General features: G+C 39.9%; 2 protein-coding genes across 2 annotated transcripts; one reads left to right on the forward strand and one right to left on the reverse strand.

Moving 5' to 3' along the window:
- Positions 1-17,977: 17,977 nt before the first annotated feature.
- On the forward strand, positions 17,978-23,043 carry LOC115973028 (probable disease resistance protein At5g66900). The gene is made up of 5 exons (XM_031093269.1): positions 17,978-19,228; positions 19,973-20,370; positions 20,810-21,171; positions 21,660-21,865; positions 21,960-23,043. Exons 1-5 carry the CDS (start codon positions 18,265-18,267, stop codon positions 22,799-22,801), a joined length of 2,772 nt encoding a protein of 923 aa, XP_030949129.1. The 5' UTR covers positions 17,978-18,264; the 3' UTR covers positions 22,802-23,043.
- A 575-nt stretch (positions 23,044-23,618) lies between these two features.
- Positions 23,619-38,808, reverse strand: LOC115973029 (senescence-associated carboxylesterase 101-like). Its single transcript, XM_031093271.1, has 5 exons — positions 38,568-38,808; positions 38,044-38,407; positions 35,240-35,776; positions 34,931-34,964; positions 23,619-24,573 (listed from the first exon to the last, which is right to left on the reverse strand). The coding sequence occupies exons 1-5, from the start codon at positions 38,582-38,584 to the stop codon at positions 23,783-23,785; spliced, it is 1,743 nt and encodes a 580-aa protein (XP_030949131.1). The 5' UTR covers positions 38,585-38,808; the 3' UTR covers positions 23,619-23,782.
- Between the last annotated feature and the right edge of the window lie 32,740 nt (positions 38,809-71,548).

Here is a 71,548-nt window from a genome sequence, read left to right on the forward strand (position 1 = left end):
TACTTCAGGGGGTTCTGCTGGAGATCCCTTTATGCCCTCCAAACCACATGTTCCCAAATTTTCCCCTTTAGGATTCATGGGCTTGGTACATGAATCATGTCTTGATCGTTTTTAACATTTATAGCATCAATTTGTTGAAGTTTGGATAATTTGGTTACAGCTCCCCTTCCGCTGGAGGTGTAGTTTTGAGGAAGATCATGGAGTCTCTTCATCCTTTTGACTTCAGCTGATATGACAGCCCTTGGGCACTGTTCACGTCAGGTAGAGGGTGGCAGAAAATTGATGGGACAGCCCTTAGTCCATTCTCAAAGGCTTGGTTCCCTTGTATGAGTCTCTAGTTGCCTTTTGGTTAGTTGCTTGTGTTTTTTGCTTGGGCTTGCTCACATGGGTTGGGTTGTGTGCACATGTTGCCATGGGCTTTCATTCCTCATGGATTTTATTAGTAAATATTTTTGGATTTTTCATAAATACTTGCAATGGGCCTTTGAGCAATTAGTTGTAATGTTTGAAATAATAGGACAAGTTTCAAAATACTTTTGTAAATACTATTTACTTTGATGAATTCCATGTTGCAATAATGTTCATGGTTTCTAATAATCGCATCATAACTTAAATGATGAGCTTGTAGGTTTGAATGTTTACCATGAGTGTCGAAGGCGTATATTACGGATGTCGCGATGCAAATGATGTCCATGTATTTCATGGGTTTATAACAAAAAATATATGTCATGAGTCTAACAATCATAACTTTCCATGGGCTTTTACAAGATGATTGCCATGAGTTTTGAGAATAGATAATTCATAAATTCCATAAGCTTGTAATATTGTAATAATATGTTTAAGAATAATTATGATATAGTATTTTGCCGAGTATTTAATAACCTTGGGCTTTTGATAGAATAGTGCCAAGTAGTTAGCTTGGGCTTTTAATAGTGTCAACGCAAGTTGGGCTTTTGATATTGCCAATGAGAATTGGGTTTTGATATTGCCAATTAGAATTGGGCTTTAAATAGTGCCTACATAAGTTGGGCTTTTGATGTTGCCAATGAGAATTGGGTTTTGATGTTGCCAATGATAATTGGGCTTTGATATTGCCAATGAGAATTGGGTTTTAAATAGTGCCAACGTAAGTTGAGCTTTTGATATTGCCAATGAAAATTGGGCTTTGATGTTGCCAATGAGAATTGGGTTTTGGATAAATAAATTGCCATGTGTTTAAATCATGGGCTTTGATCTTGGATTTGAATTCCATTGATAAAATTGTTTTGCCATGGACTTGAATCATGAGCTTCTTAAATATTGCCAAGCATAAGTATTCTTGGGTTTTAAATAGAATATGATAATAAAATTGGATAAAATATGAGTTTTGGGACTTTTTGTGATAGTTTATATCATAACCCAATTTAGATAATGAGATATGAAACATTTGTGATTAACATAATAATAGAGCAAAAAATATTTGGGAAAACCCAATAACTTATTAGTGGTGTTTGAAAATAAATAGGTGGTACCCAAATAAAATTAGGTGTAAAAAAAAAGTACCCTAACAATCAGTTTGCAATTTAATGATTCTTTCTCCATATCACTTTCTCCTTTGCGTGAGATGCGAGCTACTGAAATGCGAGCCTCCTCAACATGTGCCCAAAAGAGAGAATATTCTATTAGACTTGACACCAACTTTTGTTTCTTCAAATCATTTGGACCACTAGAAGGTTTCTCTGTTTCCTTCAGCCATTGTTCTAATTTTTCGTAATGTTTAGACCTTGACTTTGTGTAGTCTTGTGTTCTTAACTTGTAGTGTTCAGCTATGTCCAGTGGTTCAATCATTCGTCGATAATTTGTTCCTGCAAAGACCCATCGGGTACGAAAGGAGGCACCTTCTTTCTGGGGCTTTTTCTTTGCTTCATCCACCATTTCTTCCTAATAACCAGTGAGGATTTTCTTAAACCTTATCACATCAATATCACTTGTAGAGCTTCCATTCTTGTAGCTGTCATAGTATCCAATTCCCTTTTGCTTAAAAAACTTCTTGTACCATTCAAAGAAAGCCATATTTATTTTTATTTCATTCAACTTCTTGGAGGGATCAAAACCCTGCCCCTTGGACTTGAACAATTTCATTTCTTGCTCTTCTATCTTTGTAATCAGATTGTTCAGGCCATTGTTCTATGGTTGTTGCTACAACGACAAGAATTTTACAAGTTAGTAATTTTAGCTATTTTTGAAATATTAGAGATTTTGGTTACTTGTTGATCAATGAGCATTTTGTTCTTTACATGGTTTAGGTGTATCATATATCATATGTGTACCATAGCATGGCATATATCACAAATAAGCATTGTAATTATATTTGATCTAAAAAAATCAAGTTGTGATTGAGCTACTTGTGGTTGCTTCAGTCTATTAATTGCTACTAGTTGAATAATAATGCTTGCCCGTAGTGGAGGTGTAGTCCATTGAAGCAACCCTGTGGTATCCCCACAAATTACCTTACGATTGAGATATTCCACAATCTTTCTGTAGAGCTCCAAAACTTGATTAGGATTTTGATTTCCTGAATCCTCTGTGTAGGTAGCCATCGACAACTCCAAAATGGTTTGAGAGTCCTCAAAACAACCACATCCGGATTCCGAACACAAGAGAAAAGTCCCAAAAGGCTTGTAAACATTTGTTTGGGAAGCTGATTTAGTGGCAGGAGGATTGTGGGGGTGAAATTAGGACTCTTGGGACTGGATCTTGGTGAGAAACTACATGCAAAAAACAAGAGCTCCATGTTGGGTAGTTCAATATGGCATTTTGCAGGCCATTATCACCAATAAGGGGTGAACCAAAAGTGATACAAAGTGGGCATTTGGTGATTGAAAAATTGATTGTTTCTAGCAGCCATAAGGTAAATGGCTTGGAATTGTCAATCTACATTAACATTAGACTCTTACTATGTTATTGATATGGCAAATCACATATAAAAGGGGATAAAAAGACAAGTCACATTCTCAAAAATCTTTTAATCAAGTTTTAAAAAAATCCAATAGTATTTGCAGAGTAAGTAATACATGCGTATTGTATTATATTTTTATACTATTTATTTTTTTGAAAAGTCCAATTTTTCTATAAAATTATTTTAGAAATACATTTTTTTTATTAAGCGTATAAAGAATATATTAAATTAAAAAATATTATACTTATACAAAAATACTTTATAATTACAATTATTTTAACACTTTGTATTTGACTAATCTTTATACGACAACAAAAATTTCAAATTTGTTATTTTTAAGCATCACGTTTTACTATCATATGAAACATCAATATATTAATATCTTTTCTAATCTTGAATTTTTTTTAGCTATTAACAAATGAGTAGCTACCATTTCTATTCTGGTCAAACAAACAAAAAAAACACGCTAATCATTATGACTAAGGGTGGCAAAATAAGCCCAAACCCATTTGCCCACCCAAACCCACCCACTCTAATTTAACCCAAACCCACCCAATTATTATTTGGGTTAAATGGGTATCAACCCAATTAGACCCAATAATTATTGGGTTTTAACTAAAAACCCATTGGGCTCCATTTAACCCAAAAACAATTAACCCAAATTCAATCTAGCCATCCCCATCTTAAATAAATAATAAAAAAAAATTTAGCCCTACCCCTCTTTCAGCCTCCCTTCTATTCTTCCATTTTCTAGGGTTTCCAAGTTTGAAAACAAAATCCCATTTTCCCAAGAAACAACCAGAGAACAAAGGGGCAAAGTAGAGCAAAAAAACCGGTCCAACCACCACTATGCGGCGGCTCCAGCTTCGCCAAGCCCACCTCACCACCGCCACAGAAGCGGGTCGGGTCGAGCCGCGAAGCCCCAGCCGGACCAGTCGCTGACCGTGGTGAAGTCGTTCCGGATTCTGTGCCACGACATGAAGGTCAGAGGCGTGATCGGGAAGTTCAGGAGCATCATCAAGTCGATTCGGCAGCACACCGGTGCGTGGATCAACGTGCACGAGTTGATCCCTAGGGACGAGGAGTGGATCAAAATTTTCTGTTGGTTGGTTGCAAAATTTTCTTCTATTCGCATTGAAAATTTTCTCCTATTCACATTGAAAATCCTAATCCCTGACTATCAATTTTGTTCTGTTTATTTGGGTTCTTGATAGAATTGTCTGTCAATTTTTTCTATTGGTTGGGTGCAAAATTAGAGTTTGGGATTATTGTGATTTTTTTTTTTTTTTTTTGTTGAGATTTGATGTTATTTTCCAACCTCACTTTTTGAACTAGAGAAGGATAAGGCTGGGTAGAGCAGTGGAATTTGAGTTTTTCACTTTAGGGGCATTTTGGTAATTTTGATAATTGGGTAATTGGGTAGGTTGAGGTTTACCCATAATAATTGGGTTGGGTTGGGTTAGAAGCAAATTAGTTAAATGAGTTTTAATGGGTAAATGAGTTTTATATACCTGATGAAGCGCGAGTTCGTCAGTCAAAGTGGGCAGATGGAACTCCTCGTCGATGCGACTGTATCCTCTATAAGGGTCACCGGTGTGGTGCCTGCCACAACGCCTTCGATGCCAAAGTTAGAATAAAAAAAATCACCTTATGAAATGAAAATGGAAGAACAAGATAAAAACCAGAGTGCTCTCTCAAAGTGTAAATGTATATGTATCTTCTGTTGACAATGTGAGGGCTTTATATATGTGGCTTTGGGTGCTAGCCGTTGTGGTTGTTAAAGCTTTCCCTAGTAACGCCTCTTGTCCAATAATGGGGCTTTTAATAGGTTCCCAACGGTCTGCCTGGCTAATTTGGTAACTGCCTAGGTCATTGATTGACTACATTGAATGACTCCCCTGCCTTCATCAGTGATGACTGGTTTCTTCGTCACTCAGGACGCCTTCGTCATGAGTGTTAGCTTCGTCTATGGGATGTAACCTCGTCATTCCCATCAGTTGCCCCCCAGGTTCTGTGGTCGTCTATGACGTGTCATGAGGATCACAGAAGATGAAAAGTTTTCCTGAGCTGTCTGTGACTCTTTGGGTTTTGTTCCGAATTTAATGCTTAGTGGCAGCACTACACGCAACGTGGCCACGTGGTGCACGCTGATCCATGGAGTTTATGGCATGACCCTTGGGTTTCCCGCTGGTTTTTCAATCGTTTTTTAGCCTTAATTTGAAACTTCTCCTCTTCTAGTTTCTTTTACTTTTCAGAAAACAAAACAAAAACATCCAAACGCTACTCCGAGTGATTTTCTCGAGACTTCTTCTCCAAACCAGTGTGCTGCGCCTTAGTGCTTCGCCATTTGTGGAGGTATGTTTTTCCTTACATGTTTTTCCTTACCTTTTCCTTCTATCCTACTATAGTATAGTTTCTGATTCTCTTTTTCTTTTCTTCCTTTGCTTTTGTCGGTCTTTTGATTTTCTTGGGGATTTAGCTTGTGTTGTCCTTCTTTGCCCTTTGTTTTCTATATTTCCATTGTTGATAGTTCGGAGGTTAGGATAGCTTGCCCATCGATCTCCTTTCTTTTTGCGCGCCTAGGGGGTCTTTGGGTGTTTTCCCGCATTTAGAAAATTTTGTGTTTGAGGGTAATTGTCTAAGTGTTGTTTTAGGCGACTTGCTGCCTTTGCTTCTCCAATCGCTTAATTGATTCGAGGGTTTAGTAAGAAGGAGAGAAGTGATGTCTGAGGTTAGGTCTAGCGACCTCGAGACTGGATTGTCGTTTAATGGTGATCCAGTGGAAGGGGACACAGCCTTCTCTGCTCCTCGGGAGGTTAGGGCTTTTTATGCCCTCAGGGAGGTGTGTGGTTTGGATGCCGAAACTGTGAGTAGATTCAAGGATCGGTTCCAATTTTCGGCGCGAGTTCGTGTTCGTCTACCCAAGGACGAGGATAAGGCCTGTCACTTTTTTCCGGGTGAGGTATGTTTTTATGAGTCAACCTTCTCCTGCGGGCTTAGGCTCCCTGTCCACCCGTTCCTGATGGAACTCTTGGCCCATTTTGGTATTGCTCCAGGGTAGCTCATGCCCAACTCGTGGAGGATTGTGATCAACTATATGCAAATATGGTTGGCCTCCAACGGAGATATGATCAGGGTAGGTAAACTCACCTATCTATACTGTTTGAAAGAGTCAAAGGAGTGTGGGTACTATAAGTTAGTCACTTGGTAGAGAAGAACGAGGATTGTCAAGGGTTTACCTTCGTCCTTCAGATATTGGAAGTCGTGCTTTTTCTTTGTGTCCGGGGATGATTTCGAGACTCAATCTAGTAGTGATTGGGGCGATATCCCAAGGTTGCTTCGTCGGTGGGGAACCCCGACCTTAGGTGCGTCAGTATTTCTCCCCGTCGTTTTAGTTTTGCCACTTTTGATGCTTTAGTATTGCTAACTCTTTACAGTTAAGGAACGGCCTAAGCTTAAGAGCAGGCACAAGGAGCGCATCGAAACCGCAATCGGGTACGCAGAGACGATTGAGAGCTGGGACGATCTGGTTGATCCTCGGACTCTTGCCTTCTACAACCTTAGACTTGACCCGTCTCCGTACGTTCTTCGTAACATTGGCATTAAGGGCAAAAAAAGTAAGTATTGTCATCCTCAGTGTTGATTCTTCTCATGTACACTTAGGATTTCTTGTTAAGTGTTTTCTACTTGCAGAGATGACGACCAAGTTTAACAAGGACATGTATGTGAAGATGAGGTCCAAAAAGGATGAACCGCTGTCCAACTTAGGGAAGAAAGCCATGCGCGTAACCGGGAAGGGCCCTACCGACAATCCCCTCGGCTTTGTCACTCCCATGGTTTCTGCTACTGAGACGACGAGGACGACCTCTCCGATCGCGTCGATAGAGGAGATCCCTACTCCAGGCTCCAAAAGGCCACGCATGACTGCTAAGGAGAAGGAGAAGGTTGATTCCCGATCGTCCACAATATGGGATAACGAGAGGCTGGCTGTGGACAGGGCTCACGAGGTTGTTACTTCAACAAATTTGAGGGCCCTCTCTGACATGTTACTAAACGAGGTCGCGTTTCGTCATGTCCACTGGCTCGTCCAGGTACGGTGTTCTCCTTTCCCACCTTTTTTTTTTTTTTTTTTACTGACGACTTGATAATTTCTTTCCAGGTGTTGGGGGAGAGCCTTCATATCACCTCTAAATACCTCACTCAAGAGGCCAAGCTGGCATCCCTAACACCTCGAATGAAGGCTTTGGAGAAGGAGAATTCCGAGCTGAAGAAGAATTTGATCGTTTCTATGGACGAGACAACTTCTTTGAAGGAAAAGGTCAAGACACTGGATGACGACCTCAGGGTCGAGCTCAAATTGACTCAGGAGAAGGATGAGCAGCTTCTTTCTGCCAAGGAGAAACTTAAAACCATTGCTGCCAGATCAGTTGAGGCCTTCCAGACCATCGACGAGTACAACACAGTACTTTTCAGTTGGTACTTCAAAGGCTTCGAGTTTCTCAGGAGGTATCTGGTCAAGCATCCTGCTGGGGTCGACATGGAGAGTCTAGACCTGGAGGAGGTTGATAAGGAGATGGCGATGGACGAAGTTGCTCAATCCTCCGCCCCAGAAGGCGATGCCCCCGGGACTGCTATTGACGCCCCGGCTGGTGAAGATGCCACTGCTGATGCCTGATTTAGTTACTTAGAATTTTTTTTTATTTTTTTTATTTTTTATTTTTGGTGGATGTCCGTCATGTTTTGGGCCCTTTTTTTTTGTAAATCTAATTTCAGAAAAATTAATTGTTATCTTATTTTGAAAACAATGCTTGTGGCCCAGTGTTTATGGGTTTTTAATCGAGCATACTTACTTGTTTATCAGATGTTTTGGCGATTTTACATTCGTCCATATTTTGCACTTGAACATGGATTTTTAGCTGCGATCTCTCTATTCGTCAATGATCTGTTACTTACTCACGATCATTTAGATGAGCTTGGATACAGCCTGAGTGTTGTTTTGATTTGTTGCAAGGTTCTTGTCCCTTTTCTTTTTCTCCTTTCCTTTTTTGTGGATTCGTCAGTAGCCTGAATCCGTCAAGCAAGATCTTGTCACTTGCACCTGCTAAAGGATTGCGCCTGCAGTGGCTTGTTCCCGTCGAGGCGGGGCCTTCTCGTTTGACTTATACCCATTCAAGGGACATTTGTTGCGTTTATGGCTTCGTTGGTGACTTACATCTGTCAAAGCGGAATCTTATCACTTAGCCATTTTTTGGTGACCTACATCCATTTAAGGAATCTTGTCACTCAGGCTACGTCAGTGATTTACATCCGTCTTAGCGGAATTTTATCACTTAGTTTTTATAGCCTTGTACCTGTTGGAGGGATTGTCAGTAACTTACATCTGTCAAGGCGGAATCTTGTTACTTTAGTTTTTATGTCTTATACCCGTTGGAGTTATCGTCAGTAACTTACATCCGTCAGGGCGGAATCTTGTTACTTAGTCTTTGTACGCTCTACACCCGTTGGAGGGATCGTCAGTAACTTACATCCATCAAAGTGGAATCTTGTTACTTAGTTTTTGTATGCGTTATGATTGACTAGACCTGCTTACACAAAGACATCAGAGAAATAATTCTTTTATTAACTTCAAGAATGAACGTATTCATCTATTACATCTATTGGTGGTACTTTTTTAAATGCTCAATGTTCCATGGTCGAGGGAGTCTTTGTTTATCCATGGTTTCCAAGTGGTAACTACCTTGTCTTGAGTAGTGAATGACTCGGTAAGGTCCTTCCCATGTAGGACCCAGCTTTTCTTGGGTAGGGTCTTTAGTTGCTGTGGTGGTCTTGCGCAGGACGAGGTCTCCTATGTCCAGTCGCCTGAGTTTAACCCTCTTATTGTAGTACTCGGCCATCTTCTTCTGGTACTTCGTCATCTTGCTGGATGCGTTGTCTCTTACTTCGTCCAGACAGTCCAAGTTGAGTCGTAGTTCATTGGCATTGCACCCTTCGTTGAACATTCCTCGTTTGACGCTCGTTATCCCCACTTCGACTGGGATTACTGCTTCTATGCCATAAGTAAGCCTGAAGGGGGTCTCTCCTGTCGGGGTTCTTACTGTGGTTCTATAAGCCCACAGGACATTAGGTAATTCTTCTGGCCAGGCACCCTTCGCATCGTCCAGCTTGGTTTTGATAATCTTGAGCAGCGTTCGATTCGTCACTTCCATTTGCCCGTTTGCCTGGGGATGCCCCAAGGACGAGAACTGATTCTTGATCCCAAGGTTTGAACAGAATTCTTTGAAGCCTTAGCTGTCAAACTGCCTCCCATTATCTGATATGATCGTCAAGGAATCTCGAACCTGCAGATTATATTTTTCCACACAAAGCTCCGAATTCGAGCCTTAGTGATCGTTGCTAGAGCCTTTGCCTCAACCCACTTTGTGAAGTAATCAATAGCAAGAAGTAGGAACTTTACATGACCTTTACCTTGGGGTAGTGGGCCGACGATGTCGATTCCCCATTGTGCAAATGGCCACGGAGAGGCTATAGTAATCAGTCTCTCTGCTGGAAGCCGTTGTACATTCCCGTATCGCTGGCACTTGTCGTACCTCTTGACGATCTTAACAGCGTCTACCTGCATAGTTGGCCAAAAATATCCTGTTCATACTACCTTGTTCACCAGGGATTTGGGGCCAGCGTGGTCGCCGCAAATTCCTCTATGGATTTCTTCCAGGATGTATCTAGCTTCTTCTTTGTCGACACACTTCAAGTAAGGCATGGAGAAACCTCTCTTGTATAAGGCGTCATTAAGGATCGTGAACCTGGCCACCCTCTTCTTAACCTTTTTAGCTTCTTCTGTGTTCTGAGGGAGGTGCCCGTCTCGGAGGAAGGATATTATGGGTGTCATCCAGCTGTTTGCGCTTTGGATGGTGAATGTTGTGATCTCTTCAATGCTGGGGTGTTTCTGGACCTCCATCGCCAAATCCATGCTAATCTCCCCTTTTTCTGATGACGCTAGCTTCAAGACTTCGTCAGCCCCCATATTCAGACTTCTTGGGATCTGCACGAACTCCACTATATCGAACTCGCGAGTTAGATGTTTCGTCATCCTGAGGTATTTCTGCATCCTTTCTTCCTTCGCTTCGTATTCCCCCCTAATCTGCCCAATCACTAGTTTTGAATCACTTTGGATCAACAGGTTCTTAACACTAAGTGCCTTTCCAAGCCTCAGTCCCGTCAGTATCCCCTCGTATTCAGCTTCGTTGTTGGTGGCCGAAAATTTTAGTTGGACCCCATATTTTAGCACCTCTCCGTCGGGGGTGGTTATGACAACCCCTACTCCCCCCTTCCTCTAGGCTGACGAACCATCAGTTTGTATCGTCCATCTATCAACTCCGTCGGTAAGGCTATCTTCATCCGGAAGGGTGAATTCTGCGATGAAGTCTGCCAAAGCTTGTGCCTTGATCACCATTCTAGGGTGGTATTCGATGTCAAATTGACTAAGTTTAATCGCCCATTGGACCATTCTTCCGGCTGCCTCAAGTTTGTTCATCGATTTCTTGATCGATTGGTCCGTCATTATAAGGATGGGGTTTGCCTGAAAGTATTGCCTTAGCTTGCGCGAGGCCACTATTAACGCAAACGCGATCTTTTCAATCCTTGGATACCTGGACTTAGCCCCTTGGAAGGCCTGGCTGACGTCGTAAACTAGGAGCTACTTCGCGCCCTTTTCTCTAATCAGGGCTGCACTTACTGCCGAGGCTGACACTGCCAAGTATAAGTATAAGTCTTATCCTTCTTTAGACGGGCTTAAGAGGGGTGGACTGCTCAAGTAACGCTTTAGTTCCTGGAACGCTGCTTCGCATTCGTCGGTCTAGGCAAAAGCCTGCTTTAAGGTCTTGAAAAAGGGCAGGCATTTGTCTGTAGCTCTGGAGACGAACCTGTTTAAAGCTACTATCCTTCCTGTGAGTTTTTGAACATCCTTGACGGTCCTGGGTGACGCCATGTTGATGATGGCTCGCACTTTCTCTAGGTTTGCTTCTATTCCTCTTTGGGACACCATGAATCCTAGGAACTTTCCCGAAGCTACCCCAAAAACACACTTACTTGGATTGAACCTCATCTGGTGTTTTTTTAGGGTTGCTAACGTTTCCTTTAGGTCGTCCAGATGTGTGAGCTCTTCCTTGCTCTTGACGAGCATATCGTCCATGTACACTTTCATGTTCCTGCCAATCTGTTGACTGAATATTTTGTTCACAAACCTCTGATACGTAGCTCTAGCATTCATCAATCCAAAAGGCATTACCTTGTAACAGTAGAGTCCTTGACTCGTGACGAAAGCGGTCTTCTCCTGATCTTCCTCAGCCATCCTTATCTGGTTATATCCCGAGAAGGCGTCCATAAACTTCAGTAACTTGTGCCCGGCTGTAGAGTCCACGAGCTGGTCTATTCTCGGTAGAGGGAAGCTATCCTTCGGGCACGCCTTGTTCAGGTCGGTGAAGTCTACACACATCCTGCATTTTCCATTTGCTTTCTTTACTAGGATGACGTTCATGAGCCATTCAGGATAGTACACTTCCCGGATGAACTCTGCCGTCAAGTGTTTGGTAACTTCCTCTGCAACTGCTTAATCTCGTTCTAGGGCGAAGGTTCTTCATCTTTGCTGGACAGGCTTCCGTTCCGGGTTCACATTCAACTTATGCTGGATGACCTCTGGATCTATGCCCGGCATGTCCTCGTGGCTCCATGCGAAGACGTTTAGGTTTTCTTTAAGGAACCTTATGAGCCTTGTTCTCATCTCGGGCCTTAACGTCGTCCCTATCTTTGTCGTCTTGTTTGCTTCTCCTTCAACCAATTCCACTGTTTCTAGGGCCTCCATTTTATCTTCTTCCTTTTCTTCAATCATCCACGTGTGGTTCTCCTTCGCAGCCAGGACGGCTTGATAGCATTCTCTTGTCAGGACTTGATCTCCTTTTACTTCACCGACGCCATTATCTGTTGGGAATTTTACCTTCAAACAGTAGGTGGACGTCGCCGCGTTCCACTTGTTGAGTATGGGCCTCCCAATGATGACATTGTAGGATGAGGGGCAGTCCACCACTAAGAAGTTTAGCTGACGGGTCAGCTGCACCGGGTAGGCCCCCACCGTCACTGTCAATGTCACTATGCCCTTAGGGTATACCCTATATCCGCTGAAGCTAACGAGCAGAGTCAAAGGGGCGCAGTCTCCTTGGATCTAGCCTTAGCTGCTAGAAGGCCGGGAGGTAAATGATGTCTGCGGAGCTGCCATTGTCGACGAGGATCCTTTTGGTATTGAATCCTTCTATATTTAGCATAATGACCAAGGGATTGTAGTGGGGCTGCTTCACTCCCATGGCGTCTCCTTCATTGAAGGATATGTCCTAGTATGTTCGTCGGTGCTTAGATGGAGGTATGGTGTGGACACTATTTACCTGTCTCTGGTATGCCTTCTTGAGTGATTTAAACGATCCTCCTGAAAACGGCCCTCCTATAATCGTCTTTATCTCCCTGATCACCTTGTGTGGAGGCGGGGACAGACGGTCCTTATCCCAAGAAAAGGACTCATGTTGGATTTTATTGTCGTCCCTGAATTTACTATATTCTCCCTTTTTCACATATTTTTGTAACTTCCTTTTCCGTATCAACTCCTCTATCTGCTCCTTTAGGTCTCTACAATCTTCCATGTTGTGGCCGTGATCTTTGTGGAACCGGCAGTACTTGTTCTTGTCACGGACATTGGGAGATGAGTGCAATGGTCTGGGCCATTTGAGATAATGCTCGTCCTTGATCTGCATGAAAATTTTGTCAACATGCATAACCAAAGGAGTAAATCTTACCGTCTGAGGACTTTTATCATCTTTCCTCCTATTCCCGTCATTGTTCCGACGATCCGGTCGCTCTCTCTTTTGCCCCCTACGGTCGTCCTCTTTCTTTGCCTTGTCACCTGGCTTCTCGGCATCCTTTATGGCTGCTAAAGCATCTTCAGTATTCATGTACTTCTGTGCTTTCAGGAGCATTTCCACCATCCTCTTTGGTGGGTTCTTTGCGAGGGAGGCCACGAGATCTCTGGACCTCAGCCTCGCCTTGAAGGTTGTCAGCTGCACCTTGTCATCTGCTTTGTCCACCTCCAGAGTCTCCCAAGTGAAGCGTTTGACATACGACCTCAGAATTTCCTTCTCTCCTTGTCTTATGGTGAGTAAGTAGTCTGCCAGCCTTTTTGGACGTTGCCCCCCTATGAAGTGGTGCAAGAAGGCACTACTCAATTGATCGAAGTTGTCTACGGACGAGGTCGGCAACTTCGTGAACCATTCTCTTGCAGCTCCTTTGAGAGTGGTGGGAAAGGAACGACACAGTATCTCGTCAGGTGGTTGTTGAAGACCTAGAGTCATCTTAAAGGTATTAAGATGATCCTGAGGGTCTCTGAGTCCGTCGAACGGCTCAAGTTGAGATAAGTGAAACTTTGACTGTATAGGGCATTCAAGTACCGCCGTGGTGAAAGGCGAATCCGTAGCCCTTACCATTCTGTCTACGCTTCGGTTCGTCTTCTCCTTAATGGCGCTCCTCAGTTCGTCCATCTCCTTCCTCATTTCTCAAAGGAGATCTGAGTTCTGCTCGTTCGGAGTAGTTGGCCTCTGAGGGGTACCTTTCCTGTGGCTATCCCCTTCTCCTTCCAGGTTACCCTTGGACCAGTTCTCTTTCTGTTGAGCCTGTTGAACATGCTGGAGTCGTAGCTTCATTTCCTGGTTTTGCTTGGTGAGTTCTTCAATGGTGGCTGCAAGGGCTTGAACTTACTGGGCCAAGGCTGCTGAATCTGGGTTGGATTCCATCTGAATGTAGAGGGTTGATGGAAACTATGTTTTCAAATATGAATCTGAAAATGTCGTTCCCACAAACGGCGCCAAACTGATGAAGCGCGAGTTCGTCAGTCAAAGTGGGCAGATGGAACTCCTCGTCGATGCGACTGTATCCTCAATAAGGGTCATCGGTGTGGTGCCTGCCACAACGCCTCCGATGCCAAAGTTAGAATAAAAAAAAGCACCTTATGAAATGAAAATGGAAGAACAAGATAAAAACCAGAGTGCTCTCTCAAAGTGTGAATGTATATGTACCTTCTGTTGACAATGTGAGGGCTTTATATATGTGGCTTTGGGTGCTAGCCGTTATGGTTGTTAATGCTTTCCCTAGTAACGCATTTTGTCCAATAATGAGGCTTTTAATAGGTTCCCAACGGTCTGCCTGGCTGATTTGGTAACTGCCCAGGTCATTGATTGACTACATTGAATGACTCCCCTGCCTTCGTCAGTGATGTCTGGTTTCTTCATCACTCAGGACGCCTTCGTCATGAGTGTTAGCTTCGTCTATGGGATGTAACCTCATCATTCCCATCAATACCCAACCCAATTATGCCAATCCCAAACCACCTATTTGACACTCCTAATTACGACCTATCAATTTATTGTACTTTTCATTCACAGTCATGCTCATACTGAAGCTTTTGCCAAGCTAAGTAGTAGTATTAATGTATTATGTAACAAAACAAAATAATTAAAAAGAAAGATTTTTCAGGCGATAGATGTACCTCAGATTTCAAGGAGGGAGGGCACAAGAGCAGCTTTGTTAATGGTGAAATCTGGGTTGTTTTTGGTGCACAGAAAATTGAATAGAGGAAAAGACTCCTCAAGAGTTGATGATGAAACCAAATCTCCTCTTTCCTGAATATAGTCTTTGGCACAAGCAGGTTGAGTAGAAAAAGCTATGATGGTACAGTTTGATTGCTGAGAAACTTTGTCTTACTGGGTGTTCATTTTGATTGATTTTTTCTCCGTGAAGATCCTGAACCGTTGCCAAGGATTGGTTCAGGACACCAGAGCTGATAACGAAATTTGCCAATTCTGGCCCACTGCTAAATGTTTGTGGAGGATCCATAACCACTCTCAAAATTTTGAAACTAAGGCTATATATGTTGTTGTTAAATTGCAGTCCACTGCTAAATCTACAACCAAGAATCAAAGAAAACAATAGCTAAGAAATGGTGGTCGATCAAAGTTTAGAAGTGAGTTTCTTGATCAAAAAACAAACTGAGAGAGAGAGAGAGAGAGAGAGAACAAAGTTACAAAGCAAAAAAAAACTAAAGAAAGAAAAAGAAATGCATTGGGTATGGAAAACTAGTGTCTTCTGAGTTTATAACACAATGATGAGAAGCAAATGCCAATCTTTGCTTACGAATTAATCCATGGTCCCATGAGAAATTTCTTAGTACCAGACGAAGAGTAAAAGTCAATGACCGTGCGCCGCAGAATTCTTTTTATTCATACCTCGTTAAGAATAAAAACGACAACAGCAAACACGATAATCCAGGTGCTTAAGAATTTGACTTGGCCGTTTTCCAAAAAATAAAAAGAAAAGGAATTTGACTTGGCCATATCAGAGACCAGAAGTGTTGGGTCATTATTAGGTTTTAACGCCAAGTTAATGGCAGAATTTGATTACATGCCTCACTTATTATTTACATGGCTCCACCTCCACACCCACCCACCCACCCCCCCCCAATTCAAACTAATCTTAATTCAATTTTGAAAAATGCTACGTTTACAACATTTTTACAATAAATCACAGGTGGTTAGTTGTTATTAGTTCAAATTTCAAACTAACGCTAAGATTACTTTTTTGCCCCAACAATAACAACTAGTAACAACTTGCCACTTAGGATGTTGTAAAAATGTTGTACAAATGTTGTAGGCATATAATTTCTCTTCAATTTTTGTACAACACTTTTACAATAAATCATAGGTGGTTAGTTGTTATTAGTTCAAATTTCAAACTAACGCTAAGATTATTTTTTTGCCCCAACAATAACAACTAGTAACAACTTGCCACTTAGGATTTGTTGTAGAAATGTTGTAGACATATAATTTCTCTTCAATTTTTGTCTAGAGTCTAATTTACCAGTTTTATTTATTATTTTTTCTTCTTTTTCTCTTTTTACTGTTTTGTCTTTACTCAGGCGCCACCGTTGTTTTTAATTACGATTTATAGCTACCGTTTTTAAGCCCCAAAAGGTAAAAATGGATTATTCAAAAAACCTAATTCTTTTTTCCTATTTATCAATTTTCTACTCAACCAAAGGAAGGGCAAATCTTCACTCAAAAAAATAAAATATAATGTGCACTTTTTTTTTTGTTCTAATAGAGGCACGATGGTATATTTATACAAACTACATTTTCTATTATTTTATTTTTCTTTTAAATTAAAAAAAAATTTTCGTTGCTCCACTTTACTACTTCCAACCAAACACATATAAGATAACTTAAATATTTTTAATTCCTCCACTTTTTCATTCCTTGAGCCTAATGAAGCCTTAATGCCTTGACCTTTATTTGTCATTCCTTCCACATTTCAACATGATCATGCGAGGTTCCAAAAGCAAGAGCCTTTATTTTTTCTTTTCTTTTTTTGGTTGAATAAAAAAATGACCTTACGTGTTTGGTAACTGCTCCTAATCTGCTTAAACCCTTCACATAAATAAAGTGGGGCCATTTGCACAAAAGTAAGATTTGCCACTATTTAAACTTAGAGCATCTGCACTGGGCATGCTAAATGCCATATGTAGGAGTGCTTTACCATTTTCACACAAAAATCAAGCTCTATCAGGCCTTATAAAAATCAACTATTGCAATTTTTTTTGCAATAGTGCTACAATGCAATTCTAAAGGTAGAATTGCACTGTAGCATAGTTCTAAAACAAAAAACTAATATTTTATTGTGTCTCTCTCTCTCTCTATCCATCTCTCAATCTCTAACTCTCTCTCTTTTCACTCCTCACTCACTCCCTCTCTTCAGACTCAAAACTCCATCGCCACCAAAACTCAAAAGCCACCAAAACTCCAGATCAGTGTGGTGGCGTGGAGATCGGCGTTTGGGGTTTGGCGCAGAGATCAGGGTTTGGGTGTGGTGTGGAGATCGACGTTGAGCTATGAGTTTGTCGTGGGTTGCATGGGTTTGGATTGGTGTGGGTTTGGTTGTGGTGTGGAGATCGGCATTGGGCTGTGGGTTGCGTGGGTTCGGATTGGTGTGGGTGATCAATGTTTGGGTGTGGTGTTTAGGTGTGGTGTTTGGGTGATTGGCGTTGGGCTGTGGATTTCTGCAAGTGGTTTTTTTTTTTTTTTTTTTGGGTGATTGGTGATCGTGTGGGTGTTTGGGTGATTGGCATTGGGCTATGGGGTTTGGTGTTTGATGGTCTGGGCTTTTTTTTTTTTTTTTTTTTTTTTTTTTGGTGTTTATGGTAGATTATGGGTTATTGGTGGTGGTGGTGGTGGTGGTGGTGTGGTGGGCATGTGGTGATGGTGTTTTCTATAAAATTTGTGGTTGTTGAACAAAAAGAATGAGAAAGAAAGAATAGATGATGGTGATTAGGGGATATATTATTTTATTGTGTAGAAACATTATTTTATTGTATAGAAATATTATTTTAATGAGTAGAATAGAAAAATAAAAATTGGGATGTTAGAAGTATTGTAAAATAGTATGGTATAAATGATAAAGTAAGTTTTAAGATGGTAAAATAGAATAGTTTGGAGATACCTAATGTGAATGCCCTTACAACTTCAAATTCACAAGATAATGGGTCACAGGTTCTTATTATTAGGTTGGTAAAGACAACCCTTCCTTTACGGCTTTATCACAATTGTCCTTAGGATCCATTTGGTAGCCTATTTTGAACACATTTTTAAGTATTTTAAACAACATTACACACTTTTCCACACACTTTTTCACCTACACGTATATAAAAAACATTCAAACAACATTACTCAAACTCCTCTACCAAACATCTCATAAATAACCGTCCATTTGGGTAGCCACCCAAAAAAAAAAAAAAAAAAAAAAAATCACGAAGACGACGACAACAACAACAGCAACAACAACGACCGTCCATTTATTCGTACGACAAGTAATCACAGTAGTTCCCACACCCCCCAAAAAAAAAAAAAAAAAAAACATATTAGCACTTACTTGGAAACTCCAGAAAATATCTAACTTGTTAGTCATACTGGACGGCTTGACAACAGTCACTCGAAAACACAATGAAGCATAAATTCTTCTTCTTCTTTTTTTCTCATATTGTTTTGCATCAAAGCTGAGAGAAGAACAAATTGAAGAGCTTTGAGATCAAAGCTAGCTTCTTGATCGTTCTCTCTGCACTTTCATTTGTTTGAATGAAAATCTAATTCATCCAGGCAAAAATTGGTGTCTATGTTTTTTTTTGTTGGTATGGTTCGGTAGATAGATCTGAAATTGTGTTTCTTTCTTAATTGAGGTTCCAAAGAGATATGGCTGATCTTGCTTCAGGGGGTGTTGTGGGGGCAGCTTTTGGAGAGGGATTTGCTATTTTGCACGATACAGTTAAGCATGTGGTAGGCCAAATCATCATGTTCAAATCCGAACTCAAACGCTTAGAATCCACGCTAGATGGTGTGGCACCAATGGTCCGAGAAATAGAAGAATTAAGCCAAGCTCTTAATTTCCCAGTAAAGGAAACACAGAGCTTGGTGGAACAAATGAAGAAGGGCAAGGAGCTGGTTCTCAAGTGCTCCAAAATCAAGCGTCGGAATTGGAACTATTGTGTCAAAGCCTATTCTTATTCGAACAAGCTATCCAAGTTGAACAAGGCTATTGAAAAGTTCTGTCAGGTTAATTTGATAGTACAGAACACAAGGAATGGGTTGGAGACATTGACCTTGGTGAGTCAGAACACAAAGATTGGGTTGAAGGCTTTGACAGGGGTGACTCAGAACACAGGGATTGGGTTGGATACTTTGGCCGAGGTGAATCACAACACAACGATTGGGTTGGAGACTTTGGCCGAGGTGAATCACAACACAAGGATTGGGTTGGAGACTTTGGCCGAGTTAAATCAGAACACAACGATTGGGTTGGAGACTTTGGCCGATGTGAATTACACCACAAGGGTTGGGTTGGAGACATTGGCCGAGGTGAATCACAACACAAGGATTGGATTGGAGACATTGACGGAGGTGAATGAGAACAAAAGGGCTTTGAATCTTGTTTTGAAGCATGTGGAGAGTCAGAATTCGAACATGAAGAAGAAATATGGGACATCCTCGTGTGCGGTTCCTAAACTCAGGGATTATATTGTTGGGTTTGATTTGCATTTGAAGGAGTTGAAGAGGGAGCTGTTGAAGGAAGAGGTGTCTGTGCTTATAGTGACTGCTCTTGGAGGTTGCGGGAAGACCACATTGGTCAAAATGCTTGGTTGGGATGAGGAAATTATAGGTACTTTTTCTCAAATTAAAATATGTCTAGTGAATACAATTTTTTTCATTTTTTGTTTTTCCAACTACTACCATGTCTTGATCTGAATGCTTGGTACTTTATGTTACATAATAAAAGTGATTGACACTAATAAACCCGTTTTGAATTATTGTGAAAATGTTGTGTTCATAACATTTTGCTTTAAAAAAACATGAGCAATACTTTCATTTTGGTTATTTGTAATGATAGTATTAGTATGTGGATACTTTATAGTAAAAGTAAATGGTTAGGTCATTTAAAAACAAAATACATAGAGAACTTTATTGATGAATCTTTAAATGTACCATTGCTTGATTATTATATGTTTAACCATAATTGTAACAAATGGGAATACTTCATTCAAACAGAAGATTCCAATTTATGCAAATGAATTGAACTAAGTTTTGAAACAAATATTTGGGCCATAAGGTAAGATATGGTAGGACATTTCTCAATGGTCAGAGAAGTGCTTTTGGCATATTTCATCCTTTAGAATTACTGAGAAGAGTAGTGATAAAGAAAAGATAAGGAGAAAAAAAAATGAATTTTCTTATATTCCTAATTGGTGTAGTTTTCTAGAAAATTGATTTTGTTCACTTCTTACCCTGTGGTTGGGATTGGGAATTTTGCTTATTTCACTTCACCATTATGCATGTAGTTGTATAATGTTATTAGACATGAACCATGCCTTGGTGGCAGCTTTCTAACTACATTGTGTTTGAATAGACATATATATGGGCAATATATTTTTTGTCAACGTTTCAAAAACTCCCAACCTGAAGGTCATTGTACAAAACCTATTTAGTTATAATGGTGATGAGTGCCCTGAGTTTCAAAGTGATGAAGATGCAATCAACCAGCTGGAGCAACTACTGTATCAAATTGGTCAACCCATATTGTTGATCTTGGATGATGTCTGGCCTGAATCAGAATCCCTTATTGATAAGTTCAAGTTTAATATTCCAAATTACAAGATTGTGGTGACTTCAAGAAAAGCATTTTCAAGATTTAAGTTTAGATTTCAATTAAATCCATTAGCTCATGAAGATGCAATGAGACTTTTTTGTCACTCAGCATCAATGCAAGATGGGAGCTCTTACATACTAGAAGAAGATATGGAAAAGGTACTTTGTCAGTATATATATATATATATATATATATATAAGAAATATGGTTAATTTTGTTTGTGCTTTTGCCTTTTGGGTTAAGGTGTGCATATGACCAAAGATATACATTCTATTTTTGGGTTGATGGATCCATATACCATATATACTTGCCCAAATTGTGTTTTCATACTTGCACATGCATTATATTTAAGCTTGTTTGTTTTGTTTCTGGCAAACCAATTGTCCCCAAAACCTTCTTTTTTTTTTGAGAAAGAATTGTCCCCAAAACTTGAGTGAAGACAAGGGAAAAGAAAGAAAATAAAAAAGTCATACAAAATGCATTTTCACATTTCCGAACAAACAGTGGTTTAGAGTTTAGACAAAAAACAGTCTTGACCAATATTACCCTTGTAACCTATGGATAAGAACTAATTTTCTTTGGTTCCTTGAATTGCAGATAGTAAGATACTGTGGGGGGTTGCCAATAGCCCTTGAAGTGATTGGCGGTTCACTCTGTGGGCAGCCTGTAGAGGTTTGGCAAAGTAAAGTAATGGGATGGTCTGAAGGTCATTCTATTTTTGACTCTGATAATGAGGTGCTTGCTCGTCTCCAAAAATGTCTAGACTTTTCTGCTGACAAGATCATCCTCAAAGAGTATTTCATGGACCTAGGTTCATTTCCTGAAGACCAAAGAATCCCTGCTACTGCCCTCATTGATGTTTGGACAGAATTACATGAATCAGGCAAAAACGATGTCCATGCTATTGCTAATTTGCATGAACTCAACAGTCGGAATTTGGCTAGTCTTGTTATGAAAAGGTTTGTTCAGACTTCTGATTTCTAAAGTGTGATTTTCTTGTAGGATAAGTTCTTCATTTGATCATTTCTAGTTGCTAGTTGTGATGTGATATCTCTATACATGACCTAAGGCCCAAAATATTGCATTATGTCTTCTAGCTTGATCAACTTCTGGCCACAATTGATAATATATATATACACACCAAGGATGCTAAAGGTGATTACTAAAAAGAGAAAAGGAATTTTATATCAAATGATAAACAATAAGGGGTCCAATTACTCTGCCCAATAAAAGAGGGGAATTTCAACTTTTCGTAGTCTTACCTTTTTGCTGCTTATCTTATAACCGTTTGATTTTAATTGTTACAGATAGAAACTAATTGTCTCAATCCATGTCTTTGTTATTGAATCCACAACTATGTTCGATTGCCATGGAATATATATTTTTCTTATGTGAGGACTGAAGAATTTGAATCTCTTATAAGCTTATACTTTTGGTCATTCACCAGGAAAGATGCAGAAGAGGGCAGTTACTATTACAATGAAGAATTCGTCACCCAACATGATCTTCTTAGGGAGCTAGCTATCCAATTGAGCAGCCAGAAGCCAATAATAGAAAGGACAAGACTGATTGTGGACATCAGGGAAAACAATCTGCCAGACTGGTGGATGAAACCACAACTTATCAATGCACGCTTATTATCTATCTCTACTGGTTGGTACATTTTTCTCTCTAACAAAGGCACACACACACTATGTAACGTACCAATGAGTATCTTGTCAAACCATATGGAATATTTGTTTTGCAGATGAGCAGTTTTCGTCGAGTTGGTGCAACGACATTCAAGCACCTGAAGTTGAGGCTTTAATTCTGAATTTTCGAACAACGAATTACACCTTACCTGAGTTTGTGAAGAATATGGTTAAACTCAAGGTTATGATTGTCACTAATTATGGTTTCTTTCCTGCTGAATTAAGTAATTTTCAGCTACTCAGTTCTCTCCCCAATCTAAAGAGAATTAGATTAGAGAAGGTTTCATTTTCTTCCCTTTGCAATACCCTTGTACAATTGAGGAGTTTGAAGAAAATATCTTTGTTTATGTGTAATATTGGTCAAACTTTTGGGAATTCTACTATACAAGTTTCAGATTCATTTCCAAATCTAATGGAGATAAACATTGACTATTGCAATGATTTGGTGGAATTGCCTACATGGTTGTGTGAGTTTCTCCACCTAAAAAAACTCAACATCACCAATTGTCATAAGTTGTCTGAATTGCCTGAAGAAATCGGAAAGTTGGTGAATTTAGAAGAGCTAAGGCTTAGGTCTTGTACCGAATTGTCAGAGTTGCCAGAGTCAACCAGAAGCCTCCATAAGTTACGCATTCTTGACATATCTGACTGCCTAAGCATTATCAAGTTGCCAAAACACATCGGTGAGTTGCATACATTGAAAGAGTTACACATGAAAGAGTGCTTGAGATTGCGCAAGCAGTTGCCATCATCAATTATTGATCTCAAGCAGTTGAGACTTGTGGTATGTGATGAAGAGAGGGCCAAGTTATGGGAGCCTTTTGAGGAATTCTTCTCCAATTTAAAGGTAATGAAGGCTAAGAAAGATATCAACTTGAATTGGCTTTCCAAATCATGATTTCTGAGACCTATTTCTTGAAAACTTTTGTAAATTTATCATTTTAGATTATTCTCTTCCGTTCTTTGTTTCAATTTTCTTTTTTCTTCTGTAATGATTATGAAACAAGTGGCTTAGTACACTAGAACAGGAATATTTTTTTAAGAGTTGCAGTTTTAGATATGATAATGTACCCTTTAAAAGTATTGAGACAATTTAAGGTTGAGGGATGCGAATGTGATTGTTTTCGTTGTATGGTGAAATGGAAAAAGAACTTGTAAAATTTAGTCAAAATTTTCATTAGTTGATTGAGAAAACAGTGTGACATTCTTTTTTTTTTTTTTTTTTTTTTTTTTTTTTTTTTTTTTTTTTTTTAAATAAAAATAAAAAACCTCCTTCCCGGTTTTGTAAAGAGCAAGATGAAAGAGTTTTTTTTATTTATTTTAATTTTTTTATATTTTATATATATTTTTATTTATTTTATAATTAATAGTTTAATACATTAAAATAAAATATTCTTATTGAGCGAAATTTTTTGTTAATATGGCTAATCCTAATATATGATATTGATCATTTCAAAAAATAAATTATACAATATATTCCAATGATATTACCTAATTAAACTAGTTTAGACCCTATATTTACCGAATTACAAACACGAGAAAAATCTCACACAGCTTGTACCCTTAAGTTTGTGAATCCATTTCAGTTGCAGAAGGATTGTGGGGGTGAAACTAAGACTCAAGGGTTTAGCAAATCATGAATGGTCTTGTTGAGGAGAATTATGCTCATCCAAAATGTGCTCTCATACATCCAATCCAAGTATCCAACCCAAAAATGGAAAAAGCAAGACATGAAAATTTTATAAAAATAATAAAAAAGTTGAAAAGATGATTTTCTTTAATTTACAATCTATTGGGGAATGACTTCGAAATACCATAAATGTTTGAAGGGAAGTGCACACATAAATATTGAAATATGTGATCAAAATCATATAAACCTTCAGGGAATCACCAAGCGGCCCTTAGCGTACTTGTCGTAATTCTCTTCATTATTCATTAAGCCAGTGAGATGTGAACGATAAAAAGTTCCCTTAATCTCTCTATACTCTCTCCACCATGTCATGAAGCTACTCTCAGGCAAGAAAATCTCAGAAGACACTGCATAATTTTTCATCAAACCGTATACATATTTTTCAAACTCAATCAGTTTGTTTGTTTCTTTCTCCCTATCATTTGATTCTCTGCTACTCAGCAATTTGCATGAAATGCGAGCCTCCTCAACATGTGCCCAAAAGCAAGAATCCTCTGTCAAACTTGACGCCACATTCTGTTTCTTCAATTCATTTGGACCACTTGAAGGTTTCTCCGTTTCTTTCAGCAATTGCTCCAATATTATGTAATGTTTTGACCTTCCTTGATTTATGTAGTCTTGTTTGCCTGCCTTGTAGTAATCAGCTATGTCCAATGGTTCAATCATCCTTCGATAATTTGTTCCCCCGAAGAGTGAACGGGTACGAAGGGAGGCACCTACTGTTTGAGGCCTTTTCTCTGCTTGATCAACCATTTCTTCCCAGTAACATGTGAGGAATTTCTTATGCTTTACTAGGTCAATATCACTCCTATCGACTCCGTTCTTGTATCTATCATAGTATCCATCTTTATATTCTTTAGACAACTTCTTATACTGTTCTAGATAGACCATATGCACTTTAATGTCATTCAACCCCCTGGTGGGATCAAAAGCATGCTGGTTTGAAATTGCCATCATTTTTGCCTGTTTTTCTGTCTTTGTTATTGATGATGCCGAAAATAGTATCACCAGTGAGTCACACGTTCCTCGTACGATCAAACGGCACCTGCACAACGAAAAGGAAGAACCTAGCAGAGAGTACCGGTGTGGTACCGGCCAAACACCCTCCGAAGGTCAAGTTAGAACTATTCTCACTGCTCTAGAGTGCTAGAGAGGGTAAATTATGCGTACCTTAGTTTGTGAGGATGCTTGGGCTTTTATACTAGTAGAAGGTTGACCTCTTTTCCTTGGAGTAGAAGTCCTTTCCTTATAGGAGTCCTTTTGAGCGTATTTTACGGGATCTTTTCCTTATGGGGATCCTTTAAATATTATCTAGCGTGGAAAGCAAGTAAACTTGTGCCCGGTCCGTCAGCCTCAATTTTCCTCCGTCACCTTTGTTATACCGTCAGCATTTGAGTCGTCAACCACGAAGTCAGCTGATACTATGACCGTCAGCATAAGCACCGTCTGCTACGCCCAAAGAAAAAGTATTAAACCGTCGGCTTTATGTCCGTGTGGTTTAAGCTCTCCTTTTATCCTCATCAGTTGCCCCCTACTCTACATGTTCGACGAATAAGACCGTCAGCATGTGGAGTTAGAAGATGACTAGGGAAAAATCAAATATGAACGACTCCTCGATCTTCGAGCTATTAAATGCAAGGTCACGTGGCATTCATTCGTTGGCCTCGTTTCTGGGCGCGGGCGTCGCCTCGTCTTCCGTGCGTTTTCTCTCTTGTATAAATACCACGCCCCTTCACTCATTTCATCATTTCAACCTCGCTGGTTTTTCAAGAGAGAATCCGTCACCCTTACTTCCAATTTGATCCGTCAGCTGTTATCAACACCGTCACTTTCAAGGTCGTTCCATCCATTCAAGATCTGCTTCACCTGTAAGTTCTTCTTTCCTTCTCTTCGCTTTTTTCTCCCTTTTTTATTTTTTCCTGAAAAAACAAAGTCAGTCTAGGAACTTAGAGCATATCCGTCACTTGTAGGTAGTCAGATGTCGAGTGACGCGTCGAGTGATCAGTCGTCAGTCCTCGATGGAGCGGGCTACGACGAATTCTTTGGCTCAGGTCAAGAGTCCGACGGCTTTTCTGAATCGTCAGGAAAGGAAACGTCAGCCCAGTCCCTTAGTATTGATGTAGAAGGCCAAGTTGAGGAAGTTAGGGATAAAGTGTTAAGTGAGGTTGAGGTCGAGAGGAGAGACGAGGAAATTTGTGTGGACGGGAACGGGGATGAAGGCGACGAGGAGTCGGATAGTGACGGGAGTAGGGACGAGGGTAACGAGGTTAGTAGTGACGGAAATGAGGATGAAGGTGACGACGAGTCCTGTGATGGAACTTCAGGGAGTTCTGGAGGTAACCGTCCCTTCATCCTCCCGGAGGAGTGGGCCGTCAATAAATTCCTTCCAAAGATGAGCAACAGAGTTTTTAACGAGTTGCGTACCCGTTTCCAAATCCCAGACCACATTCCTATCCGTCTCCCTAGAAAAAATGAGAAGTGTTATACAGGGAGGACTGCTGATGTGGGGATGTACGATGCCATGTTCGCTGCTGGCCTTAGATTACCACTGACGGCTTTACACCGTCTAGCGGATTTCTTGGGATTGTCCGTCAGCCAAATTGCTCCGAATGCCTGGAGGATTTTTATTGGTGCTGAGATCCTTTGGGGTCGCTTGAGTGGGGGGAACCGTCAGCTTTCGCTAGACGAGTTCTTTTATTGCTACAGACCCCAGCATAAAGTATCTGCCAAGGGGACTTACCATTTTGCTCCACGTGAGAAGAGCTTAAGATTAGTGTTTGATATGCCAGACTCCAATAGAAATTGGAAGAATAGATTTTTCTTTGTTAAAGGGACGGATTGGGTGTGCCGTCCAGGTGAGTGGGATACACTGCCTGGCGGTTATTTTGATAACACTTGGGCCTATATTAGGGAGTCAGGTTGCCCCCTTGTCTTTCTTCTTACCGTCTCTTTTCATTTATCAGGGAGTTTTCTTGAGTCCGTCTCCTTTAACACCGTCTATTCCCTTTTATTTCAGCTAGTGCTCGCCCGGAGATATCTGACGAACAAAGGGAATTTATCCGTCGGATACTTGGCATATCGCTTGAGCAACGGAAGTGTAGGGACTTGATCACCCTAGACACCCTCCATTTGTATTGTGGGGGTCCAGAGCCGACGGTTGAAGCTCGGAAGTTGGAAGAATTTTCTCGTAAACGTAAGTCGAAGCCTTACATGACCCGTCGGTTTATTTCTTTCGTCGGCTATTACTGATCCGTCAATTTATTTTGTGTAGAGATGGAAGCTGCGAAGCAAAGGGTGAGGGCCGCTGCTGCCCGTAAGAAGGAGGAGGAGAAAGCTAAGGGAAAAGAAGGAGCGTCAACCCCTCATTCCTCTTTGAAGAGTTCAGTTAAGAGGAAGGCTGACGGAAAGGACGATCCTCCTTCTAAGAAGGTAGCTGTCAGTGCAGGGGATGTGCCTTCCACGAAGTCGCCTCCCAAGTCTGGTCACGGTGCTGGGAAAGGAGTGATGACCTCTTCTGGTCCCGTCATTGAGGGACCCCGTTGCTTGCTGACCCACAAGGATTATGCTGTTGAGGGGGTAGAATCCCTCATAAAACAGACGGATCTTGACCCTTGTGCTCAGCTAGGGACGGAAGACCTGGGGGCGTCAGCTTTCTTTGACATAGCACGGGTATGCTTTTTACTTTGATTAATTTAATGTTTGCCTTGCTTTATGGCTGACGGTTGTACTTCCTTCAGGCCTTGGTTCGTGTAAAAGCACTTCAAGACCGGTGCGTGGCCAAAGAAGGCGTCGTTTCTCGGGTTAGGAGGCATAACGCCAATCTGATGGATCAGCAAGCGCAATATAAGGAGGCCGTCCGTCTCTTAAACTCAGAGCTGAAGGATGTAAAGGAGAAGTTGGGAGAGGCTGAGGGTCAGCAGAAGAAGCTTGAGGAGGAGGTTTCATCCTTACGTGCACAAGTAGAGACGGCTGGGACTGATGCGGTCCAAAAATTCAAGACAACCCAGTCATTTATTGACTCCTGCGCTGATTATTACGGCACAGGTTTCGACGATTGTCTGAGGCAGGTAGCGTCAGCTTATCCAGAGTTGGATCTATCCGGAATTACCATGGACGCCTCCGTGCCGATGACTCCTGCTCGTGAAACTGTTGCTGACAAAGGTGACAGACCTATTAGTTTGGACTCTTTGCTTAATGATGCCGGAGTTATTTTGGCTCAGCCAGCCGTCACTATTCCTGCCGAGTCTTCAGATGCGGCACAAATTGCCAAGGATAAAGCTGATGGGGTCTCCAAGGATGTTCCTGCCATTTAACCATAGCTTTTCTATTGTAATTTTTGAACAATGTTTTTAAATGTCCTTTTGTTTATTGGGCTTTTTACCTGTAACTCTATTTGCCCCTTTTTATGGCACTTGGAATTCGTCGCTTTGAACATGTATACTGATTCTAATTTCTTATGGCCCCATTTATTTGATGAGATCGTTATTTTTTTGATTTTTTAGCCCCTTTTTATCATTTCTACGGGCTTGTTGGTTTGAGAACCACGTTTGTAAGTAGGGTCTTACTTTTTCGTTAGACCGTCATCTATTGGACCGTCTGCCTTATAGGTCCGTTAGTTTTAGGACCTGGTCCATATGATGATATTTTCATCTATTGGATCGTTGACTTTGTTGGACCGTCACTTTTTTAATTTTGGTTTTTCCGGACCGTTGTTTTCTTGGCCTTAGCCTTGACGTTTTTGACACCTTTATTAGTCCGTCAGTTTTAGGACCTGGTCCATATGATGATATTTTCATCCACTAGACCGTCAGCTTTTTAAGCCTGGTGTATCTAACACCTTCATTAGTCCTTAGTTTTTTAGGACTTCGTCCATTTGATGATCGCTTCATCTTTTGGACCGTCGGCTTATTAGATTTCCCGGACCGTTGGCCTTAGACTTGATTTCTCTGACATCTTTTTTGGCCCGTCAGCTTTTTAAGCTTTGGTGTATTTAACACCTTCATTAGTCCTTAGTTTTTTAGGACTTCGTCCATTTGATGATTGTTTCATCTTTTGGACCGTCGGTTTTTTAGATTTCCCGGACCGTTGGCCTTAGCCTTGATGTCTCTGACATCTTTTTTGGTTCGTCAGCTTTTTAAGCTTTGGTGTATTTAACACCTTCATTAGTCCTTAGTTTTTTAGGACTTCGTCCATACGATGATTGTTTCATCTTTTGGACCGTCGGCCTTAGCCTTGATGTCTTTGACGTCTTTTTGGTCCGTATGTTATGGACTTAGCGGTTTTGGCCGCGAACCTAGTAGACCGTAGAAGAAATACACTTCAGTAATTTCTGAAAAACTCCTCTTATTGTCATGCATTCAAATGAAAGTAATTAAAACCAAATCCTGCCCCTTGGGCTAAAAAGAAGAATTGTTGCAAAAGATTAAAGTAAATGATAGTTATGAGGAGTGAGACTAAAGTCTTGCTGGAATGTAAAATAAAAAATTGAACTTTGTGCTGTCGCTCCTACTGGTAGTATCTTCGTAGGTGCTCGGTGTTCCACGGGTGCGGCAGTTTCTTTCCTTCCAATGTCTCTAGATGGTATGTGCCTTTCCTTAGCCACGACGTAACTCTGTAGGGTCCTTCCCAATTGGGGCCGAGTTTCCCTTGGGTAGGGTCCCTAGCGGCGCCCATGACCTTTCTAAGAACAAGGTCTCCAACCTGGAAGTCCCTGTGTCGAACCCGAGAGTTGTAGTGTTTAGCCATACGGTCCTGGTATCGAGCGAGCCTTTGTTCTGCTATTGCCCTGATTTCGTCTATTAGGTCCAGCTGTAGTCGCATGGCCTCATCATTTTTGTTTTCGTCGTGGTTGTGCACCCTGTAGCTTGTGAGCCCAACTTCTGCTGGAATGACCGCTTCATTTCCATATGTCAGTCGGAATGGTGTTTCTCCTGTGGGTGTCCTTGCTGTCGTCCTGTAAGCCCATAATATGCTTGGCAATTCATCGGGCCATATACCCTTTGCCCCCTCGAGCCGGGTCTTGATAATTTTGAGCAAGGATCGGTTCGTTACTTCGACTTGGCCATTAGCCTGAGGGTGGGCGGGGGAGGAATAGTGGTTCTTTATTCCTAGTTGTGAGCAGAAATCTCGAAAGGGGTCGTTGTCGAATTGCCGTCCGTTGTCCGAGACGAAGACTCTAGGAATGCCAAACCTGCATATGATACATCTCCAAACAAAGCTTCGTACGTTTTTCTCCGTGATTGTGGCCAATGCTTCAGCTTCCACCCATTTTGTGAAATAGTCGATGCCTACCGCCAGGAACTTTAGCTGTCGTGCTGCTGTAGGGAAGGGTCCCATGATATCTAAGCCCCACTGTGCGAACGGCCATGGGGCCGTCATTGGGGTCAGCTCTTCGGTTGGTTGCCTAATAATGTTGCTGAACCTTTGGCACTTGTCGTAGGCCCTGACATAGGCTTCGGCGTCCTTCTGCATAGTGGGCCAATAGTATCCTGCTCGCACAAGCTTGTGTACCAACGATTTGGTCCCTGAGTGGTTTCCGCAGATTCCTTCATGCACCTCTCTCATGACATAGTCTGCCTCTTCCACACCCAAGCATCTTAGATATGGTCGGGAGAAACCTCTTTTGTAAAGGACATCTTTTATCAAGACGAACCTCGCTGCCTGGACCTTAAGTCTTCTTGCGGCTTCCTTTTCGTCTAGTAAGACCCCGTCCCTCAAGTATGAAACTAACGGCGTCGTCCAGCTTTTGTCGGAGCATATTTCCTGCATGTTGCTGAGGTCTATTAGCGGAGAAAGCTGTATGAAGGAGAGTACATTACCAGGGATGACCATTTGTTCTGCTGAGGCGGCTTTCGCTAGGCGATCGGCCCGCTCGTTTTCTTCTCTAGGGATTTGGACAACTTTAGCTTCTAGGTCAGCCACTCTCGCTTTTACTTCACCAAGGTACTTCTTCATCTTTTCGCCCTTGCACTCATAGTCTCCATTGATTTGGTTAGTGACGACCTGTGAATCGCAGTAGATGACTACCCTCGCGGCTCCTGCTGCTTTGGCAAGGTCGAGCCCTGCTATCAGAGCCTCATACTCTGATTCATTGTTGGTGGCAGGGAAGTCGAGACGGACCATACATTCGATGGTGTCCCCTTCGGGCGATAATAGCACAATGCCGGCCCCTGCGGCTTGCTTGTTGGATGACCCGTCCGTATATATACTCCATTGAGGGGACTCTGCTGCTTCCTTGTCTTCATCATGAGTGAACTCAGCTATAAAGTCGGCGACGACCTGTCCCTTGATGGCAGTCCGCGGGCGGTACTGAATATCAAATTCGCTCAGTTCTATAGCCCATAATGCCAATCGTCCCGCGGCCTCGGGACTGCTCATTGCTCGCCTTAAAGGCTTATCGGTCAAAACGTTCACCGTGTGGGCTTGGAAGTACGGTTTGAGCTTGCGGGCTGCCGTGATCAATGCCAGGGCAAGTTTTTCCATGGGCGGGTATCTTTCTTCGGCCCCATGAAGCGCTCGGCTTGCGTAGTACACGGGCTTTTGTACTTTCTCCTCTTCTCTGATCAGGGCCGCGCTAACTGCCGCGGGGGAGACGGCTAGATAGAGAAAAAGCTCTTCTCCTGGCTGCGACGGGCTTAGTAATGGTGGGGAGGAAAGGTAAACCTTCAGTTCTTCGAACGCTTACTGGCATTCGTCAGTCCACTCGAAGGACTTCTTCAATGTTCGGAAGAAGGGTAAACACTTGTCCGTAGCCCTTGACACGAACCTGTTTAGTGCCGCTATCTTTCCGTTGAGGCTTTGTACCTCCTTCACATTTCTTGGTGGTGCCATATCCAGGATGGCCTGGATCTTGTCCGGATTTGCTTCGATGCCCCTCTGAGACACCATGAATCCTAAGAATTTTCCTGCCGTTACTCCAAAGGCACACTTTCCTGGATTGAGCTTCATATTGTAGGAGCGAAGTGTGTCGAATGTTTCTTTGAGATCTCCTAGATGATCTTCCTCCTTTCGGCTTTTCACCAACATGTCGTCCACATAGACTTGGACATTCCTCCCAATCTGCTGCGCGAACATTTTGTTCATGAGTCTCTGGTACGTTGCGCCTGCGTTTTTTAGGCCGAAGGGCATCACCTTGTAACAGAAGAGGCCTTGGCTGGTTACGAACGACGTTTTCTCTTGGTCGGCTTCATGCATTCGGATTTGGTTGTACCCCGAGAAGGCGTCCATAAAGCTCAGCAGCTGGTGTCGAGCCGTGGAGTCTACTAGGATATCGACCCTCGGGAGGGGGTAGCTATCCTTGGGGCAGGCCTTATTGAGATCGGTGAAGTCCACGCACATCCGCCATTTCCCGCTCGCCTTCTTGACCATCACCACATTTGCTAACCAGTCGGGATAGTATACTTCTCTAATAAAACTTGCTTCCCGTAACTTTCTGACTTCTTCTGCTATGGCTCGGTCTCGCTCGGGGGCAAACACTCTTTTCTTCTGTCTGATAGGTGGAAAGGCGGGCGATACGTTCAACCTATACACCATGACTGAAGGATCTATTCCCGGCATATCTTCATGATCCCACGCGAATACGTCCCGATTGCGTCTGAGGAAGGTTACGAGCTCCTGACGGATCGTGGTGTTAGCGAGCGTTCCAATTTTGGTCGTTCGACTAGGATCGGAATTGTCAAGGGGTATCTCTTCCAACTTCTCGACCGGCTCTGTTACCGTCCGGCGCTCTTCTATGCTTAAAGCCTGAACCTGATCCTCCATTTCCATCATGGCTATGTAGCATTCGCGTGCGGCCATCTGACTCCCGCGCAGTTCGCCTACTCCGTAATCAGTCGGGAACTTGATCATTAGGTGATAGGTGGAGGTTACTGCTTTCCATGAGTTGAGCGTGGGTCGCCCGAGGATAGCGTTGTAGGCTGATGAGCAATCGACCACCAAGAATGTCACGTCCCTGGCTATTTGTCGAGGGTAGTCGCCTACAATGACGGATAATGTGACTGCGCCTAATGGGAATACCCGGCTCCCGCCGAAGCCAACAAGCGGGGCGTTGGTTGGGATCAACCGCTCTCTGTCGATCCTCATCTGCTGGAACGCTGTATAGTATAGAATATCCGCTGAACTGCCATTGTCGACCAGCACCCGGTGCATGTTGTAGTCCCCCACACGCAGGCTGACGACGAGCGCATCGTCATGTGGATGGTGAGGGCGTTGCGCGTCTTCCTCTGAGAATCCGATTATGGGACCTTCTCTCCGTGCTATCTTCGGCACGACTCCCGTCAGCTGAACATTTTGTACCATCCGAAGATAGGTCTTGCGGGCTTTCTTGGATGACCCGGCGGCAGCCGTTCCTCCTACGATCATCCTGATATCCCCGATCGGAGGCCTCGGTCGCTCATTGTCCCGTCGGGGGTGCTGGTCTTGTGCGGGGGGATCCGCTCTCTCCTTGCTAACGAATCTCTGCAGCTTTCCTTGTCTGATAAGGGCCTCAATCTGCTGCTTGAGGTCATAGCAATCAGCCGTGTCGTGGCCGTGGTCGCGGTGGAAACGGCAATACTTATCCCTGGAACGTTTGTTGGGGTCGCTTTTCAGTTTTCCTGGGAACGTCAGAGCCTCTTCGTCCTTGATTTGCATAAGGACTTGATCCACCGGGGCTGTTAGCGGAGTGAAGCTTGTGAACCTTCCCCCCATTGGTCTAGGGCGTCTTTCTTCCCTCCGGTCTCCTGTTCTTGTCTTCTTGCGGCCTTGGTCTTGCCGATTGTCTTCTTGTCGTTCTCTTTTCCTGGGCTTTTCTTCCCGAGCTAATAGGGCATCTTCAGCGTTCATATACTTCGTGGCGCGGTAAAGCACTTCCGACATGGTCTTAGGGTCGTTTTTGTATAGGGAAAACAAAAACTTTCCCTTCTTCAAGCCATTCGTGAATGCCGCAACAAGGATCTTATCGTCGGCTTCATCGACTGAGAGTGCCTCTTTGTTGAAGCGGGAGATGTAAGCCCTTAAAGTTTCATCTTCTCGCTGTTTCATGCTCATCAAGCACGCTGTAGACTTCTTGTATCGATGGCCTCCAATGAAGTGTGCGGTAAACTGAGCGCTGAGCTCTTTGAAGGTGCCGATGGAGTTTGGTGCCAGTCGGCTGAACCAAATTCTCGCTGCGCCCTTCAGTGTTGTAGGGAAGGCCCTACACATGATGGCGTCCGCTACTCCTTGAAGGTGCATTAGGGTCTTGAAGGTCTCCAGGTGGTCCAGCGGGTCCTTGACCCCGTCATAACTGTCTATCTGTGGCATGCGGAATTTGCTTGGTAAAGGGTAGGAGTTGACGGTGGCGGTGAACGGCGAGTCAGTTCGGTTGACAAGGTCGTCCAGGTCGCTTGATACTCGTCCCTTGAGAGCATTCATCATGACCTCCATTTGTTCCTTCATGGCCTGCATCTCCGCGATAACAAGTGGCGGAGCAATCTCTGCGAGGGAGGGGATGCTCGTGTTCTGCCGTTCTGGTTTGCTCGGGGCGTTGCTGGCCTGGGGGCCTTCCTGATTTCTCCTGTCGGCGCTAGTTCCCTCTTGATCTGCTCCTTGGTTGTTGGGGGCTGCATTCTTCTGTCTCAGTTGCTCTTCTAGGTCGTGATTTTGTTTGGTGAGGCGCTTTACGGCAGCGGCGAGTGTCCTCACCTGTCTTTCAAGAGCAGTCGTAGGGGCTTCTTCTTCTTGAGCGTCGTTGGTAGTCGCCATTGAGCGAGTGAGTACCATGTAACTCTTTTGTCTAGGAAGCGAGAACGTGCTACGCTTCCCACAGACGGCGCCAACTGATGATGCCGAAAATAGTATCACCAGTGAGTCACACGTTCCTCGTACGATCAAACGGCACCTGCACAACGAAAAGGAAGAACCTAGCAGAGAGTACCGGTGTGGTACCGGCCAAACACCCTCCGAAGGTCAAGTTAGAACTATTCTCACTGCTCTAGAGTGCTAGAGAGGGTAAATTATGCGTACCTTAGTTTGTGAGGATGCTTGGGCTTTTATACTAGTAGAAGGTTGACCTCTTTACCTTGGAGTAGAAGTCCTTTCCTTATAGGAGTCCTTTTGAGCGTATTTTACGGGATCTTTTCCTTATGGGGATCCTTTAAATATTATCTAGCGTGGAAAGCAAGTAAACTTGTGCCCGGTCCGTCAGCCTCAATTTTCCTCCGTCACCTTTGTTATACCGTCAGCATTTGAGTCGTCAACCACGGAGTCAGCTGATACTATGACCGTCAGCATAAGCACCGTCTGCTACGCCCAAAGAAAAGGTATTAAACCGTCGGCTTTATGTCCGTGTGGTTTAAGCTCTCCTTTTATCCTCATCAGTTATGATAATGTTGATGTCAACGTTTTGCTGTTGCTGCAATAACTTGTAAATATGAGTTGGGCTAGAAGGGGTGTTTTGAAAGATCACAAGGACATAGACAAAGACTTCAAATTGTAGTAATGTTTATCCATGTAAGAAAAAATAAAGGCTTTGGTTCGTTATTAATACTTAATCCTTAAGTATTTCATTCATTACATTATTCTATTTAGTGTATTGCCTAGGTATAACATTATCTGTATCATAAAATGACATAGCTCAAATAAGTATTCTAATTATATACAATCCAAAAAGAGTTGTAACTGAGTTACCTGTGATTGCACCAGTCCGATTGTTACTAGTTGTGTAATAATGCCTGCTCGTAATGGTGTTGTAGTCCAATCAATTAAGGACTCATCATCTGTAGTATCCTTGCAAATTACCTTACGGTTGAGATCCTTCACAAATGTTCCATAGGACTCGAAAACTTTATTAGGATCTTGATTTTCAAGAGTCCCTAAATTGGTTGTTGTCAACAACTCCAAAATTGTATGATGGTCCTCAAAACAAGAACAACCCAGCTTTGAACAGAAGAGAAATGTGCCAAAAGGTTGGTAACCGTTAATTAAGACTCTGGGAACTAGATCTTGGTCAGAAACTACATGCAAAAAGCAAGAGTTCCATGCTGCATATTTAGATATGGCTTCTTGCAGGTTCTCATCACCAATAAGGGGTGAACCAAAAGTGATGCAAAGTGGGCCTTTGGTTTTTGAAAAATTGAATTTTTCTAGTAGTGATAAGGTGAATAGAGTGGCAACAGATCCTCCCAAAGAGTTTCCGGTGATAATTAAAGGTTTGGAATTGTCAATCTGCATTATGATATGAATCTTACAGTGTTAATAACTAGCCTTGTCAAATTCTCATAGTTCAATAAAAATTACATAACATATTGTACATGTTGTTAAATGTTATTATGCATGACATGGTAACTATGAATGTTAGTCACCAACTCCGTGTGATTCAAAGGAAATATAGGCATACAATTATGTCAAAACTAATAAATATAACTTCCTAATGTATTCGAAATATATGACTTCAGCTCAATGATACATTATCTAAACCTAATAATATTACTACCAAATTAAGTTTGCATAAATTAATATTAAAATCTTCATACTAATAAGAAATTCAACTTTTGAAATTAATCTTACAATAGCAAGTGGGGAGCTGCTTGGAATGGTAGAAAATTGTAGTAAAGATTTTACCCCTTTGAACCATGTTGCACGAAAACTTACAATCTGACTAACATGTGAAAATAAGCTTAGAGACATATGTCTTTTACCTTATTTGATTTGTTCCATTTGACTTAATCTAACAAATGCTCCAACTAAACTATATTTTGGATATGATCATAAAAACAAAAACCCCTAATTTTATTTACAATGTCAACTTGATTTACTATAGAATCTATTAGATTAAAGAGAGGATAATACAATATAAAAAGAGATAAAATGTATATAAATTAAATTATAATGTCAAAAGTCATGAGTATATAAAGTCAAAGAATATACTATTCAATAATAATTAATCATTCTTAACGGTTGACACCATCAGCAAGAACGGGGAGGTGAATTGATTTACAATGTCAAAAGCCATGAGTATACTGAGTCAAGAATGACACCATTGACATGGAAGAGAGAGAGAGAGAGAGAGAGAGAGAGATATGAAAGAAGCCCATTAGAGAATGAACAAATCAAAGTAAGACTACAGACCAAGTCAATCAAAATGAACAAAACTTACAATTTCAACGAACCTAATTAAGCACAAATATCATAATTTAATATAAAAAACACAATTATAAAAATAAAACAATCTTGAAATTGAGAATGCTAGAAGTAGAAAGCTTATGACATTGGAATTCTATCTAGAACAGATATGTAAATGATTATACTCTTATCTTGTTGGCCTTTAAAAATCAAACTTTTTAAAAAGACAAATACCAACAAAAACAATTCAAATGCAAAAAGACCCCATTGGTTGGGTTTAGGTTGAGCTATCAATTTTGTATTATTTCGATTTTTAACCGGAAGTTTGAAAATTGTTCAAATTAACCTCTATTTGATTTTTGTTAACTATAATTAATAAAAAAAAATGGTTATATAGTGTGCACATGACCACTTAACACATCGATAATACAAAATTGGTCCCCCCCACCCCCAAACTTAGGTTGCGTTTGGATTGGGCGTTTTCTGCCCAATCCTGCGTTTGCGTTTTTTCAAAACGTTTTTTTTTTTTTTTTTTTTTTTTTTTTTTTTTTTCACGCGTTTTGGGGCGTTTTGGGTGTTGCGGCTACTGTTCATATACTGTTCAATGAACAGTAGCCGCAAACTTTGACTTTTCAAATTTTTTTGGACCAATCACAGCACATCGTGTACTGTTCACGGATCCACAAATTTTACTTTTCAGTAACTTTTTCATTAAAAATGGGTCCCACGATACTATTCACACATTTAAAAATTATTTCGCTACAGTGTTTTTCAGTTTTCAGTTTCAGTTTTCAGCTGTATCCAAACGGACCCTTAATATATTATTGGGTTACAGATCAATACATTCGAAAAATACAGAAATATATGAAAAAAAATCGGAGTATTAAATAAATAATTAATAATCAAATATCAATCAATCCTCACGAAAAAAAAAAAAATAGTGGTTGACATCTCAAGTATTCACGAGATATTATTTTTGTCATATCAATTATCACTTATCCGACATCATATCAAGGATATTTTTAAAAGTTTAGAAGTAGATAATAATTATTAATTAATATCAATAATATTTGCAGATAAAAAAATAATAATAATAACAATAATAGCTAGTACTTCACAAATGAGTACTACCAACTACCAACAACTCTGTTTCTGAAATAAATGAATAAAAAAAGTAGCTTGTATCAATTTATAAAGATATTTTGGGCAATGATATATTGTTCAGGCAGTTCGTTACTTATGACCTACGGTTGAATTAGAGACTTAACTGCTTGATCTTTTGACAAGTTTACAAGTGCTATGACCAAAACTAAAAATTTATAATTTAAAAAAAAAAAAAAAAAAGAACTTTTCAGAGTATAGAGAGGTACCTCAAATTTTGGGAGCACGCCAAAAATGGATTTAAAAAGCTGAAATGCAGGTTCGTTAATGGAGAAACTTGGGTCCTTGGTTTTGGGGCACAGGAAATCAAAGAAAGGAAAAGACCCCTTAAAAGTTGAAGATGAAACTAAATTTCCTCCTCCACCGCCCTGAACGGAGTCTTTGCTACTAGAGGGCCAAGTGAAAAACGCTATAATGGTATAGTTTGGTAGTTCATAAACTTTGAATCTCACGAAGGAAGATGGTCCTTCATTCTGACTAATTTCTGAGTATAGACTCCAAATTGCAGTCCATGCATCGTGCAAGATATCATGGGTCACCACGAAATTTGCCAACTCTAAACCACTGCTATACCTGCCATCATGAATCATAGGAAAAATTAGCTAACATATGATGATGCATCAAGTTTCTTGGTCAAGAAACAAAGTTTAAAGGAAGAGGGAAAGAGACAGAGTGAAGGAAAACAAAGACAAACAAATAAGGAAAGAAGAAATGATTTGCGTTACAAACTTACAATTGAGTTTTGCTCATCCTCGCGAATCTCGATCTATTGCTTTGTTAGATCAGCTCTAGAAAAAGATCAGCCACAGGACTAGTTGTGCAACACTCTTTGCTAGTTATAACAATGATGAGAATCAAAGCCAATGTTAATCCATGGTCTCAGAAGAGAAACTTCGTAGGAAAGAACTAAAAAGCATCACAAGACTACAAGTCAATGTCTATATTCTACCTATAGAATATATTTTTATTCATATGTTCTTCGTCATTCTCCAACTTGCTCTGGCCCATTACCCTTTATTTCTTTGGGCTTTTAAAATACCATACCATTTAAAAAAAAAAAAAAAATTGGGAAAGGAAAGGATTAAAAAACCATACTTTTTTTTAATACATTTTTGGTGACTTGAGTTGAGTGTATAGTTAAGTTAACTCATATTTTGGTAGGTTACAGTGAGGGTAAACCATAATTTATATTATTTGTATACACATGGCCACCCCTTGTTGTATACAAATTCTAGTTTAATGAAATAAGAAAAATTGAAGATGGTTTATCATTGTTTTTCAATTTTTATAGTGAAGAAAAGAAGTAGGGGAAGGATGAACCTAGACTTATGAGAGCCCATCATCTTTCATTCTCTCATTAATGGAACTTAATCGGTATGAAAAAATAGAGAGAAAATAGTATAAATAAGTAATTTTGACATTTTCACTCCAACATCTTTTCTTTTTTTAATAATCGGTCACTCCTCCAATTTATTAAGAGCAAATTAATTTAGACAATGATGTATTAAGAATTTAACATAACACAAGAAAATTTTTTTCCTTTCACTTTTTCCCCCTCTCTTAAGTCTTAACCAAAAACTTCAAATTAAAAATAAAAGATCTATATTTCTCTCTATTTCATATCTTCCTTGAACCCTACCTCTGCCTTGCCCAGTACAAGAGTCAAGAGCTAGCTCTCAATCATAGAAATTTAGAACCATGACCTAGAAACTTCGTAGGAAAGAACTAAAAAGCATCACAAGACTACAAGTCAATGTCTATATTCTACCTATCTTTTTTTGATGAACATATTCTACCTATCGAATATATTTATTTATATGTTCCTCATCATTCTCTAACTTGCTCCGGCCCATTACCCTTTATTTCTTTGGGCTTTTAAAATACCACACCATTTTTTTTTTTTTTTGGGGGGGGGGGGGGGGGAAAGGTAAGGATTAAAAGACCATACATTTTTTTTTTTTTTTATTATTACATTTTTGGTGACTTGAGTTGAGTTTGTAGTTAACTCATATTTTGGTAGGTTACAGTGATGGTAAACCATAATATATATCATTTTAGCAAGTTGACGAATAATAAGTCTAATATCAATCACACATGAGCTGGTTATTAGTTAATACCAACACTTACCTATCAATTACATCTTATTATTTGCTACTTTATTTAAGCAAATCGTTAAAAAAAAAAAAGTTATGTTCATGGACCTATTCTTTTCTGTATTATACTTTTATTTTTATTTTATTTTATTTTTTAAATGTGATACACATGGCCACCCCTTGTTGTATACAAATTCTAGTTTAATGAAATAAGAAAAATTGAAGATGGCATTGTTTTCCAATTTTTATGGTGAAGATCGGTCACTCCACCAATTTATTAAGAACAAATTAATTTAGACAATGATGTATTAAGAATTTAACACAACACACGAAATTTTTTTCCTTTTACCTTTTTCCCCTTCTTTAAGTCTTAACCAAAAACTTCAAATTGAAAATAAAAAATCTATATTTCTCTCTTTTTCACATCTTCCTTGAACCCTACCTCTGCCTTGCCCAGTACAAGAGTCAAGTAGCTCTCAATCTTAGAAATTTAGAACTTATGAACTAGAACGTTCTTAAAGTAGTGACTTTTTTTATTTTTTATATAGGAAAGTAGTGACTTTGATTGTGTAGAAAAGCAGAAAACGCCGGGAGAGTTGGTGATTGTGTAGAAAAGCAGGGACTTGTTGAAAACGAAATAACAATTGACCAAGACCCTAACCGAAAGCTAAGTAGAATTTGAATTTCTTCTGTCTTTTTCTTTTTATGTGGCATGAAACCCACTTGAGACGTCCGATTCTTTTTATTAGAAAAGCCAAATTTATGGCAATTTCGTCACTTTCACCCGCCACTTGCACCTCACATAATTTCCACCCTTTTTCTTCTGTGATAGTGATAGTGTTTTAGGAAAACAGAGAAAGAAGAATATGGAATTGATGAATTTCTGTATACACGAGTAAGGGAAAATAGAGGGAACTAAAGGAGCTAACTAACTACCCTCCAAACCTAACTAACAGAACTAACAACCACCCACGTGCTGTCCACATGCCAATTATTAAAGCTATACACTAATGCAAAACTCCATGTCGTATAGTATAAAATAAGAACAAACATACAAACTTTGCTCACTGTCGTTTAAGCAGAGTTATGAACTTTCTTCTTCCCTTGATTTTGTAGTTTGTCCTGAACCTTTCTATTCTTCTTTGTATTATCTTGACACCCCCCCTCAAGTGGAAGAGGGGCATGAATATTGACCATATTCAACTTCGATACAAGAAAAGCAAATTGATGAGCATTCAAAACTGTTAGGACATATGTGATTCACTTGTTAGGACATATGTGATTCACTTGTTAGGAACATATGTCATTATTTTATGTAATTGGTTAATCCTTTGACAAAACGCACTTAACTTGTATTTGGGTAAATTTAGGATGTGTTTAATACTTCAAGAAACTGTATTTCAAGATCAAGTGTTGAAGCCATGCAAGTCTGTCCAAAATTCAAGTCTGAAAATTGCCTGTTATTAAAGCTCGACAGCTAGCCATCTATCGAGCTTGAAGAGATGTTTTAGCCCCGTAGCTTGACAGTAACTCGACAGATAGGCATTTGTTGAGGTTTATGAAAAACAGAATTTCAGTTCTGTTTTGACTCTAATTTGTGATTATGTGTTTGGGTTGTCTTTTCTCACAACCTTAGACATATATAATGATTATTTTAAAGGCCGTCAAAGTGGACATAAGTTGCACAAGTGTTAAGCAAAGTTTGTTCAAGCAAGTTGTGATCGGAGACACAGTTTTGCCCTAGTTCATCGTTCTTGTGAAGAAGTTGCTGTGTTTGTGCACCATAGATTTTTGTGACCAAGCATCTTCTTGATCTTCATCGTTGGGATGAACTGAAGAACTTTGCAACCAACAACCTTCTCTAGTTGGTGATTGAAGTCGCGTATTGGGATCCGCGCAATTGGTTAGTTACGTACTAGGAGCCGTGCATCAAAAGGAGAAATTGTCACTACAAAACAAGTCCAATTGGGTATTGGAGTAAGGGTTCAACTGTAGGTTTGTATAAGGTACTGGGATTCCTTTACTTATAACCGCTTGTTGTGACAACAGTGGAATTTCAGGAGTGGTGACCTTAAAATTACCCAGTGGGGTTTTTGCCGTGTTGGTTTTCCCCATTCGTAAACAAATCACTGTGTCAATTTAATTTCTACTACACTTAGTTTAATTGGTGATTTGTTTGTGCTACCACGCGTTTGCATGTTAATTTGATTAATTAATAAACTTGGCTAATTAATCAATTAATTCATCACAAGGGGTCAATACATTTTTGGCCTATCAAGTGGCATCAAAGTAGGCACACTCTGATTAGGTTTTAATCTTTGCTGTTTTTGATCCATTGACCCTTGTTGTCATGGCTGCAACCAGCTTGAAGAGATATTTTAATTCAAATACATCTTGTTTTTCTAATCTCTATTTGTTTGAGTGTATCAGGAAATACAAGTCTAAAAGTTATTTGAATTCACTTGTGATGACCATTGTAAAAGATCTTAGTTTGCCTAAGAAGAAACTAGACTGTCTCAGAATGAAAATGTGTAAAGGAGTTCGTCTGAGAAGAGTGAAAGTTAAAGGTTTAGCTTGTAAAAGGCACATGAGAGAAATCACCATTCCTACTGATTTGTCATCTAAGCATGAAGTGTGTTTTATGATGAAGTCCGCATTTAAAGTTGTGGACACATGTTTGTGGTACCTTGACAGTGGTTGCTCAAGACACATGACTAGAGACTGATCTCTCTTCAAGGTTTTCGAGTCTAAGAAAGGTGGCAATGTCACTTTTGGTGATGGGAGCAAGTCACAAATTAAAGGAAAGGGAATTATCTCTCTACCTGGACTGCCGAACATTGCAAATGTTCTATATGTGGAAGGTCTGAGGGTGAACCTGTTAAGCATAAGTCAGATATGTGATCAAGACTTTATGGTGCTATTCTCAAAAGGAAAGTGTCTTGTCATGGATGAGTTTGGAAAGAAACTCATAAGTGGCGTTCACATTCTAGACAATTGTGATGGATTGGTTCCTGATGCTGATATTGTGTGCAATAACATTCGTTTGCCAAATGAAGATCTATGGCATCAACGGATGAGACATGCTAGTTACAAACATCTTTCTATTATATCTAAGCATGAATCAGTCTTGGGAATACCAAAGCTTAGTAGAATGAGCAATGTAGTGTGTGGACCATGTCAGCTTGGGAAACAGATGAAAGCTAAGCATCTGGGCACTCAGACATCAACTATATCTAGAGTATTGGAGCTTCTACATCTGGATCTTATGGGTCCAACTAGAACCGAGTCTTTTGGTGGTAAAAGATACATCATAGTTGTGGTAGACGACTTCACTAGGTATACTTGGGTCATTCTCCTACGATCCAAGTCTAATGCTCCCGGCACCAAGAAGACTCCATATGAATTATGGAAAGGAAGGAAGCCAAATGTGAAGTATTTCAGAATCTTTGGAAGTACTTGTTTCATCCTTAAGGATAGAAAGAATGTGGGAAAGTTTGATTCCTGGAGTAATGAAGGTATATTTCTGGGCTACTCCTCCACAAGCAAGGCTTATCGGGTATACAACAAAAAAACTATGAAGGTAATGGAGATAGTGAATGTTGTTATTGAAGAGTCTTCAGATTATGATTCTGAGAAAGGTATTGAGGAATTCCCCATAGAAATTCTTCCTTCTGAGCCTAAGGAAAGTCAAGAAATTGTTGAACAAGAACCTGCATCTCCAAGTACTCCCGGTACTCCCAGTGTTGTGGAAGATTTTACAGATATACCCAATTCACCAAATTCTGAATCTCATGAAGAGAAAGGACCTTCCTTTAGGATTAAATTAAATCATCATCCAGAAGTTATTGTGGGAAATATGAATGAACTCACATTAAGGAAATGTACAGTTGATAAATGTGTTGCTAACTTTGTGTCTTATTCTTGTCATTTGTCACAGGTTGAAAGTTGAGGAAGCTCTTCAGGATGAAAGTTAGGCCGAAGCAATGCAAGATGAACTGCTTCAGTTTTAGAGGAATGATGTCTGGACTTTAGTACCTAGACCAGTGGGTGAGCACATCATCGGCATAAAGTGGATATTCCACAATAAGACTGATGAGGAGGGCAATGTGATTTGCAATAAGGCTCGGCTTGTAGCTCAATGTTACTAACAAATGGAAGGAGTAGACTATGATGAAACATTTACCCCAGTTGCCCGTATGGAGTCCATCAGAATTCTCCTTGCTCTAGCATGTCATTTGAAGTTCAAAATTTATCAGATGGATGTAAAGACTGATTTCTTGAATGGGCTACTTAAAGAAGATGTCTATGTGGCTCAACCAAAAGGATTCATTGATTCACACTTTCCAGATCATGTGCTGTATCTTAAGAAGGCACTTTATGGCTTAAAGCAAGCCCTTAGAGCTTGGTATGTGTAAGGTTGAATTTAATCAACCATCTTGTTGGCTTTATTCCGTGCCAAATTTGCTTGTATTTCAGTATTTAGTAACCCTGTATTTAGGTGGGATTGCTGTAAGGGTAGTGAGTGAGATAGAGTGTTGAAATGCTCAAGAGTGTGCAAGAAAACAGAGACTCGCGACTTGATCTCGCGGGTGACTCGCGGCTTCAAGCCACCAGAAGCAGCACATGTGTCAAGCATGCCAGAAGTTGAAGCGTCATGCTAGCTGGAGCACTACAGGAAAAAATAGGACAACTGGCCGTTTTGTTATCGCGCGGCTGGATCTCGCGACTCAGTCAAGCCGCGAGCCATCATTGTTTTGAAAAACCTGACTCTTCACATTCCATTCTCACTCCAGTATAAATACCCCTTATACCCACATAAGAAAGAGAGCTTCCATAGAGAATTTTGAGAGAGAAACCCTAGAGTAAAAAAAGATTGATTCATCTACAATCTTTACATAAGAGTCTCTTCAAATTCCTCAACTCTCTTCCTCTCCATTGTTAAACCCTTGAGAGGTCTTTTACCAAAACCTGTTCTCACCATATCCATTACTGTGAGAGGGCTGTTTGGTGTTCTGGGAAGTAGTTAGGAAGGAACCAATCTACATTGATTGATGCTATGGTCAAGTAGCGGAATCCGGTAAGCTAAAAAAGAAATAGGTTCGGCGCAACCTCGTTGGAGCAAGAAGCTAGGAGGGCTTAGGTACACTGGGTAGATTAGGCTTGGAGGGTCTATTGCTGTTCATGTATCCCAACTACATTTTCTAGTGGATTACTTACCGCTTGGAGGGCGGCAGAGAAGTTTTACGCCAAGGGCTTTGGTTTCCTCTTCGATAACACATTGGGTGTTGTCCTTGTGTTTGCATCTTCTTTCCCTTTTATCTTTGCATTTTATTATCTGATGTGAGTTGTGATTTTAATTGGCTTAGGTTGTTTACCAATTCTGTTTATAGTTTTTGTTCATTTTCCGCACACCAGTTGTTTGACATAAAGCTTGAATTGGTTATTTTGTAATTGAGGGTCTAAACGTTCAAGGGTGATATATACACTATTTGAACTTTCAATTGGTATCAGAGCGGGTACACTTTTAGTGGTTTCATTACCATAGTGTGATCCTTGACTCCCTATTAAGATGGATCAGTCTCAATCCCTAAATACACATCCATATTTTGATGGTAGTAATTATACTTTTTGGAAGGTTCACATGAGAGCATTTCTATGTTTCATTGATGAATAAGTTTGGGATGCTGTTGATATAGGTTGGACCAGGCCTGAGGAAGCCAAATCCACATGGGATAAGGCAGCACTCGCTGCATCTAATGCTAACAGTAAAGCACTTAATGCAATTTTCTATGGTGTGTCTCCAGATGAGTTTCATAGGATTTCTCACATTATCGTTGCCAAAGAAGCATGGGAGATATTGGAGACCACCTACGAAGGAACGAAGAAAGTGAAAGATACCAAGCTGTAGATGCTGAGCACTCGGTTTGAAGAGCTAAAAATGAGTGAGGATGAGTCCTTTGACTCTTTCTATAGCAAGCTGAATGAGGTGATTGTAAGCAAGTTCAATTTGGGAGAGAAAACGAAGGATTCTAAAATTATAAGGAAGATCCTTCGATCATTGCTAGAAAGTTTTCGTGCCAAAATGACAGCGATTGAATAGAGCAAAGACCTTGATGACATCAAAGTCCAAGAGTTGGTGGGTTCTCTTCAGGCTTATGAAATGTCGCTGCCCAATCAACGGAAGAGCAAATCTCTTGCTCTTAAGACCATTAATGAGAAGGTGGAAGTCCATGACTCATCGGAAGAAGATGTGGTTGACAAAGATGTTGCATACCTTGTAAAAAATTTCTGAAAATTCTTGAAATTCAAGAATAATGGAAAATTTGGTGATAAAGGGAAATTCCAAAGTTCAGGAAGGGAGAAAAGGGAATTCAAAAAGAAAGATGGAAAAGAATCCTAATCTACACAAGGTGTCACTTGTTTTGAATGCAACGGGCATGGACACTTTAAGAAAGAATGTCCGAATTATTTGAAATCGAAAGGCAAAGTGTATGCCACAACATTGAGTGACTCAGATTCATCCGACTCAGATTCTGACGAAAGCTGTGACGGAGAAGGGAATTATTCAGCTTTTATGACTATCACCCATGTTGAGTCTTCAAACAAGTTGAATTTGCTTGTACGAGAACTTGGAGAACATAGTGATGAAGAATCATTGGGATTTGTTGAAGAATCAGGTGCTGAAGAAGATGAAAGTACAGTCAATCTTCAAGAAAATTATAACTCACTCCTAGAGAAGTCGGGTGAGTACACAAGGGTGGCTAAGGCAGCTATGAGAAAGATGAAGAAGGTAAAGGAGAACTATAAAAGTCTTCTAATTCTCTATAAGGAGGCCAAATGTGAGATAGAAACACTGAACAGTGAGTTGTTAGAAGCTTACACAAAAGTGAGATTTCTTGAGCAAGAGATCGTGCAAGCAAATGCTAAAATAGAGAGGGTCACCACCAAGAAGCTAGATGATGTTATTTCATCACAAAAGAGCTTTTCAGAAAAATCCGGATTGGGATATACCGGAGGGAGTAGCTCATCTGGCAATATCACTAAAGAAGTGAAGTTTATAAAGGCCAAAGAGTCAGCTGAAGTTGGCCCTACTGCTGAGAAGCCCAAGATTGAGGAGAAGAGGAATATGGAGAACCAACAGATGTTGAACAAACCTTGTCATCAATCTGTGGGCAGGTCTGAATCTCGAGCCAAGTCTCATCCACGATCACAAAGAGGTCCTAGATCGAACTATGTGTGTCATCATTGCGGACTTCAAGGGCATACTCGGCCAAATTGTCAAAAGCTGAGAGCAATGAATAATGCAACTACTCCAAGGTGTCGAAGACCTAGAAATTGGGCTGGTGAACCATCAAGAGATCAAAGTGGTGATACCGGAATGATGGACGTGATGAAGATGATTGGTGCTTTCACCAACTGCTTGGAGAGCTTCACACGAAGGTTTGAAAGCCCTAACTCCCGTACCCAATCCTATAAGGAAATCACCCCAAACGCAAGTGACGTGTGGGTGAAAAAGGGTACTCATGCATAAGCATTACAACATGTCCATGCATCAATACTTCCTATGCTTTGTGACTTTGTTTGGTTGTGTGCTATTTAATTGTGTTGGCTGAAATGTGTTTGTTTATTTTTGCATTCTATCGTTTATTCCTTTGTGTTGTTTTTGATCAATCTTTTCCTTCTTATGTGTCAAAAATCCAAAAACCACATAAAAAGTAGAAAATCAAAAAGTTTGATCGACATTGTTGAGTTTTGTCTCAAAACTTGTTTTGCCTTGTACCTTTGTGCTAATGGCTTTGTGCATTTACGAGCGTAACTTGTTTCTTTGCACTCTTATCACTGTGGAAGAAATCTTGAAATCTATGTGACTGTTGTAAATAGATTTTCAAACTTGTCATGAATGATTAATGAATGGTTATGTTGATCTTGAGACATGCATAGACTTGTGCCTATATATTTTCCCACTCTTTATTTTTGTTTTTGCTAAAAAGAGCTCACCAAATGTAAATCTCCAAATGAAAAGAGATATTGAGTTGCAAAAGCCTGTCGCACATACTAGTATTCGACTAGGAAAAAGGGAAAGCGACCAAAAATTAAAGTGAATGATCATTCAAAAAGACAAAGGCTATCTCATCAAGGTGAAATATCAAATATCACTCTCACAATGAGAGGTGATTGTCTCAAAAAGATCAAATAGATCAAATGTTATGTTTGAAAGTGGAGTCAAATGTAAAGCTCCAAATTATGTAATCAAGTCTTGTGGGAGGTCATATATGCATACTTCTATAACTAAGATGGGTCACATGATCTAGTGTTAATTGTGTATGCCTTGGTTGAATTGATCATTGAAGCTTCACATTAGACTAAGGACTATCTCATTGTTGATACTCACATATAACACACAAGTTTATGTTCAATGAATGCCATATTTATTTGTGTGATTGTACTTGATAAAATGTGTTTTCACATGCTCAATCTTTGTTGATTCAAACACAAAAAGATTTTTTAGTGTTTTAGGTATTTTTGGAAAGTAATTTGTTCTTCAAAAATTGAAAAATTTCAAAAAACAGTGTTGCCCTGTTTTGGCGACTCAGTCGCAGGTCATTCAAGTCGCATGCCACAGTCGCGAGCTCACAGGTCAATTTTGGCGACTTGTTCACCAGTGGAAGGTCTAGTCGCGAAGGGTACACAGAGATTTTTGTGGCTTAGCTCGCGACTCCCTCGCGAGTGAGACTTCCAGTCGCGAAAAACACTTAGAAAATTTTTCAAAAATTTTGGCTTGAAGTGTTTTGGCGGGTGTGTCTGGTGACTATCTGGCGACTTACCTCAGCCGTGAAAAACGCGTGTTTTGCACAGTGAGGGCAGTTTTTAAAATCTTTTTCAGTTTTTCCTCAAACTTTTTGTGACTGTTCATCTTCTCTCTCAACTGTCTCCTTCCCAAACGCTCTGTGTAACCCACTTCGAACTCCATTGTTGCTTCTTTTCAACTCAAAATCTTCAAGAAAAAGGTATGGGTTTTCTTTCTCACATTCTGTATTTCTTGTTTTTGTGCTTTTCCCTCTTGATTATTTGCTTTTTTTCTGATTTGAGTTGGGTTTATGTTTCGGCTGTTGTTCTTTGTCCATGCTTAACTAGTAGAGGCTATTGATTTTTTATGAACTTGTTTATGTTGCTAGTTTTGGTCTTCATCATGTGACTTTCTCTCAGCTTAGGGTTTGTTATCTGTCTTTTACCCATATTGTCTGATCTCATTTTGATGTGTTGTTTCAAAAATGTTTGTGTTTTGTTTGTTGGGTTTTATTGATTTGATTCTGTGTTGTTTATCTAGTATGTGCATTTGTCTTGAGTTCCCTAGGTCATTTCATACTCATCAAACTGTATGTCTCATTGATGTATGTTTGTCCTTTGGGTGATATCAGTCTCTGCAGCATTAGTACTCTTCTGTAAAATGCTAGTTGTTCTTGAGTATCTACCTTTGGACACATTCATCTGTGTTGTTGGTTTACGTTTTGAGGCTTTATTATTGTCTTTTTCACTAATAGAGTACTGATTTGTTCTACACATGTATTGTACTTTGTTGTTGTGGCCTTTTCTGATTGTTCACAGATGGCTCCTTCATCCCCAAAGAAGAAAACTCCTGCCAAGAAAGCAGATAAGAGAATGAAAATGGACCCTAATCTGTTTAGGTCTGTTTCCCATTTTGAGAGATACAAGGATTTCTTCTTAAAGGCAGGAATCATACAAGAAAGGTTTGTGGATTTGGAGGATTTGAAAGACACCTTTATCCCTAGTTGTTTTGAAGGGAAAGGATGGGAAAGGCTTCTATGTGATCTCCTAGTTGTGTGTGAACCCCTAATTAGGGAGTTTTACTCCAATGCTGTGATAAGGGAAGAGGAACTAAGCTGCTGGGTTAGAGGTAAAGAATTCACCTTAGATGCACATGACATTGATGATGTGCTAGGTCTTGAAGGGTTAGAAGATCAAGAGTTTATCAACTACAAGGATAGGATTTTGTCTATTGAAACTGTACAACAGAGGATAGGTGGACAGAGAGAAGGGAAATGCCTAAATACCACAGCTTTTCTAGTGGACATGAGGTGTCTCACTATTATCATGATGTTTAACCTATATCCTATAAGGAAGTTGACTACAATTGACAATGCAAGAGCAATTTTTCTGATGGAGCTCAAAGAAAAGACATTCATTGATATTAGTTCCCACATATTTGATACTATTGTGGATGAGACTAGAACCACTTCTAGGCCTAAACTGATCTTTCCTAGTCTGCTCATGAGGATCTTTAGAAAGAAGGGTGTTGCAATCCCTTGAGACATCAGTCCCATGTCCACACCTTTAGCAATTAACAAGCTAACCTTCAAGAGGATAAGTGTTCGTCTTCCAGGTGAAGAAGATGAAGGTGATGAAGGAGAGGGTGTCCCAATGGAGACTGAGGTAGAGGTAGTAGGTCAGGCATCAACTTCAACTCCAAGAAGGAGTGGCAAGAGGACTAGAGCATCAACTTCTTCAGCTATACCTCCAGATGCATTTCAGGTCATTCTAGGAAGACTTGATGGAATCAGAGAGGTCCAGACTGAGCACTCTGAGAGGATAGCAGCCATGCAGGACCAGCTTGATATTCTATTAGCAAAATTTGACAGCTTCACAACACATCATGAAAAGTGACCCTTTGGCCATTCCAGTCAAAAAGGGGGAGAAGTTTTTGAGAAGCAGCTCTTGAGGGGGAGCAAATCAAAAACAGTGTCTATCTTGTTAATTCTGTTTATGTTTTGGATAAGTGTTTATCAACTACAAGGATAGGATTTTGTCTATTGAAACTGTACAACAGAGGATAGGTGGACAGAGAGAAGGGAAATGCCTAAATACCACAGCTTTTCTAGTGGACATGAGGTGTCTCACTATTATCATGATGTTTAACCTATATCCTATAAGGAAGTTGACTACAATTGACAATGCAAGAGCAATTTTTCTGATGGAGCTCAAAGAAAAGACATTCATTGATATTAGTTCCCACATATTTGATACTATTGTGGATGAGACTAGAACCACTTCTAGGCCTAAACTGATCTTTCCTAGTCTGCTCATGAGGATCTTTAGAAAGAAGGGTGTTGCAATCCCTTGAGACATCAGTCCCATGTCCACACCTTTAGCAATTAACAAGCTAACCTTCAAGAGGATAAGTGTTCGTCTTCCAGGTGAAGAAGATGAAGGTGATGAAGGAGAGGGTGTCCCAATGGAGACTGAGGTAGAGGTAGTAGGTCAGGCATCAACTTCAACCCCAAGAAGGAGTGGCAAGAGGACTAGAGCATCAACTTCTTCAACTATACCTCCAGATGCATTTCAGGTCATTCTAGGAAGACTTGATGGAATCAGAGAGGTCCAGACCGAGCACTCTGAGAGGATAGCAGCCATGCAGGACCAGCTTGATATTCTATTAGCAAAATTTGACAGCTTCACAACACATCATGAAAAGTGACCCTTTGGCCATTCCAGTCAAAAAGGGGGAGAAGTTTTTGAGAAACAGCTCTTGAGGGGGAGCAAATCAAAAACAGTGTCTATCTTGTTAATTCTGTTTATGTTTTGGATAAGTGTTGTGTCTATGTTTTTGAAACTTTGTTGGTTATGATTTATGTTTGGTTAAAACTCATAACACATGGATGTTTTTGAAACTTGGTTTACCTTATATATATATATATATATATATTGTTGATGTTATTCAATTTATAATGTGTTTGTACCCATGTTACTTTTGTAAGCTTTTAGGATTTATATCTGTAGGCTTTATGGTCTGTACCATGTTTTATGCAGCCTTTTATACTTTGTTAAATCAGTACTTTTAACTAAATGTCATGCATTTTCTTGTTAAGTACTATCACTCTTGTGCCCTTATAGGATTGTTCCTAGATGCATATACTTAGTGTATTGTGCATTGGTTGAGTGTTGGGCATGCAAGTGACTTGCATTAAGCTTGTTTGCTTGTTTGTTCAAGTGTTCATTCCAAGTGTGAATGAGCATTATGGTCACTACCTTGTAGTGATTGCTTGGTTGATCAAGCCATGGTTTGTTTCTTAACTCCATCTTTGCTTGATCACATATTGCTTGCTTCATATGCATTTCATGTTTTTCTGCATACAATGATCATGGTGTATTATTGTGTTTCAGGAGTTTCATGTTCATATGATTCAAGAGCTTCACAGTTTCTAGAGTTAGGTGTGAGTGAGTTTTGCTCAACTGTTCCCAACTCACATGTTAAGTCTAGAGTCTGTTTTAGGGTTTTGTCACGGAATTGCCAAAGGGGGAGATTGTAAGGTTGAATTTAATCAACCATCTTGTTGGCTTTATTCCGTGCAAATTTGCTTTATTTCAGCATTTAGTAACCCTGTATTTAGGTGGGATTGTTGTAAGGGTAGTGAGTGAGATAGAGTGTTGAAATGCTCAAGAGTGTGCAAGAAAACAGAGACTCGCGACTTGATCTCGCTGGTGACTTGCGGCTTCAAGCCGCCAGAAGCAACACACGTGCCAAGCATGCCAGAAGTTGAAGCGTCATACTAGCTGGAGCACTACAGGACAAAATAGGACAACTGGCCGTTCTGTTATCGCGCGGCTGGATCTTGCGACTCAGTCAAGCCGCGAGCGACCCTTGTTTTGAAAAACCTGACTCTTCACATTCCATTCTCACCCCAGTATAAATACCCCTTATACCCACATAAGAAATAGAGCTTCCAAAGAGAATTTTGAGAGATAAATCCTAGAGTAAAATAAGATTGATTCATCTACAATCTTTACATAAGAGTCTCTTCAAATTCCTCAACTCTCTTCCTCTCCATTGTTAAACCCTTGAGAGGTCTTTTACCAAAACCTGTTCTCACCATATCCATTACTGTGAGAGGGTTGTTTGGTGTTCTGGGAAGCAGTTAGGAAGGAACCAATCTACATTGGTTGATGCTATGGTCAAGTAGCGGAATCCGGGAAGTTAGAAAAGAAATAGGTTCGACGTAACCTCGTTGGAGTAAGAAGCTTGGAGGGCTTAGGTACACTGGATAGATTAGGTTTGGAGGGTCTATTGCTGTTCATGTATCCCAACTACATTTTCTAGTGGATTACTTACCGCTTAGAGGGCGGTGGAGAGGTTTTATGCCGAGAGCTTTGGTTTCCTCTTCGATAACACATCGGGTGTTGTCCTTGTGTTTGCATCTTCCTTCCCTTTTATCTTTGCCTTTTATTATCTGCTGTGGGTTGTGATTTTAATTGGCTTAGGTTGTTTACCAATTTTGTTTATAGCTTTTGTTCATTTTCCGCACACTAGTTGTTTGACATAAAGCTTGAATTGGTTATTTTGTAATTGGGGGTCTAAATGTTCAAGGGTGATATATACACTATTTGAACTTTCAGTATGATCGGCTCACACAATACCTGGTGTCACATGGGTTCATAAGAGAAAAAGTTGATCAGACTCTCTTCATCAAAAAGGATGATGGTGAGTTGATAGTTGCTCAAGTTTATGTTGATGATATCATTTTTGGGTCGACTAAGGATGAACTTGCTTATGGATTCTCAAAACTTATGCAAGCCGAGTTCGAGATAAGCATGATTAGAAAGCAACTCACTTCCTTGGATTGCAAATTCGTCAACTGGATTCAGGTATATTCCTATCTCAATCTAAATATGCTAAAAATCTTGTGAAAAATTTTGGTTTGGAATCTGCTAGTTCTGTTAGAACCCTTATGAGCCCGAATGTTAAACTCATTGTGGACTTGTTAGGCAAAAGTGTAGATTCATCTCTGTATAGAAGCATGATAGGTAGTCTTCTGTACCTTACTGCTAGTAGACCTGACATTAGTTACAGTGTTGGAGTGTGTGCTAGATATCAAGTTGATCCCAAAGAATCTCATATGACTGCTTTAAAAATAATTATAAAGTATGTCAAAACCACTGCTGAGTTCGGTGTGTGGTACAGGAAGGACACAAATGATGTCTTAGTTGGGTATTCTGATGCTGATTGGGTTGGGAATATTGATGATAGAAAGAGTACATCGGGGGGTTGTTTTTATGTGGGTAACAATCTTGTTTCCTGGAGGAGCAAAAAGTAGAACTCCATCTCTTTATCCACTGTAGAAGCTGAGTACATCGCTGCCAGTAGCTGTTGCACCCAATTCCTATAGATGCAAAAACTCCTCCATAATTATGGTATTTGTCAAGACCATCTCACCATCTATTGTGATAATACCAGTACCATCAACATCTCTAAGGATCCGGTTCAACATTCTCGAACCAAAAACATAGAGATTCAACATCACTTCATTAGGGAGCTTGTCGAAGATGGTATTCTCTCTCTCTTAAGTTTATTCATACCGATGATCAGAAGGCTGACTTGTTTACCAAATCTCTTGACAGCAAACATTTTGAATTCCTTCATCAAAACATTGGTGTTATCTCCATGGCTTGATATCTTTCTCTCCTCCTTCTTCCTCATGCATTTGCATCTAGTTTTTATGTTTTACTTTGTTTAACATATTTTTGTTTGTTTTCAGTTTTGTTTATTTTGTTTTTGATATAAAATTTTTTTTTTGAAAAATCAGAAAATACAAAAACAGTGTGTGTTTTGTGTACATTGGTACTTGTGTACCTTGGATGGCCATTGAAACAAAGTTTTCTAAACTTTGTATCTTTTGTAGCTTAGATGAGCATCTTTATGCACAACTAAACAAGTGAGCTTTATGGCTCTTGTTTGTGATGAGTAAGATTAAGTAATCTCTTGTATTTAATAATATCCGTATCACTCTTTTTGATGGGAAGGACTAGAAAATCCTAAAAGAAAGGTATAAATAACCATCTTACCACTGTTGCCTGCCAATTATGAAATGACATATGTATGCTTCAGCATAGCAAAAGTGCAATGTCAATGACATTTATGTGCTTCGACATAGCAAAATTGGAATGTCAAATGCTTAACATAATTGGGTATTTCTTTTCTATCTATTATATGCCCATAAATGATTTTCTTAAAAAGAAAAATAAAAAGCAAAAAGATCAAAATACTTTAAATATGATTGCAAGCGTGTATTTTAGGAGATGTGAGAGTTATAGGATGTATCTCAAAGGTGATAGTCCCCATCGAATAGTTACGATTGTGTGTGAATTAAAGTGTTTTTCTCATATCTCAAATTGTCATAACATGTATACACTTATGCAATCTCGTGATGTTTTTCACACATAACACGCAATATTCTTTACTACTCCTGATACATGTGCGGGTACAATGTGATTTGGCCATCACAAGGTTTACATGTGTTAATGTATACTCATTAAACTGTCTTAACTTGTTTTTGAAATATAAAATTGGTTAGACTTGCTTAGTGCGTGTGTGTTTTGGGGATCTATGTGCTTAAAATTGTTGTTGAACTTAAAATGCTATTTGGATTCTTGGTTGAGTTGCATGCTTGATTGCATTCATATTTGTGTTTTTCCCTTCTTGAAAAACTGTTTTTAAGCAATCTCGACAGCTTCTCAACACCTGGCTATCTATCGAGCTTTTCATCTTCCTCTTATCACAATCTCGATAGCTTCTCGACAGCTAAATGGATCGATCGAGATTTCTTCTGGATCCTCAATAGCTTCTTAACAACTGGTGGATCGATCGAGTTTCCTTTAGCCTTTTGTTGATTTGTCCCTCGACAACTGCATCTGTTGACATTTTGTTTTCTCGACACTTGGCTCGACAGATGTCTTGACACCTCTATCTTTCGAGATTTACTGAACCTCTATATATAGGTTCTGTGCTATCCGGTTTTCATTTCTCTTGATCTCTCTCTTGATAGCTTCGTCTTTTCACCTCCCAAACCTCTTTCACTCACTCCAAACTTCTTCCTCAAGGTTTCTTCAAGCTTTTACAAGTTTTTCTTCCCTTAGTAAACTTCGAATCTCTCATTTACATGCATTTCATGTTTTGAAACCTAGGTTTTGGGGTTTTTGAAAAATTTTGGGGTTTTTCAAAATTGATGAGTTTTTGTTGAAATTTTGGGATGGGTTTTTGCTTAAATGAGTTTAAAATCTCATACATTGCATCACATAAACATTATAATAGTATTATTATACATTTAGATGTGAGCAAATTGATTGTGTGCTGGTAGGATTGGATTGGGCTGAGCCCATGATGCCTTTTATATTGCATGTCACATGTTCATGCATTTTTCATGCATACCTACTCTCTTTTCAATATATTTTGATATATTTGAACTGCTTGGGACTTTTCTGATTGTCTCTCTCTCTCTCCCTCTCTTTTCGTTTATGTTAGTCGTGTCTATGGCACCAAAACGTAAGTTTACTCCGTCCTAGAACCGTCTTCGTTCTGGGGCATCCACTTCCTCTAATCTTACTCCTTCACATATTCGGTTCTGTGATGAGGGTGCTCGGAAGGCCTTTTCGGAGAACTTTTCTTGGCGAGGCATTCATTTTGAATGCCAAGTCATTCTGGCGGACTTTGTCGACACTGACCTACCCGATGTCATTCACAGTTAGGGTTGGGAGTCACTGTGTGAAGTTTCGGTCACATGTCCATCCGTGCTGAACTAGGAGTTTTACTCCAACATGCATGGATTTGATTTTTTAGTACCTCTCTTTCATACTTACGTTTAAGGTACACGCATTGCTATCACACTGCAGCTTGTTGCAGATGTGCTTCATGTCCGTAGGGTAGAGTTTCCTGACTACCTTGGTTGTGAGCGTCTGAGGACTGTGTCCAAAGATGAGCTCAAATCTGCTTCGTGTGATCGCCTTTCTGATTGGGGTGAGCATCAGTTCACTTATTGTTCGAACTTTGCAAAAGGTCCTCGGTTTTTTAACATGGTTATGACATTCGTTCTTCACTCTCTTTCTCATTATAACTTTATCATAGAGCCTCGTGCTCGATTTTTGTTGTCCCTTCTTGAGCATCTTACCATAGATTTTCCTTCTCACTTTATTCTGTCTATTCTAGATGTCTATAGGGATTCGACGTCCCGTGATAAGCTCATCTTTCCTTCGGCTATCACGAGGATCTTACGCCAGTTTTCTGTTCCCTTTCCAGTGTCCGACCATTTCACTTTCATGTGTGCCATAGACTATGCTACCGTTAAACGTAGTGAGGCATAGTTTAGGTCGAGGCAGTCTGAGTCAGCAGCTCCTCCCTCCCGTTCTGCTCCATCTCGATCTGCTCCATCCACATCCACTCCCTCCTCTTCTACAAGTGGCGTGTCACTTGGAGACATCATGGCACAACTTTAGTGCATGGATGCTCGCCTTGATACACTCTCTACTGAGTTGTATCAAGTGAACGTTCGTGTTGGCCATATTGCACGGCGGTAGGTAGTCATGGGTGGCTTTGCTCCTAAGGCTTTTCCTCCACCTCCTCCTGTGGCTTCTGATTCTGAGGATGAGGATGATGATGATGGTGATGACGATGATGCTTCTGATGATAATGATGATGGAGATGCTAGCTCTACCGATGAGATGTCTACTTGACACTCTTACCTCTTGTCACTCGTGACAAAAAAGGGGAGTAGTTTTGGATATGAAAGTAGTCTTTCTTAGGGGGAGAGTTAGTATAGGACATTTTTGTTAGGGGGAGTGTTGATATCTGAGGGATGTAGTGAGGATTATTTGTATCTTTTTTTCTTTTCTCTATTTTAGATACATTTATTCTTGCACATGAGTCTTGTGACCATTATTGACATACATTGTACTTATCTTCTTTATATATGTTGATGTATGTCTCTTTCACCTACCTTTACATGTGTTGTTTCTTTTCTCCCTTTATGCACATGCTTCTTATTACTTGTATGCAATCTATTATTTCTGTTTCACACAAAGATGCCTTGATGAGTTTTGTTTTAAGTGTTTAAAAAATACAGGTTGTCAAAGTCTACTTGCCATAAATTCTCTTCTTGCAAGGTTTTTCAAGAGTTTGTGTTAGGATAGATTTTATTGTATTCAACAAGTGAATATGAGTTGAGTGATTTATGACTTCTCTCATATCTCATTTGTTTTTTGTGGTTTTGTCACGGATTGCCAAAGGGGGAGATTGTTAGGACATATGTGATTCACTTGTTAGGAACATATGTCACTATTTTATGTAATTGGCTAATCCTTTGACAAAATGCACTTTACTTGTATATTGGTAGATTTAGGATGTGTTTAATACTTCAAGAAACTGTGTTTCAAGATCAAGTGTTGAAGCCATGCAAGTCTGTCCAAGATTCAAGTTTGAAAAGTGCCTATCATTAAAGCTCAACAGCTAGCCATCTATCGAGCTTGAAGAGCTTTTCCAGCCCTGTGGCTCGACAGCTACTCGACAGCAACTCGACAAATAGGCATCTGTCGAGATTTATGAAAAACAGAATTTAAGTTCTGTTTTGACTCTAATCCGTAATTATGTGTTTGAGCTTTCTTTTCTCATAAACCCTAGAAATATAAAAGGATTATTTTAAAGGCCGTTAAAGTAGACACAAGTTGTACAAGTGTTGAGCAAAGTTTGTTGTGATCGGAGACACAGTTTTGCCCTAGTTCATCGTTTTTGTGAAGAAGTTGCTATGTTTGTACACCGTAGGGTTTTGTGACCAAGTATCTTCTTGATCTTTATCATTGGGATGAATTGGAGAACTTTGCAGCTATCAAACTTCTCTAGTTGGTGATTGAAGTCGCATACTGGGCTTCGCGCAATTGGTTAGTCAAGTTTTGGGAGCTGTGCATCAAAAGGAGAGATTGTCACTACAGAACAAGTTCAATTGGGTATTGAGATAAGGTTCAACTATAGGTTGGTATAAGGTATTGGGATTACTTTACTTGTAACCGTTTGTTGTGATAATAGTAAAATTTCGAGAGTGGTGACCTTAAAATCACCCGATGGGGCTTTTGCCATGTTGGTTTTTCCCATTCGTAAACAAATCACCACGTTAATTTAATTTCCGCTGCACTTAGTTTAATTGGTGATTTGTTTGTGCTACCATGCGTTTGCATGTTAATTTGATTAATTAATAAACTTGGCTAATTAATCAATTAATTCATCACAAGGGGTCAATACGTTTTTGGCCTATCAAAAGCCTTTGTCAACAAATCTACAATTTAAGAATTTGTCTTAACACGTAGCGTTCTAATGAATCCTTCCAAAACCTTATCCCTCACTAGGTGACAATCAATCTCAATATGTTTTGTTCTTTCATGGAAGACCAGATTTGCACAATATGAAGAGCTGCCTGACTGTCACAGAAGAGAAGAGTTGCCTGAGGATCTTGACTTGAAGATCACTAAGTAAATACAAAAGCCAACTGACTTCACAAATAGCTACTGCCATGGCTCGATACTCTGATTCTGCTGAGGATCTTGAAACTATTTGTTGTTTTTTAGACTTCTAGGAGACTAGGGATTCACCAAGAAATACACAAAACCCAATCACAGACCTTCTGGTGTCAGGGCAAGAAGCCCAATCTACATCTGTGAAGGCCTTCAGGTGTAGGTCTGACTTGCTTGAAAGAAACAAACCCTGACCTAGTGTTCCCTTGAGCTATTGCAGTACCTTATTGGTTGCATATAAATGTGGTTCTCTAGGATGTGCCATGAATTGACTCAAACGATTCACAACAGAAGTGATATCTAGTCTAGTTATAGTTAAGTATAAAAGCCTTCCTATCAGTCTCCTATAAGAGCTAGGATCTTGCAAAGTCTTACCTTCATATTTATTGAGCTTGACATTAGGATCCATTGGAATCTTGGCTGGTTTACACCCTAACATGCCAATATCACTCAATAAGTCTAATATGTACCTCCTGTGACACAAGCTAATGCCATTTGTTGTTCTTGCCACTTCAAGACCCAAAAAGAACTTTAAGTCACCCAAGTGCTTCAATCTAAATTACTGATCAAGCAGAACTTTTAACTCATCTACTACCTGCTTGTTATCACTAGCAATCAAAATATCATCAACATACTCTAAAAGGGCAATTAAGGAAGTAGAAGTCTTCTTAACAAACAAAGAGTAATCAGCCTTGGATTGAGTAAAGCCCAACATAAGTAAGGTAGTGGAGAACTTAGCAAACCATTGCCTGCTTGCTTGTTTAAGACCATACAATGACTTAACAAGCTTACATACAAGCCCTTCCTTGTTGTGGAAACCTGGTGGGAGATCCATATAAACCTCTTCCTTCAAATCTTCATGAAGGAAGGCATTGTTGACATCAAGTTGACAAAGATGCCAGCCTTGCACAACAGCCACTGCAAGAAGGCATTTGATAGAAACCAATTTGGCAACAGGGGAAAAAGTCTCTAGATAGTCAAGACCTTCCTTTGATTGAAGCCTTTAGCAACCAATCTTGCTTTATACCTTTCCACACTCTCATCATATTTATATTTCACTTTATACACCCATTTACACCTAGTAGTCTTCTTATGAGAAGGTAAAGAGTGAGAACCCAAGTATGGTTAGCTTTAAGAGCAAAAATCTTAGCAGCCATAGCATCTCTCCACTTGGGATCCTTAACTGCCTGGTGATAGAACTTAGTCTCCTCAATAGATGAGATCATGTTACAGAAATGCAAGTGCTTAGGTGATAACCTGTGAGATGACAAATAAGAAGACAAAGGGTGGTTAATGTTGGAAGAGACCTGATTACACTTGTAATCAGCCAAATAAGCAGGTTTATTACTAACCCTAGCAGATTTCCTAAGTGAAACAGATTGAGTAGGAGGGTCAACAGGTAAGGAAATGGACTGATCAGATAACACAATAGGTGTATCAAAAGACAAGGAAGAAGACTGACCAAGCAACAGTAGGTTGAGCAACAGATAAAGAAGGGGACTGACTAGGGATAGTATTAGTTTGAGTAGCAAGCAAGGGTATTGGTAAAGAACCAACCAAAATGGAAGAAGGACTATATGAAGTACTTAGAGGTGTGCCTGCAGAAACAAACTTAGTACTAGAGGAAACATTAAAGGTAGGGTTACAAGAAGTAGGTAAAGGAATTGATAAAGGAGGAGAATTAGACAACAAAGATTTATAGGATGGAGAAAAAGGAAAGATTGATTCATGAAAAATGACATCTCTAGAAATAGAAATCTTCCTAGTATGTAGATTAAGGACTTTGTAACCTTTCATATTGAAGGGGTAACCAAGGAAGACACAAGGCAATGCTCTAGAGTCAAATTTCAACCTATGAACAAAAGGAGTAGATATAAAACATAAACAACCAAACACTCTAAGATGAACAAAAGAGGGTTGTTTATGAAAAAGGAGTTCAAAAGGGGACTTGTTATGTAACAAAGGGACAGGAAACCTATTAATGAGGTAGGTGGCAGTAAGGAATCTCCCCAATAAGCAGAAGGAAGGTTATGATAGGCCACAAACTAAATGACCCATTGTGATAGAAATTAATTAATTAATTAATTAGTCAAATTATTAATTAATCAATTTATCATGCAAACGCGTGGTAGCACAAACAAATCACCAATAGACTAATTATGCAGCGGAAAATAAATAACACAGTGATTTGTTTACGAATGGGGAAAACCTAACGGCAAAAACCCCACCGGGTGATTTTCAGGTCACCACTCCTGAAATTCCACTATTATCACAACAAGCCTTTACAAGTAAAGGAATCCCAAGTACATTACCAACCTACAGTTGAACCCTTATCCCAATACCCAATTGGACTTGTTCTGTAGTGATAGTTCCCCTTTCTGATGCACGACTCCCAAGTACGTGACTAACCAATTGCGCGGATCCCAATACATGACTTTAGTTACCAACTAAGAAGGTTGTTGGTTGCAAAATTCTTCAGTTCATCCACACGATGAAGATTAAGAAGATGCTTGGTCACAAAACCCTACGGTGCACATACACAGCAACTTCTTCAAGAGAAAGAGATAAACTAGGGTAAGAACTTCGTCTCCGGTCACAATTTGCTTGAACAGAGTTTGCTCAATGCTTGTGCAACTTGTGAACTGTTTGACAACCCTTAAAACAATCCTTTTATATGTCTAGGGTTAGGAGAAAAGAAAGCCCAAAAACATATTCATGGATCCCAAGAAAATCAGATTTAAATTCTGAAATTCTTAAACCTCGACAGATAGGAGGTGTCGAGCAGTTGTCGAGCAGGTGTCGAGCACACTAGTCTTTGAACAGCTTTCTTAAGCTCGATAGATGTAGCTGTCGAGTTTTAATGAATTTGCACTATCAACTTATTTTCTTGGACAAACTTGAAGGCTTTAATACTTGATCTTGAAACATGGTTTCTTGAAGTATTTAAACACATCCTAAATCTACCCAAATACAAGTAAAGTGTGTTTTGTCAAAGGATAAGCCAATTACATAAAGTAGTGACATATGTTCCTAACAAGTGAAACACATATGTCCTAACAATCTCCCCCTTTGGCAATCCGTGACAAAATTACAACAAACAAATGAACATATGAGAGAAGTCATAAATCACTCAACTCATATTCATTTGTTAAATACAATAAAATCTATCCTAACACAAACTCTTGAAAAACTTTGCAAGAAGAGAGTTTATGGTAAGTAGATTTTGACAACCTGTATTTCTAAAACACTTTAAACAAAACTCATCAAGGCATCTTTGTGTGAAACAGAAATAATAGATTGCATACAAGTAATAAGAAGCATGTGTATAAAGGGAGAAAAGAAACAACACATGAAGGGATAGGTGAAAGAAAAACATACATTAATATAAAAAGAAGATAAGTACAATGTATGTCAATAAATGGTCACAAGACCTCATCTAAGAGAATAATGTATCTAAAAGGAAAGAAAAGAAAAGAAAAGATACATACTATACTCACTACATCCCTCAAAACATATCAACACTCCCCTTAACAAAATGATCCTATACTAACTCTCCCCTTAAGAATGACTAATCTTATATCAAAACTACTCCCCCTTTTTGTCACGAGTGACAAAGGGTAAGAGTGTCACGTAGACATCTCATCAGTAGAGCTAGCATCTCCATCATCTGAAGCATCATCGTCATCACCATCATCATCATCCTCATCCTCAGAATCAAAAGCCATGGGAGAAGGTGGTGAAGGAGTAGCCTCAGGAGCAAAACCACCCATGGACGCCTGTTACCATGCAATACGACCGACACGAACGTTCACCTGATACAACTCTGTAGAGAGTGTATCTAGACGAGCATCCATGCGCTGTAGCTGCACCATGATGTCTCCTAAAGTCACATCACCTGAAGAAGAGGGAGGAGCGGATGTGGGTGGAGCTGAATGGGAGGGAGGAGCTATTGAATCCGACTGCCGCGACCGAAGTTGGGCCTCGCTACGTTTAACGGTAGCGTAATCTATGGCACACATAATGGTGAAATGGTCGGAAGAGGGAAGAGGGAAAATGAACAGAAAAATGGTATAAGATCCTCGTGTTAGTGGAAGGAAAGATGAACTTATCATGGGACACCGAATCTAGATGAACATTTATAATAGAAAGAATGAAATGAGAAGGGAAATCTATAGTAAGATGCTCAAGAAGAGATAACAAAAATCGAGCACGAGGCTTTGTAATGGAGTTATAGTGAGAGAGTTGATGCAAAACAAAGGTCATCACCATGTTCATGAATCTAGGACCTTTAGCAAAAAGTCGACATGGTGTAAACTGACACTTACCCCGAACAGAAGGGCACTCATAGAAAGCAAACATGAGCTCATCCCTGGATACAGTTCTCAGACGCTCACAACTAGGATAGTCAAGAAACTCTATCCTAGGGACCCGAAGCACATCCGCAACAAGTTGCGATGTGATAGGAATGCGCGTACCTCAAACGCGAGTGAAGAAAAGAGGTGCTGAATGATCAATCCCGTGCATGTTGGAGTAAAACTCCTGGATAAGCATGAGAGGACAGGTGACCGGGACGTCACATAGTGACTCCCATCCCCTACTGTGAATGATAGAGGAAAGGTTAGTGTCGGCAAAGTCTGACAGAATGACTTGGCATTCCGAATGAATGCCTCGTCTAGAAAAGTTCTCCGAAAATGCCTTGAAGGCATCATCATCATGGAACCGAATATGAGATAGAGTAGGATCAGAGGATGAAGAAGCTCCGGAACGAAGAGGGTTCCGGGCTAGAGTGGATTTATGCCTATGTGCCATAGACACGACTAACGTAAACAGAAAGAGAGAGAGAAAAAGAAAGACAATTAGAAAAGTCCCAAGCAATTTCAAATATAACAATTATATTGAAAAGAGAATACGTATGCATGGGAAATGCATGAACATGTGACATGCAAAAGAAATTTCATAATGGGCTCAGCCCAATCCAAACCTATCAGCACACAAACAAATAGCACACATCTAAATGCATGACAATACCATTATAATTCTAATGTGATGCAATGTATGAGGTTTTAAACTCAATTAAGTGAAAACCCGTCCCAAAATTTCAATAAAAACTCATCAATTTTGAAAAACCCCCCAAAACCTAGGTTTCTAAACATGAAATGCATGAATGTGAAAGGATTAGAAGCTTACCAAGTGAAAAAAAAAAAAAAAAAAAAAAAAAAAAAAAAAAAAAAAAAAAAAAAAAAAAAAAAAACAACTTGAAAAAGCTTGAAGTAACCTTGAGGAACAATTATTGGAGTGAGATGAGAGAGTTTGGGAGAGAAATCAGAGAAGTATCAAGAGAGATTGAGCGAAATGAGTTCTGGATCGCACAGGGAGCTTTAAATAGTGTACCAAAAAATCTCGACAGATGAAGGTGTCGAGAGGTGTCGAGACATCTGTCGAGGAATGTGTCGAGAAAAATGGTCATCGACAGAGACAGGTATCGAGGAGGTGTCGAGGAACATTTCACCAAATACTTGATCAGAATCTCGATCGATCCAGCAGGTGTCGAGAAGCTATCGAGGAGGCAGAAGCATTCTCGATCGATCCACCAGGTATCAAGAAGCTATCGAGGAGGCAAAAACATTCTCGATCGATCCACCAGGTGTCGAGAAGCTGTCGGGATTGCGATAAGAAAAAGCTGAAGAAGCTCGACAGACAGCAAGGTATTGAGGAGGTATCGAGGAGGTGTCGAGCAAGCTTTTAAAACCAGTTTTTCGAGATGTGAAAAACACAGACATGAATGCAATCTAACATGCAACTTAACCAATGATCCAATCAACATATTAAGCTCTCAAAATCATCTCTTAATAAAAATTTTAAGCACATGCATCCTCAAAAACACACACACTTACTAAACAAATCTAGCCAATTTTATATTTCAAAAACAAGTCAAGACAGTTTAGTGAGTATACATTAACACATGTAAAACCTTGTGATGGCCAAATCACATTGTACCTGCACATGTATCAAGAATAGCAAAGAATATTGCGTGTTGTGTGTGAAAAACATTGCAAGATTGCATATGTGTATACAAGTTATGACGATTTGAGATATGAGAAAATCACTTTAACTCACACACAATCATAACTGCTTGATGGGGACTATCACCTTTGAGGTACATCCTATAACTCCCACATCTCCTAGAATACATGCTTGCAATCATTTTTAAAGCATTTTTGATCTTTTTGCTTTTGATTTTTCTATTGCATATTTTTCTTACAAGCATATCATGCATGGGCATATTAGAGAGAGACAAGAAATACCCAATGATATTTGATATTCCAATTTTGCTATGCCTAAGCACACAAATGTCATTGACACTGCACTTTTACTAAGCCGAAGCATACAGGTGTCATATTATGATTGGCGGGCAACAGTGGTGAGATGGTTATTAATGCCTTTCTCTCAGGATTTTTTAGTCCTTCCCGTCAAAAAGAGTGATACGAGTGTTAAGTACAAGAGATAACTTAATCTTACTCATCACTAACAAGAGCCACAAAGCTCACTTGCTTAGATGTGCATAGAGATGCTCATCTAAGCTACAAATGATACAAATTTTAGAAGACTTTATTTCAATGGCCATCCAAGGTACACAAGTACCAATGTACAAACACACATTGTTTTTGTATTTTTCTGATTTTTTTATTTTTTTTTATTTTTATTTTTATATGAAATACAAAACAAAGCAAAACTAAAAAAATAACCAAACAAAAACATGTTAAACAATCAAAGCACAAAAACTAGACTGACTCAAAACTTGAAAGCAAAACACATAAGTAATACACACACAAAAACAAGAAGAGAGAGAGAAAAGTGACAGAATCACTTGGAGCCCTTTTCCTTCCACACCTTGGAAGAACCTTTCCTTTCATTAAACCCTTGAATTGGCGGTGAGGGAGAAAAACCGTTCAAGTTCGAAAGGAACATGAGGGCTTTGAGAAGATCTCCAAGGGGAGCAAGAGAGGATTGAAACTGATTTTGGTTCCCAGATGCTATCATGCCGTTGCTCTGTTGAGTGGCAAGTCACTTGTAGCAATTTGGTCGAGTATGATCGGTAGCTCCATAATGATGACAAAGATGCTGCTTCTTTTGTTTAGGCTTTTGAGAGTTAGCCTTCTTAGCCCTAGGGTTTTTAACATCTTTCTTCTCAAGCTTGGGGGGTGCTCCTAAGATAGATTTACCCTTGTCTATGTTCTCACTAGCTAATTTAGTTTTAATCTCATTGTTCTCAATTTTAACATTATTAGTAGGAGGAACAAAAACAGTAGTACTAGAAAAAACAATATTAGAGGAAGAGAGACCATACCTTAAGCCTGTTCAATCTGAAGCAAATTTCTGAATACTTAGCATCTTATCCAGCTTTGCGCTTGAAGTCCTTTCCAGTTGAGCTCTGACTTAACACAGCTCTGCTTCAAGCTTCTTGGTCTTCTCCGCCAAGAAATTGTTCTCAAACCTCAATGCTCCAATGGTCTGATTAGCTTCATCAAACTTTGTGGAAAGCTCCTCGTGGTCAAGTTCCACATCACTGAGCTTCTTGGTGGTTAGCCTATACAGTTTCTCATGCTTCTCAGAAAGCTTGTATAGTTTTTCATAGGCTGTATGAATGTCATCTTGATCATCCATCTTCTCAAACTTAGATTCCACCAATTCCTCTTCTTCAACCACATCTTCAACAATTCCATCAGTAGGATTAACATTAGCCGTAAAGGCATTTAAGATTCTGTCATCCTCATTGTTAGAATCATCCTCAGGCTCGGTGTCACTCAGGGTAACAGCAAGTGCCTTACTCTTTCCAATGCTCTTGAGATATATAGGACACTCATGCTTCATGTGACCGAAGCCTTGATAGCCAAAGCACTTAGGTCCTGCTGGAACTGTGTACTGACCACCTTCCTTAGCATCCTTCTTCCTTTTGTCTTGGCCTTTAAACTGAGAAGAACTGGATTGCCTGCGGTCCTTATCGAAACCCTTTCCATTTGCGTTCTTCATAAACTTCTTGAACTGCTTGGTGATGTAGGACTTCATCTTGGAATCTTCATCATCAGAAGACTTATCTGTCTCACTACTCTTGGCCTTTAGTGCCATACTCTTGCCTTTACCTGTCTTGCCAATCCTTGTCAACCCTAGCTCGTAGGTCTACAAATTTCCAACCAGCTCAGTCAAAGGAATCTTATCAATATCCTTTAATTCCTCTATTGCCGTGATCTTGGCATGAAATCTCTCAAGTAGAGATCTGAGCACCTTCCTTACAATCTTGGGTTCAGGAATGGTTTCCCCAAGATTGAAGGTAGGGTGTGTTGGTTCGGTTTCGGTCGGTTTTCTAAGGGTTGGCCAACCGAAACCGAAATTTTCGGTTTGTGAAATTCTCAACCGAAACCGACCGAAATAATTGGAAATCTGTCGGTTTCGGTTGGATTTCGTTTTCGGTCGGTTTTTCGGTTTCCTCATCATTTATTTTCTAAGAAAGCAAACAAAGAAAAAAAATTAACAAACCTAGAAAATATTAACAAACCCAGAAAAAATAAACAAACCCAGAAAATCCCTTTGCTTTCCCATGTTTTCTCACCACCTAAACACCAAAAAACACCAAGCACCAAGCAAAGTAGCAAACACAAAACCCAAAAAAAAAAAAAGAAGAAGAAGAAGAGAGAGAACGGCGAAGAAGCGTACCGGCAAAGCCAAACTCACAACCTTCTACCTTAAAACCCAGAAATCACGAAGAACAAAACCCAAACCACGAAGAACAAAACCCAAACACCTAGAAACCTTGAAACCCAAACACGAAGAACAAAACCCAAACCACGAACCCAGAAACCTTGAAACCCAAACAAAAACCCACAAAGAACAAAACCCAAACCACGAAGACAGAAAAATCAAACTAGAGAGGTGGCGACAATGAAGGAGGCGGCAGTGATTGAACCCAGGTGGTGAAGACTCTAGGCAGCGGCGACAACGGGGTTTTTTGATGTTTTCTCTCTGGATCTTTAGGTGGGTTTCTTGATTCTTGTTCTTAATTCTCTCTGAATCTTGTTCTTAGTGTGGGTTTTTCATTTCTTGCTTCTTGATGTTCTCTCTTGATGTTGCCAACGGAAGTGAGAGAGAACAAAACCCAAATGTGAGAGACAAATGCTGAAAATAGGATTAATAGGGTTATAAAGAAAACCCCAAAACGACGTAGTTTTGGTAACAAGGAAAGGAAAAATAAAAAGGCATTACTAAGGGTTGAACCTGGGCTGACTGGAGACAAGCACGTGTCCTTGCCGCTAGGATACCAGGTACTTTGTTAAAATATTTTGTACAAATTATTATTTAATATATTTCGGTTTGGTTCGGTCTATTAGAAATCGCAATCGAAAATCGAACCGAAATTTTCAGTTTTTTATATGATAAAACCGAAACCGAACCGAACCGAAACTTAACCGAAATTTTTGCATCGGTTCGGTCGGTTTGAAGCAGTTTTTTCGATTCGTCGGTTTTTTGCACACCCCTAATTGAAGGTTGAGTTTACTATGTCCTTTAGCTTGGCATAGAACTCATCGAATGACTTATTGTCCTCCATTTTTATCTCTTCAAAGCTTGTAGTGAGCCTCTGAAACTTTGAATCTTTTACAGCCTTTGTACCCTCATAGGTTGTTTGGAGGATGGTCTAAGCCTCCTTGGCAATTTCAGTTGAGGATATCTTCTTGAATTCCTCATTGGTGACTGCACTAAATAACGCATTCAATACTTTGCTGTTGAAGTTTGCCACCTTAATCTTGGCATCATCCCAGTCGGCTGGCACTTCTGTAGGCTTAGTCCAGCCTATCTTCATAGCTTGCCACACTTTCTCATCTAAAGACTGCAAGAAAGCTCTCATGCGTACTTTTCAGTATGCATAGTTAATGTCATCAAATAAAGGAGGTATGATTAATGACTGTCCTCTATCCATGACAAACAGGGGTCAATGGATCAACACAGCAAAGATTAAACTCTAACGAGAGTGTGTCTGCTCTGATACCACTTGATAGGCCACAAACTGAATGACCCCTTGTGATAGAAATTAATTAATTAATTAGTCAAGTTATTAATTAATCAATTTATCATGTAAACGCGTGGTAGTACAAACAAATCACCAATAGACTAATTATGCAGTGGAAAATAAATAACACGGTGATGTGTTTACGAATGGGAAAAACCTAATGACAAAAACCCCACCGAGTGATTTTCAGGTCACCACTCTCGAAACTCCACTATTATCACAACAAGCGGTTACAAGTAAAAGAATCCCAAGTACCTTATCAATCTACAGTTGAACCCTTACCCCAATACCCAATTGGACTTGTTCTGTAGTGACAGTTCCCCTTTCTGATGCATGACTCCCAAGTACGTGACTAACTAATTGCACGGATTCCAGTACATGACTTCAGTTACCAACTAAGAAGGTTGTTGGTTGCAAAGTTCTTTAGTTCATCCACACAATGAAGATCAAGAAGATGCTTGGTCACAAAACCCTACGGTGCACATACACAGCAACTTCTTCAAGAGAAAGAGATGAACTAGGGTAAGAACTTCGTCTCCGGTCACAATTTGCTTGAACAGAGTTTGCTCAATACTTGTGCAACTTGTGAACTGTTTGACGGCCCTTAAAACAATGCTTTTATATGTCTAGGGTTAGGAGAAAAGAAATCCCAAAGACATATTCACGGATCCCAAGAAAATCATATTTGAATTCTGAAATTCTTAAACCTCGACAAATAGGAGGTGTCGAGCAGCTGTCGAGCAGGTGTCGAGCACACCAGTCTTTGAACAACTTTCTTAAGCTTGATAGATGTAGCTGTCGAGCCAGCTGTCGAGCTTTAATGAATTTGCACTATCAACTTGTTTTCTTGGACAGACTTGAAGGCCTCAACACTTGATCTTGGAACATGGTTTCTTGAAGTATTTAAACACATCCTAAATCTACCCAAATACGAGTAAAGTGAGTTTTGTCAAAGGATAAGCCAATTACATAAAGTAGTGACATATGTTCCTAACAAGTGAAACACATATTTCCTAACAGGTTAGATTAGAGTTTAAGAGATCTGGCAACATTCAAAAGATGTTGGTGCTTCCTTTCAACCACAAAATTTTGTTGTATATGCACAACTTTTTTGATGCATAATGCCATAAGCACTATAAAAATCAGTTAAGGAGAACTCAAGGGCATTGTCAGACTTGATGGATTTAATACCAGTGTTAAATTGGGTGTAAACCATGGTATAAAATGAAGGTAAAAGATGTTTAACATCTGATTTAGATTTCATAAGGCACACCCAAGTAAACCTTGTAGCATCATCAACAATTGTAAGGAAAAACTTGAAACCATCATAAGTGCAAATAGAATATGGACCCTAAACATCCACATGAATTAAGGAAAAAGGTTGATTACACATATTATTGTGAGAAGGAAATGGCAATCTTTTTTGCTTAGCTAAAGGGTAGATGGTACAAAAATCAATACATTGAGTAGAAAAAGAAGGTAATACACTTTGTAAAACTGACATTCTACTCAAAGATGGATGACCTAATCTAAAATTCCATAGGATTGACATGTCTTTATGAAAAATAGAAGAAGAACAAGCTGATTTGGGAAACTTGTGAATGGAAAGATGATCTAACAGAGAAGGTGTAGTCCTGGAAGTACTTTTCTGTAGCAGATACAAACCATTATGGACTTCACCCACTCCAATCGTCTTCCAACATGAAAGGTCCTGAATGAAAAAATATTGGGATAAAAACACAAGACACAAAGGCAATCTTTGAGTAAGTTGGCTCACAGAAAATAGATTGGATGAAAAAGAAGGAACACAAAGAACATGATCAAGAATAAGGGAATTAGAGAGTTTAACAATGCCAATGTGAGTGACATGTGCTGATTCACCATTTGAAAATTCCACAACACAATGAGAAACAGTGGTATAAGACTGAAAAAGAGAGATAGAACAAACTATACGATCACTTGCACTTTTGTCCATGACCCAAGCATCAACACCAAAGGTAGTTTTGTTCACAAGTTTAGCAGAAAATATGGAGTGCTTGAGATTACCTGGTAGGGGTGTGGACTGAGAACATGAAGCTTGATTGAAAGCAATGTTATTTGCCATGGCAACAGTGTTGGTCTGAGCTTCATTCCCTCCAATCATTGCAAGTAATTTCTGACATTACTCCATTGTAAAAGGAAAAGCTTACTGAGTGGTAACAGCTAAGTCTTGAACAA

This window comes from Quercus lobata, unplaced genomic scaffold (assembly GCF_001633185.2).
Source record: "Quercus lobata isolate SW786 unplaced genomic scaffold, ValleyOak3.0 Primary Assembly Scq3eQI_205, whole genome shotgun sequence".
In the NCBI taxonomy this organism is placed as follows: domain Eukaryota; kingdom Viridiplantae; phylum Streptophyta; class Magnoliopsida; order Fagales; family Fagaceae; genus Quercus; species Quercus lobata.

What these genes read in the sequence shown, in the direction of transcription:
- LOC115973029 (XM_031093271.1), bottom strand. An exon ending in TCGGACTGGTGCAATCACAG is followed by an intron (nt 34,965 to 35,239) that starts GTAACTCAGTTA and finishes AAGTTATTGCAG; the next exon opens with CAACAGCAAAACGTTGACAT. An exon ending in TGACATCAACATTATCATAA is followed by an intron (nt 24,574 to 34,930) that starts CTGATGAGGATA and finishes CATCATCAATAA; the next exon opens with CAAAGACAGAAAAACAGGCA.
- LOC115973028 (XM_031093269.1), top strand. Translation starts at nt 18,265, where the DNA reads ATGGCTGATCTTGCTTCAGGGGGTGTTGTGGGGGCAGCTTTTGGAGAG. An exon ending in TTGGGATGAGGAAATTATAG is followed by an intron (nt 19,229 to 19,972) that starts GTACTTTTTCTC and finishes GTGTTTGAATAG; the next exon opens with ACATATATATGGGCAATATA. An exon ending in TAGAAGAAGATATGGAAAAG is followed by an intron (nt 20,371 to 20,809) that starts GTACTTTGTCAG and finishes CTTGAATTGCAG; the next exon opens with ATAGTAAGATACTGTGGGGG.